The following is a 72,089-nucleotide window of genomic DNA, read 5'->3' as shown; positions in this document are numbered from 1 at the left end:
TACCCCTCTCCCCCTTCCCTTTCCCCTTTGGTAACCATAAGCTTGTTTTCTATGTCTGTGAGTCTTTCTGTTTTGTAAATAAGTTCATTTGTATTATTTTTTAGATTCCACGTATAAATGATTTGTCTTTCTCTGACTTATTTCACTTAGTATGATATTCTCTAGGTCCACCCATGTTGCTGAAAATGGCAATATTTTATTTTTTATGGTTGAGTAATATTCCATTGTATATATATATCACATCTTCTTTATCCATTCATCTGTTGATGGACACTTATGTTACTTCCATGTCTTGGCTGTTGTAAATAGTGCTGCTGTGAATATTGGGATGCATGTATCTTTTCAAATTAGAGTTTTTGTCTTTTCCAGATATACGCCCAGGAGTGGGATTGCTGGATCATATGGTAGCTCCATTTTAGTTTTTTAAAGGAAACTCCGTACTGTATTCCATATTGGTAGAAAAGATTCTTTTGTATTAGTCAGGGTTCTCCAGATAAACAGACATCTGTTTATACATATATAACAGATATATAAACATATAACATATGTTATATATAACATATATAAACATAAAACATATAATATGTTATATATAACACATGTATCTGTTTATACATATATCTCCAGGTAAACAGACATCTGTTTATATATATATCCACATATATCTGTTTATATATATATATGTATGTATACAGAGAGAAATTTATTTTAAGGAATTATGGAGACTGACAAGTCCAAAATCTGCATGGTAGGCCAGCAGATTGAAGACCCAGGGAAGAGTCACTGTCATAGTTCAAGTCCAAATGCTGTCTGCTGGCAACATTCCTCGCTCAGGAGAGGTCAGTGTTGTTCTATTAAGGCCTTCAACTGATTGGACTAGGCCCATCCACACTATGGAGGGCAATCTACTTTACTCAAAGCCCACTGATTTAAATATCAATCACATCCAAGAAACACTCACACAGAAACATCCAAAAGATGTTGACCAAATATCTTGGCACCGTGGCCCAGCCAAACTGACACATAAAGTTAACCTCACAGGAAGTGGGTAGCAGATTTCACCCCTAATTTATAGAATCAAAATTAGACAAAGAGGGTTTTATGGTGTGTATAACATTGTTCAGTGACAGTGCCAGAATAGGTTTCAGGTCTCTGTGCTTTGCTTTTGTTAATTTTGCCTGTAAAGTACTTGGGATGTAGTAGTTAAGTAAGTAACATTCTTGAGTCACTGGTGGTGAAAGAAATTTATTGCTGTTATATAGTATGTGGCAGTGTACTGAACAATGGGAGATTCAATCACTGAACACCTGGTTTGGGCCAAGATGTACCCTAGCACTGGAAATACAGAGCTAAATTAAATACGTGCTCTGCCTTCAAGAAACTGTTTTCTAATTGGAACACAAACATCGCAATGAGCACAATACTATAAAATAATTATTTTACTGGAGATGTAGATACAGTATATTTTGAGCATAGGAGAAGCACCTAAGTTGTTCTAGGGGAACAGGGAATGCTCTCCAGAAGAGGCAGATTTGAGCTGAGACTTGAAAGATGCCAGTTGGTAGAATGCCAAGTAGGGAGGAGATCTCTGGGGAAGAAGGTAACAGTATTCACGGTCATGGAAGCGTGACAGATGCAACACATGTTCAATAATTTATACCTGTTCTGGATGGATAGAGGAAGATGTGATGGTTTAGTGGGAGATGAAGCTGGTGAGGGAGGCAGGGGCCATATCTTGAAGCCTGTATGTCATACAAAGTAATGTAGAGATTATTCTACTGGTAATGAGGTTTTGAGCAGGGAACTGATATGATTAAATTTGAGTGTAAGGATATTTTGTTGGCAATGTGGAGGGTGAGTGAAAAGTGTTGAAGACTAGAGGTTAAGAGATGATAGTTGAATAGTAAAGGAGAGAGAAGATGAAAGAACCTAGTCTAGAATAACATTGGTGTAGATGAAAACAGAGGACATGATATATGCCAAAATTTGGTGGTGGGGGGGGATTGAGAACCAATAAGAGTAGATGATTTATTTATTGGCTGTAGTCATAAGAGAGAGGTGAATGACTCCAGGGTTTGTCTCATCTACAACAAGAAAATTAAGGAATGTAGGATGAGGAGGAAGGTGAGGTAGAAAAGGAAAACAAAAAAGAAGTTAGTTTAATTTTGATTGCTAAATTTGAGGTACTTGGGGAGCATCTAGATGTTTAAAATTCATAAATATGTGGAAAGTAAACAACACACTTCTAAATAACCAATAGACAGAAGAAGAAACTCACACTCAAACTGACATTTGTGTCCGTTTTTTTTTAAACTGACACAAATGTTTGTAACAGGTTTATTTCCAATAGTCACAACCTAGAAATAACCTAAAGACCCATAAAGAGACGGATAAGTAAATCAACAGTGGCATATCCAAAGATAAGAATATTACTCAGAAAAAAAAAAAGAGATGAGCTGCCCATATCTCAAAGTCATAACAGAACATGAAGGAAATCAGAAAAAAATAAACAGTTTATTATTCCAATCATATAAATACAAAAAGAGGCAAAGGTTATCTATTGTAAGGGAAAGTAAACCAATGGTTACCTAGAGAAGTGGGAAAGGTAAGAAGAAGAGACATGAAGTAAATGACAGATGTGGTCATTATCAGGACTAGGGTGATGTTTTCAGAGGTTCATACCTATGTCAAAACTTATCAAACTGTATACACTTTGAGGGAGTCTACCCTCCCTCTACTCAAACTGTACGCTCTAAGAGAAATTAGAAAACACTCTGAGATAAATGAAAATGAAAACACAACATACCAAAACTTATGGAACGCACTAAAGCAATGCTCAGAAGGAAATTTATAGCTGTAAGCACCTATATTAAAGAAAAAGAAAATCTCAAATCAATAATGGAAACCTCCATTTTAAGAATAAATTTAACAAAATGTGCAAACACACAAAGTTACAAATCATGGTTGAAAGAAATTTTTAAAGTCCTAAATAATTGAAAGACATTTTTTGTTCATAAATTGGAAATTTTAATATTGACAATACTCCACAAAATGATCTACAGATTCAATGCAATAACTATCAAAATCCCTACGTCTTTTTTTTTTTTTTTTGTAGAAATGGACAAGGTGATCCAAAATTTCACATAGAATTGCAAGGAATCTCACCTAGCCAATACAATTTTTTTCTTTTCTTGAAAAAATAAAATTGGAGAAACACACTTCCCAGTTTTAAAATAGTACAAGGCTACAGTAATCAAGACAGTAAGGTATTGGCACAGGGTTAGACATATAGATCAATGGAATAGAATTGAGAGTCCAGAGATAAACCGTTACTTTTATGGTAAATTGATTTTTGACAATGATGCCAGGGTAATTCAACAGGAGAAAAATTAGTCTTTCCAACAAATGGTGCTGGGACAACTAGATATTCACATGAAAATAATGAAGTTGAACACTTCCCCTGCCTCACGCTATGTACAGAAATTAATTCAGGGCTTACCTGGTGGCGCAGTGGTTAAGAATCCGCCTGCCGACGCAGGGGACGAGGGTTCGAGTCCTGGTCTGAGAAGATCCCACATGCTGCGGAGCAACTAAACCCGCATGCCACAACTACTGAAGCCCGTGCACCTAGAGCCTGTGCTCTGCAACAAGAAAAGCCACTGCAATGAAGAGTAGCCCCGCTCGCCGCAACTAGAGAAAGCCTGTGCACAGCAATGAAGACCCAATGCAGCCAAAAATAAATGAATAAATTTATTTAAAAAATTAATTCAAAAGGGATCATAGATCTAAATGTAAGAATTGTGTGCTATAAAAATCTTAGAAAAAAGCATAGGCTTAAGTCTTCATGTTCTTGGATTAGGCAATGGATTTTTAAGTATGACACCAAAACAAAAGCAAAAAAGAAAAAGAAGAAAGGTAAAGTGGACTTCATTCATACTAAAAAACTTTTGTGCTTCAAAGGATAGTATCAAGAAAGTGAGAAGGCAACCAATAGAATGGAAGAAAAGATTTGTAAATCATATATAATATATAAATCCATACCCCAAATCCAGAATATATGAAGAGCTCTTACAACTCAACACTATAAAGGCAAATAACCTACCTTAAAAATGGCCGAAGGATTCGAGTAGACATTTGTCCAAAGATATACATATGACAAGCACATGAAGCGATGCTCAGTATCATTAATCATTAGCGGTGTTAGCAGGTCTTTTGTAGCGCCTCGTCCAAGAAACATCACCTTTCCCTTTACCCTCCTCCAATTTTCCAGCAGTTTTGTAATCTCAAACTGTATATTTAGACTCTTGTGGAAATAGAGTGTATTTTTTCTTAACTGAACACTGAAAAAACATATGATTAAGCATAGAGAAGCCTCAGTAGTCATATGTTCATAAAATATTTGAGTTTAAAATGAATCCAAAGCCTTTGCGCAGGTAAAGAATTAGAACTTTTTGAGATGAAGGGGATCGGAAGAACTGGAACTGTGTAAGGAGAAGGGAAGGGTGTGCACACTGGGTCCCACCAGAATGGGGACCTTTCCTTTCATTTCGCCTCCCGCTAAGGCTTCCTCTGGCACTGTGAGGAGAGCTGGGGATTAGAGAATAGACAGATGTTGTCCTTGACCTCAAGGAGCTTACAGTGCTGTGGAGGAGACAAACTTGAAGACAGATAGTAGAGTAAAATGGATAAGGTTGTGACTGGGGAGTAAAGGAAGTACTGGGAAAGCTAGACACTGTCCTGAGCCAACACACGGGCTGCGATTGGTTGATTGCCATCGGCATGGGTGAGCCCAGTGCACTGAGGTGTCCTGATCACTGACGTGGCAAGAATGATTGTTTGGCCAAGGCTCAGATATGCAGGCATGGAAGAGAGGTTATACAATTCCTTTTTTCAGACGGAGCCTCTTCAGGTTGGACTTTGGGTGATAAGACAAGCATGTGTTCAATATCCCATGCCCCTGGGAATTCTCCCATATCTAACCCTGTTTGTTTTCTTCTTTTAACTGATATCCTTAGAAATTAGGCTTTTAGTTTTTACTAGATCCTTTTGCATGTTGCCCATAGGTTGCTTTGCAATGGATCTTAAACTGCCTTGTTTTTATTTCATCAAAATGTATACTCTGGGCTTCCCTGGTGGCGCAGTGGTTGAGAGTCTGCCTGCCGATGCAGGGGACACGGGTTCGTGCCCCAGTCCAGGAAGATCCCACATGCCACGGAGCGGCTGGGCCTGTGAGCCACGGCTGCTGAGCCTGCGCGTCCGGAGCTTGTGCTCCGCAACGAGAGAGGCCACAACAGTGAGAGGCCCGCGTACTGCAAAAAAAAAAAAAACCCAAAACCCCCCAAAAAACCCCAAACAAATGTATACTCTTACAGACCACTGCCTTTCAATCACTAACATGCATAGGAGTCACCTGGGGGTCTTGTTAACTGTAAATTCTAATTAAGTAGGTCTGGGATGACGCCTGAGAGTCTGCTCTTCTAACAAACTCCCAGGTGATGCTGGTTCCTACTGTCCGTGGGCCACACATTGCTTGTGAGCCAAGACCAATCTTTAATATTTTAACATTTGCAAAGCACTTTAATACCTACCATCTTAAGCAATATTTAAAATAACCCTGTGAGGTAGGGAGGGGATGGTTATTATTATTCCCATTGTATCGATAACAGATGTAAACCGAGCACATGCTGGCTGGCCAGAGGAATCTAGAAAGCACCCTACCTGGAACTCAGCCTCGGACTGTCTGATTCCTTCATAGCAGATAAGGTACCCCCTTAATCAGCTATGATCGCTGGTGACAAGAACTGTGCCTTGATCATCACCGTATCCTCTGAAGTTTCTAATGTGATGTTTGGTAGATGGCGAGCATTCGATGCTGGTTTATTCCACAGTTCATTTTAATCTCCCAGTAACGACTATGGAACGTTCCGGCTGCTTTGTTTCATATGTATTATCCTAATCCTCACACTAACTCTCTCAGAGTTATGATCTGCACTGTACAGTGGAGAAACTGAGGCTCAGAAGCAGAGTGACTTGCCCAAGACAGAAGTGGGGAAAAAAAGGAGTTTAAATCCATGTGTGCCTTCTAAAGGGGCCCATGGTGTTTCATTTTCTTTTTAGTTATGAAGTTGTGCATGTATCATACAGTGAAGAAATGCTTCTCCATCAACTCTTTATTACTGATATCCAGGGTGTCAAAAATCTTTAGAAACTTGATCATGAGAATGAGAGTTGATCTGCCCAAGACCTTTGAAGATGAGAAGAGCTGTTCTCATTTTCCTGCTGCATATCCTCACAGCTGTTGCAACCTCTATCCGCAGCTTTACACCAAATGACGGAGAATAATTGATGGAGTGGGAGGTCTCTGTCTATAAAGGAAATACGCTTGTTCTGATGTCCTTGCTATGTTATGCATTTGCTTACATTTTTAACCAAAGATTTAGTCAAGAAATAGTGCAGAGTCCTGTTAGTTCTTCTGAAGAAAGTCTGAATAGATATCTGGAAAAGAATTTTATGCCATGGACTCAGTAAGTATTTGACTTTTTTTACTTTGTGAATGAGCCAAAGTTCCTTACAGAGGAGGGTCTGAAGATGAGGTTTTTTAAAAAAATTTAATTTAATTAATTACTTTAGCTGCGTTGGATCTTCATTGCTGTGCACGGGCTTTCTCTAGTTGTGGCGAGCGGAATCTACGCTTCGTTGCAGTGCGTGGGCTTCTCATTGCGGTGGCTTCTCTTGTTGCAGAGCACGAGATCCAGGCATGCAGGCTTCAGTAGTTGTGGCACGTGGGCTCTGTAGTTGTGGCTAGTGGGCCCTAGAGCGCTGGCTCTGTAGTTGTGGTGCATGGGCTTTGTTGCTCCGCGGCATGTGGGATCTTTCTGGAGCAAGGCTCGAACCCATGTCCCCTGCATTGGCAGGCGGATTCTTAACCATTGTGCCACCAGGGAAGTCCCTGAAGATGAGTTTGTAAAAATGACATTCTCATCCTCGTTGACTCATTAGTGTGGCCTGTTGAAAACATGACTGTAAATTCTTTCACATCAAAAGGTGAGGTCTAGGTCCCCTGTCCTTGAATCTGGGTGACTTGTGACTGCTTTGGCCGGTAGAAAACAGCAGAAGTGAGGCTGTATGACTTCTGAGGCTAAGTCATAAAAGGCCATGCAGTTTCTGCCTTATTTACCTGATCAGTCCTGCTTGGAGCCCAAGTCACCAGGTAAAAAGTCCAACTACCCTGAGGCAGCCATGTTGTGAGGAACTCAAGCCATGTAAAGACGTGTATAGACATTCCGGTTGACAGTCCCAGCTGGGTCCAGCCTTCGTGTCATCCCAGCCTGGGTACCAGACACATGAGTGAAGAAGCCTCCGGATGACTCAGTTCTCCAGCCACATGTGCATCCTTTGCTATTTGCATCCCAGATGAGGCCTCAGACATTGTGGAGCAGAGATAAGCTATCCTCCCTATACTATGTCCTAAATCCTGACCCATGGAACTCACAAGCATAATAAAATGGTTTTTGTATTATACCCCAGAGTTGGGGGTGGTTTGTTATACATCAGAAGATAACTACAGCAATCCGTCGGAACTCTTCGGGTTGCAAGTGATAAAAGCACAACTCAAATTAGCTCAGGAAAAAGAGAATCTGCTGGAAGGGTACTAGAGTATGGTGGTAGCCATGAGCCTGTGCCTTGCAGATCACCTGTGGGAGGAGCGTGATTGCCCCGTGGTCCCAGCAGCTGCACGCTGAGATCCATCACTGTGTTCTCACTGAGTCCAAGCTCCGCACAAGCTTAGGGGTGCCAGATTTAGCAGATAAAAATATGGGATGCCCATTCAAGATTTGGACATATGTATACTAAAAATAACTCTTTGTATCTGAAATTCCAGTTTAACTGGGTGTCCCATATGAACTGGGCAACCCTACACAAGCTGTGTAGTGACTGGATGTGGTGGGATTCTGTGGTGGGCTGTTCTTGGGAGACACAGGAACCCTCTGATTGGTGACTTTGGCTCAAGGATTCTCCATCAGACTTGCTGAACTTCTTAGAGCTCTACTGCAGTCCAAGACTATCCCCGTGTTTTTCTCTTCACAAAGTTTAGACTTGCATCTTGGTCTGATGAGGAGGCCTCCCAGTATCCTCTGTCTCCCTCCACGTTCTCCCTCACAGGCATCTTCCCTAATCAATGCCTTGCACTTCTAATCTCATTTCAGAACTTACTTCTCATAGGACCCGAAATAACACAGGAGACTTGCATGAATGAAAGAAGTTTGAGTAACCAAATCACAGGTAGCGGTGTGATGCAGCTGAGTGCCAGGAACCTGAAAGCCTCCATTTCCCTTTCTAGTGCTTTCTTCTGCTTCTCTCTGTCCATCCATTCATTCTTTCACTTCACAGACTGGCTTCCTTCATGGAAACTCCCAAGTTCCACATCCTATAACTTTCACCGTCAGAGGGATGTTTACTCTCTTCCTTGCTTTTAGTTCGAAAAACTGAGGGAAGGGCTCTGATTGGCCTGGCTTGGGTTAGGTGCCCACCTCTGGATCTATCAACGATGGCCAGGGGTGGGGTCTGTAAGAACAGAGATTCCTGTGCAAATCACATGGTTGTAATTGGGGGAAGAACTATTCCCCCAAAGAGAGGATTGGATAGACAATATCATAGGTGGGTGTCCACTTTACCCGCGATCTACTGCGTAATGTCAGCCAAACTTACTGGGATACATAAAACTCCAGAGTTAAACTAATGGTTGATTGAATCGATTAAATGTTGGGAACTGAATTTCCACAATGTACCATGGAGAATGTGTGGTAGAGGTTTTAGGTATATTATTTCTTTATAATCTTTGTAACAGACTCAGGAGGTAGAGTTATTATTCCTTTCTTACAGATAATATTCTGAAGCTCAGAATATTAAGTAACTTACTCAAGGTCATTCACTTAGTAAACAGCCAGGAGCGAGGATTTAAAACCAGATCTTGATCTCCCCAGGTCTTTCCACTACTCTTAGCTGGTTGTTCAGTATTAATTGGAGCCAGTAAAGGGGTAATTGTATTTTCACCTTTACAAAACATTGCTTTGGTGTGGTATGAGCATAACTTCAATTTTTATTTTCTTGTGTGAAAAATTACCTTTTTTATTCCATTTTAAAAATTTAAGAATATTTGAATGAACTTACTATGTGCTCTGCCACTGTCTGTAAGAAAGACAAATAGGAATAAAACTGGTCTCTGGGCTCAAAGGCGCTTAACAGTCTAAGATGAGGGTAGACAGTGGGCATGGTGTATAGACATGTTTATAAATAAAACAATGAGAGGGACTTCATTGGTGGCATAGTGGTTGGGAATCCGCCTGCCAACGCAGGGGACACAGGTTTGAGCCCTGGTCCGGGAAGATCCCACATGCCGTGGAGCAACTAAGCCCGTGCACCACAACTACTGAGCCCACGAGCCACAACTACTGAAGCCTGCACACCTAGAGCCCGTGCTCCGCAACAAGAGAAGCCACCGCAATGAGAAGCCTGTGCACCACAATGAAGAGTAGTCCCCGCTCGTGCCTCAACTAGAGGAAGCCCACACACAGCAACGAAGACCCAATGCAGCCAAAAATAAATAAATAAATTTATTTTTTTAAAAAAGAGAGGATGTTAGGGTCAGGAGCATGCTAAGTGTGGGATGGACATCAAACTCTCCATTGTTCCTGTTGAACCACTTGGCTTTCCAGAACTTTAAACAACTCAGAAAAATGATATTTATATTTGGAAAATATTTTCTGGTTTTTACACATGGCCCAGGATACTATCCATTATGTTCCATTCTCTGCACACTACTTAAACATTTGCAAAAGAATGGATAATAATAACACACCATATAGGATTTACTCTATTACTTTGCTTGATGCTTTACATATTTGTCACATTATCGCATTTAATCCCTATAGGGGTCCGGCTGGGTAGAAGAAGCCCAAACAGGAAACAGAAGTCTTGCCAAGTAGAGGAAACAGATATTGGTGTTTGGGCTTCTGAGGTGGCTGGAATGTATGGGGCAGGGTCCTGCAGAGGAGGACACTGCAGAAAAGGAGCTTTAGAAATATGCATAGAGAATCTCTTGGGTCTTTGCCTGAATACCAGTTTGCTTTTGTGCAGGATAAGACCCCAGAAGGCCTGGCAGAGAAAAATACCTGAGGGGCAGAGAGCTGAACAGAGACTCCAGAGGTCACACAGTGCTTGTGTGACCGCTGGACATGTTGGGCTTTCAACCATTCTGAGAGAAGTGATGTCATGAAAACTCAGGGAATTTAGTTGAGACATCAAGAGGCCATGTTTTAGGAATAAGGATTGCGTCCTGTAGTTAGGGCAACTCCAGATGGATTCTAACAACATGCAAAACCAAGTCTCAGCAGGATCAAGACGATCTGCTAGTAACTTAACCACCTGCTGACACAAAACTCCACACTCTTCAAAGGAAAATACAGTAAGTCCCTTACATATGAATGAGTTCCGAGAGTGCGTTTGTAAGTCCAATTTGTCCGTAAGTTCAACAAAGTTAGCCTAGGTACCCAACTAACACAGTCGGCTATATAGTACTGTACTATAATAGGTTTATAATACTTTTCACACATAATACATGACAAACAAACAAACAAAAAATAAAGAAAACATTTTTAATCTTACAGTACATGGGAATATAAATTGATACAGCCACTATGGAAAACAATATGGAGTTTCCTTAAAAAACTAAAAATAGAATTACCATATGACCCAGCAACCACACTACTAGGCATGTACCCAGAGAAAACCATAATTCAAAAAAACACGTGCACCCCAATGTTCATAGCAGCACTGTTTACGATAGCCAGGACATGGAAGCAACCGAAATGCCCATCGACAGAGGAATGGATAAAGAAGATGTGGTACATATATACAATGGAATATTACTCAGCCATAAAAAGGAATGAAACTGGGTCATTTGTAGAGACGTGGATGGACCTAGGGAGTGTCATACAGAGTGAAGTAAGTCAGAAAGAGAAAAGCAAATACCCTATAAAAACACATACATATGTAATCTAGAAAAATGGTATAGATGAATTTATTTGCAAAGCAGAAATAGAGACATAGACTTAGAGAACAAATGTATGGATACCAAGGGGGAAAGGGGTGGGGAGGGAGGAACTGGGAGACTGGGATTGACACATATACATTATTGATACTATGTACTAAAATAGATAACTGATGGGAACACACTGTATAGCACAGGGAACTCTACCTAATGCACTGTGGTAACCTAAATGGGAGGGGAGTCCAAAAGGGAGGGGATATCTGTATGTGTATGGCTGGTTCATTTTGTTGTGCAGTGGAGGCTAACACAACATTGTAAAGCAACCATACTGCAGTACTAATTAATAAAAAAATCTCACAGTACAGTACCTTGAAAAGTACAGTAGTGCAGTACAACAGCTGGCCTACAGGGGCTGGCATCGAGTGAACAGGCAAGAAGAGTTACTGACTGGAGGATGGAGAGGAGGTGGGAGATGGTAGAGCTGAAGGACCGTCAGCAATTGGAGACGGAGGGCAAGCTGCAATTTCACTCACACCTGACATTGATGGCACAGGTTCTGGTTCCTTGCTGGATTCAATTCTATCTGCTCCCCTGGAAAAACGATCCAGTGATGTCTGGGTAGTAGCTCTTTTTTTCTCTTTATAAATGACACGGTAGCACTGGATTGCATTCTGAACAGCTGCTGCAACCTTCGTGTACCGTCCTACACTTGAGACCTGTGCTTCAAAAACTAACAGTGCCTCCTCAAATAAAGCAAATCCCTTTGCCATTTCCTGCATTGTGATGCTCTTTGGTTCTTCAGTTACTTCTTCTTCCTCTTGTCTCTCTTCGTCCTTTCTCTGGCTTCCAATTCCATCAGGTCTTCATTAGTAAGCTCCATGTTCACATCTTTGAAAGTTTGCAACCTGAAGGTTCGTATGTAGGGGACTTACTGTAATATAATCTGGACTGTGTACAATTTAGCAGCTAGGTGAATGTCCACCGTAGCCCGTGATCTACTGTGCAATGTCAGCCGAACTTTTCTAGTCCTCAGTCAAATGACAATTTTTAGGGTCCCTCCAGTTCCAATTTCTAAAATTAAAAATATAGTCACAGCTTTCTTTCCTTACGACCAGCTAGTTAACCATGCCACTGCTTAGGCTTCAGGCTTCAGAATCTGTACACAGAAAAAGGAACTTGATTCCTGTAAACACTTCCTTCCGTTATTCCCCTATTAAAGAGCAGCTTTATTATGGACGACTGTCCAAGAAACGGGACAGGTGAAATTGACACAGGTGGGATAATTGGGGAAAGACGTTTAGCTCTGGTGTTTTTTACCCTTCTTTGTAAAAAATCCATCATCTCTGCAGAGCCAAGGCACGGGTGAAGACTTGTCAGCAGGACTTGGATGCTCTGGCCATCCGAGCCCGCCCTCTGCTGGTTAGATGAAGCCATATCATGCTGGGTGGAAACAACTAGGGTGGGGAGCAGGGAATCATTTGAATTTTGCCCTTTTCATATTTTTAAATCCCTTGATACTCCTCCCCTGGGGCTCCTATAGTCTTTCTTAGGACCTCACCATATGTATATATATATGTATATGTATACGTGTATGTGTATGCATGTGCATATGTATATATAGAGAGAAACGGGGGAGGGAGGGGAAAGGAGGGAGAGGATGGGAGAGATAGGAAATAGAGAGGGAGAAAATAAGGAGGGAGGGAAGGAAAAAATAAGGGGAGGCAGAGAGGTGGAGGGGAGGGAGAGAGAGAAGGAGGGGGAAGAGAGTAAGAGGAAGAGAATTAAAGAGAAAGCAAAGGAAGTGAGTTTTACAGAGAATGGGTATATGCTTCTCTTTTTTGATAAGCTCTAGTGGATGGAAACAAGGGACTCCAGGGCTAGGCAGGTCATTCACCTTTTGGTGGCCGAGTTTTTTCCTTCAGTGTTGGAGGCGAAAGCCCAGGGCCAGAGTCAGAGAGCTTGGATTCTGTCCCTGCCCTGCTGCTTACTGGCCAAGTGACCTTAAATAAGTCAATTGACCTCTCTGAGCACCGTTCACTCATTAATTCGGCATTCAATATTGAAGGCTTACTATGTTCCAAACCCTGAGTTAGGCTCTGGGGGAATATAAAGATGAAAGAGATGTGGCCCTTGTCTTCAAAGGGCCCACAGTCCGGTGGGGGAACCAGGGCTTATTTCACAGTGGCCAGTCAGGCAGGTGCTGAGCACATCCAGGAGATTCTTGGGCCCCAGTCCTGGAGACAAAAGCAGTTCATGGTAGTGAGCACTGTGATAGTATGAGCCTGTTGAGGCAGCTAAACCTCCACTTCCCAGAGGGGTTGCAGAAATTAGTCCAGTTGTGTGACCTTGGGCAAGTCATTTAACTTCTCTGAGCCTCTCTCTTTCTCCCACTTCACAGAATAGTCAAGCCCTGTCTTTTGATGCCCTCAGGGACAATGCCGGCTCTTCCATTAGCACTCACCATGGTAGATTTCAGTGCCTGTCTGCCTCTCGCACTGGGCTCTGAGCAACGTGAAGGCAGGGCCGTGTCGGTCCTATTCGTAGCTGTATCCCCTGCTGCTAATGCAGTGTGTAGCACTTAGTAGGTGCTCAGTTAATGTTTGATGAAGGATTGAATATATGGCTGAGATGGGAAGCCGGAAATGGCTTCACTGGATGCCATGTGTTACGTCTGCTGCTCTCAGATCAGCAGGAGCCTAAGGTCCCATCACAGCTCTCGAATTTCCTTCACGGTAATACCTGCCATTTATTGAATGTCTCTCACGTTCCAGGCAATGTTCTGTCAAATCTGATACATTTGTTCATCTACTTTTCTCCTCATAATAATCATCCGCAGCAGCTGACATTATGGCTGTTTTACATTCCAGATGAATTTCAGAGCAATTTAAAAAACTTGTCCAAAGTCATACAGTTGAGAAATGACAGCAAGATTCCAACCCAGGTGTCCTGACTCCAAAGCGTTTTGCTTCCCTCTGTACAAGCTGTGTCCAGGGCTCTCAGAGCTAGCTGGATCCAGGGAGTACAGATGTGGCAGCTGCAAGGAACTCCAGGGCATGGCACACAAAGACCTGTAGCCAGAGGGCGCTCAAGGGCGCTCGCTTGGCTGCCCTGGAGTCAGTGGGGACTGAGAAGCAGTCTTGGCAGTGTCTGGGCCCATGATGATACTAATGAGCTGGTGGGTGCCAGCGCCTGGTGTGGCTGGATGCTCACTTTTCCCGGTGGCATCAGTCAAGCCTCCTTACGTGGATGACACTGCTGTGGCCTCTCCCGTTGCAGAGCACAGGCTCCGGACGCGCAGGCTCAGCGGCCATGGCTCACGGGCCCAGCCGCTCTGCGGCATGTGGGATCTTCCCGGATCGGGGCACGAACCCGTGTCCCCTGCATCGGCAGGCGGACTCTCAACCACTGCGTCACCAGGGAAGCCCCCATCCCTCACTTTTTCAACCACATCTACAACCCCCCCTCTACGTCCTTAACCACTGAGGGCTGATCAGTGCACTGCACCATCTAGATGCTATCAGTGCATCCCATGTGGAATGGAAACCAGAAGGATGAGAAGCACAGTTTTCTTTCTTCTCATTCAAGGAACCCACCCAGATCCCACGCCAGCTAGGGAATCGGCAGGGCCTCTTCTACTCTGCTCAGCCCGCAGGGTGGCCGAGATTTGTGCCCCCCATTCACGATTCCATGAGAGTCTCTGGGGTGCCTCTTTTTTCACATCCCCTCCCACAGCCTCCTGTGATCTCAGACTTCTCTGCTTAGCCTCCCACTCTCCTCTCCTCACCCCACCAGGCCTCACTTCTTTTCCTCTTTGCTCTTTAGCTCAAGTTGTCATTCATTCCACTCTGTGGAGCTGTAGGAGGGTCCCTAGGGTCAAGGAGGTGCTGAGACGAATAGTTTCCTAGCATAACTCCTCAGAGCTGTGCTGAACTGGCCTCTGCTTTTCCATACCTCACACTGCATTGTAAAAACCTCCCTGTGTTTCCATAGCTGGGTGTGAAGGGCCTCAGAAGGAAGATGGTTATGTTCTATGACCCCAGGAGAGAGCTGGGGGAAAAATAAACATCCTGCCATCCATTTATCAAACCCCTCCTCTGTATATACACTCTAGAAAGACGATAAAGGCAAGGCCCTCTCCTTATGGTACTCTCTGCGCCTAAGACACTGGGGACCTGATCTAGGAGACAGTGGTAAACCCGGGTTCCCATGGAAGTCAACCTTGATAGAGCCTAAATGTCAGGTGCAAGGTATTGTGAGAGCACAGAGGAAGAGAGAATAGTTCTGAGGGCAGCTTGGGGAGGCTTTAAGGAGAGGCTTTGTGCCAGGCCTTCAAGGATGAAGGTGATTTTATCACAGAGACGTTGTGGGGAAGGGGGTGTGAATGAAGTAAACAGAGGCGTAGAAACTTGCGAGTGCACGTGGAAACATTTCTGCTCTGGCAACAAGGGCAAATTAGATACCCTGGCTCTGTATCTGCCACACCATTGATGTACTGGCTCTCCTTCTCTAGTGCACCAATCACCATGGGTGTCTTGATCATTCCTAAAAGACCAGAACTCAATTTTAGTTTGTGGTAGCAGTAGTTCTAAAAATAGAACTACCACATGACTCAGCAATTCCACTCCTGGGTATATATCTAAAAAAAAACCAACAACACTTATTTGAAAAGATACATGCACCCCAATGTTCATAGCAGCATTATTTACAATTGCCAAGATGTGGAAGTAACCTAAGCGTTCATCAACAGATGAATGGATAAAGAAGATGTGGTAAATATATACAGTGGAATATTACTCAGCCATAGAAAAGAATGAAATTTTGCCATTTGCAGCAACGTGGATGGACCATGAGGGCATTATGCTCAGTGAAATAAGTCAGACAGAGAACGAAAAATACTATGTGATATCACTTATATGTGGAATCTAAAAAATACAACAAACTAGTGAATATAACAAAAGAGAAACAGACACAGATATAGAGAACAAATCAGTGGTTACCAGTGGGGAGAGGGGAGGAGGGAGGGGCAACATAGGGGTAGGGGATTAAGAGGTATAAACTATTAGGTATAAAATAAGCTGCAAGGATATATTGTACAACATGGGGAATATAGCCACTATTTTATAATAACTATAAATGGAGGATAACTTTAAAAATTGTGAATCACTGTATTATACACCTGTAACTTACATAATATTGTACAGCAACTATACTGCAATTAAAAACAAAAAGACCAGAACTCAATGCAGTGTCTGCCATATAGAAGGTACTTAATAAATATGAGTTGAAGGGCTTATTAATGAATGGATGGATGGATTTTAAACAAATTAATTTAGTTGTAGGGCAATATTGCTTAAATGTGCAGGGAATTCATTATGCAATTGTAACAGCCCAGTCTCTCCTAATCTCATCCCATATCTGCATGCACTAACCCTGACTCCGTTCTTCCCAGTGACCACAGCTCCCATTCCTGTACTGAGAGCACTGTGACCACTTTGTTCACATTTCCTTGGTCATATGCTTCTCTGGACAATTTGCTACTTTGAGAGGCTGGATCCCACCCCTCTGGGGCTCTGTTTTTAAATGCAAGAGAAAGGCATAGAAAAACATCAGACTGGTCCTCAACCTTTGGAATATTCCTGCTCAGTTTAGATCTAGGAAGCCATGCAAGAGGTGAGGAGAAAAGGCTTCTCTTCTCTTCCAACAGCGTGGAACGTGACTCCCAGACATCCTCGTCTGTAAAACGGAAGAAGTGATGCTTGTTGACCAAGTTCCCAGCCATGACTATGGTTATTCAACACCATGTGGATTTCTGTAGGAAATCTGTGACTTCAATTCAAAGGACTGTTGTAATCCATTGACTTTTTCCATTTGTCCCATGCACGGAAAATGAATTTGCAATGAGCAGTCTTCTCAGCCTGACACTACTTTTTTCACTGAACGTGAGACCACCTTGGCATCATTTGGTGGGTGGGAGGAGGTACCTGAGCTGCCAGCACTATTCATGGAGTCCTTCTGAGGCAGGAGATAGATGGGGCCCAGGCTGAACAGTTTCTCACCTGTGGACAGAAACTCCGTAATAGTAGAAACTCCATAATAGTAGAAACTCCATAAAAGCAGGATGATGGAGGAGGCTGGGCCCTGCCCAGATAAGAGATAAAAGACCACATATTCCTCATTCTCGAAATCAAGGAGACCTCCCCTACTACATATGCGCGGAAAGGCTCCTTGGAGGTCAAAAACAGAGGGGACGCCACCCCATAGTAAGTGATGTCAACTCCCCATAGGCCTCTTCGCTAGAATCCTTCTTGGCTAAGAGATGCGCACACACACAGGGGAGGACCCTGAGACATACCAAATACAGACTCAGAACCAGGCAAAGCAAGATGATTGGTCAAAGGAAACCGGGAAGAAATGCCCCATAACAGTGATTCAAACTACCACGAGGGCGCGACTCTCTCTCTGAGACCGCGCATATATCTATTGACACATACCGTACTCTTTTCTTCCTAATAAACACATTATGTGATTCACTACTTTCCGTCTCTATGTGGAAATTCATTTCTACACAACTAATGGACCAGGGCCTTGTCACTGTGACCCCACCTCAATCTCTGGCTGGGAACCAAAACCAGCCTTCAAGCCGCTTCAGGCCAAGGCCACCTGAGATCACTTCGTGGGACCCAAACCAGGGTCCCTAGTCCATTACCTAAGTAGAAACTGCCAACAAGTGGATGAGTGGAGACTTGCTAATTGATGGCCAGAGGGAGTCTGACTATACCCTGAGCTTTGTAAAACAGCCCACCGCCTCCCTCCTGCTGCTCTGTCTGCCTGTCTTCTGGTAAAGAAAGGCTATAATGGCATATGGATGGAGGTCCAGGCAGGGAGACATCCTGCCTCAAAGCATTTGGAGTTAGCATTTCCATCACTACACTCACAGAACTTGCTTAAACATCAGAATGACAATGACCCCTTATTTATTAAGTTATGCACTTTGCATGCATTTTCTGCAAGCCACACCATAACTCTAGGAGGTAAGCGATGTAGTCATTCCTGCAAGAGGACACTGACACTCAGAGAAGATAAGTAACTTGCCTAAGACCACAATAAAGAGTGAAGCTGGAAATCGAATCTCACATCTGTCTGGCTTCAAAGCCTCTGGCCTCCTCACTGCACCATGATGCCTCCTTAGAGCAGGAGGGTCAGGTCCAAGATAAAAAGTCTCCACTGAGCCCCTGCTACTTCCCTTGTGTGGGAGACAGACTAAATGCTCTGTCCGCTTCCACCACCACTAAAGATGGTCACGTCCTGATCCCTGGAACCCATGGATATCCTACCTTACATGGAAAAAGGGAATTTACAAATGTGATTATGTTAAGGACCTTGAGATGGGAAGATTATCCTGGCTTATCTGGGTGAGCCCAATGTAATCACAAGAGTTCTTATAAGAGGGAGGCAGGAGGGTCCAGTGTGAAAGAAGGCAATGTGATAATGGAAACAGATCAGAGAGACTGGAAGATGCTAGGCTGCTGGCTTTGAAGATGAAAAGCAGGGCCATTAGCCAAAGAATGAGGCCAGACTCTAGAAGCTGGAAAAGGTAAGGGAATGGATTCTCCCCTAGAGCCTCTAGAAATAACACAGCATTACTGACACCTGGATTTAGTCTATAATACCCATTTTTGGACTTCTGATCTCCAGAACTGTAAGAAGAGAAATTTGTGTTGTATAAGTCACTAAGTTTGTGATAATTTGTTATAGCAGCAATACGAAACTAATACACCCTGGGAGATGTTACAAATTGTCAGATGACCCCTTTAGGGTCACTGCTGGGCAGGAGCCACCATGACAGCTGGTGATTATGAAAGGCAGCCCTGGACACAACGATGACATTGACCAGCATTTGTGGCGCCACCTGCCATGCTTCTCAGGCATAGCTGCATGACACTTCCTCTGGGTTATGGCTTCAGCCCCTCCGCTGCTCAGCTTTCAGGAACGCCCAGTGTTAGGCTTGGCTCCCTCCGGTGACCTTGCTGCTCCATCAGGGAGTGAGCCTGTTGCAGCTGCCTGATTTCCAGCCTGAGCTCTGCCACTCACTCTGTTTCCACCTTCGCCAGGCCCCGTGTCAGACCGGCCACACCAGGCATTGGAGAAAAAAAAATCTAGCTAACATAATTACCGTTACAGGCTGTGTAGTATGTGTAATGGCTACAGTCACAGACTCAAGGCCAGACTCTTAATGTCTTAACCTTGGTGATCTCATCTGTAAAATGAGGATAGGAACACATACCTCATGGAGCTGTTGTGGGGGAAATTCAGGTGACTTATGCAAAATACACAGCACAGTGTGAGGCACTGAGTCAATTCCCCCTCAGTGACAGCTGTATTGTTATGATTATACATTTTAAACATGAGTCATGGACATGAGCTCCAAAGAGACCTTGGGTTTAACGTCCAGGCAGGTATTTGGAAAGCACGTGATCCCTTGGTGTCAGGCACTGCAATATGAATTACCATGAAAGCTTTATTCCATAATTCAGAACTGAACTTGGCTTTTAATCCTTCTCCCCACAGCTGGTGGCTTTATCTTTCTTCCTTTTGTGTTAATCATTAGGAAGTCAAAATTTTAAAAATATTTGGGAGGGATTGCTGAAGTATTTGAAGTCTATGAGGGGATTTTGTAGAAGAGAAAACAGGTGTAGGAAAATCTGGTAAGTGGAAAATCAAAAGAGAAAGGACTCAGTGTTGTAGGCATTTGAGCTGCTCTGGGAGGCTCTAAATTCCGAAAGTTAGGATTCTGCCATATGAGAAATGTTCCTGTGACCTTCAATATTCAAAGCTCCCCAGGTGTCCCCTTTGTGAGGCAGCGTGCATGGTGGGCTGAGTTACCCCAATCTTTTCTACTTCCTGGCTTCCCATCCTGACTCCAGGCTAACGTATCAGGAAGCCTCCCATTGGGTTCTATGAGCACCTGGTGCATTTCCTGTATCCTGCTGGGTACTATGAGAATACCAGGATGTTTGAAGCCAAAATTCTCTCCTCTAGAAGCTCCTGATCTAGGGAAGAAAAGATTATAGGAAGGGAGGAGGGTTTAAAAGCATCAAAAGAGACATCACAAGGCATGCTCTTAACAACATTTGTTGGGCGCTTACTATAGGGACTAGCATTTATTGAACATCCACTATGGCCCAGGCATGTTACCCCCATGACCTATGTTTTTAACTTATTACTTTTTAAATTGAAGTATAGTTGATTTACAATGTTGTGTTAGTTTCTGCTGTACAGCAAAGTGATTCAATTATACATATATATAAATATTCTTTTTCATATTCTTTTCCATTACGGTTTATTATAGCATATTGAATATAAGTCCCTCTGCTATACAGTAGGACCTTGTTGTTTATCTATTTTATTTATAGTAGTGTGTATCTGCTAATCCCAAACTCCTAATTTATCCCTCCCCCACTCCCTTTCCCCTTTGGTAACCATAAGTTTGTTTTCTATGTCTGTGAATCTGTTTCTGTTTCATAAATAAGTTCACTTGTGCCATAATTTAGATTCCAAATATAAGTCATATCGTATGGTATTTGTCTTTCTCTGACTTCACTTAGTATGATAATCTCTAAGTCCATCCTTGTTGCTTTATCTATTTTTTTAAAATGGTATTTGTGTAGTTTTTGTTTTTATTTATTCATTTATTTTATTTTTTGACTGAGTTGGGTCTGTTGCTGTGCGCGGGCTTTCTCTAGTTGTGGTGAGCGGGGGTTCTCTTCATCGTGGTGCGTGGGCTTCTCACTGCAGTGGCTTCTCTTATTGCGGAGCACAGGCTCTAGGGGTGCGGACCTCAGTAATTATGGCACGCAGGCTCAGTAGTTGTGGCTCGCGGGCACTAGAGTGCAGGCTCAGTAGTTGTGGTGCACGGGCTTAGCTGCTCTGTGGCATGTGGGATCTTCCCGGACCAGGGATGGAACCCGTGTCCCCTGCATTGGCAGGTGGATTCTTAACCACTGCACCACCAGGAAAGTCCCCTTGTTGCTTTAAATGGCATTATTTCATTCTTTTTTATAACTAATATTCCATCATGTACATATACCACATCTTCTATATCCGTTCATCTGTCAATGGACACTTTGGTTGCTTCCATGTCTTGGCTATTGAAAAGAGTGCTGCTATGAATTTTCCCCCATGACCTATTTATCTCACATATTTGCTCTCTGCCCATGTCCCATAACGAGTATGTGATGGAACCAGAATCTGGAACCTGGTTGTCTGATTTCAGATTCTGTGCTAACACCACATGCCAGCCACTAGGATTAAGTATGAATACATGGAACAGAGAGTGTATGCTCTTGGAATTCAGAGGGAGAGACAGACAGTTGTGATCTGAAGAGGTCAGTGAAGACTTCACGGAGCTCATGGTTTTAGTTGAGCCTGGAAGGATGGCTAGAATTTAGATAGATGGAGAGGAGGGCGATGAGGAAAGGCATGAATAACAGATATTCACCAGATTTAACAGAGTACCTGCTATATTCTAGGTGCTGGTCTAGGTGCTTGAATAGAGCCATGAGCAAAACAGACCCATATCTTTGCCATTGTGGGGTTTATATCCCAGTGGGAGGAGAAAGGTAAGAAAGTAAAAGCATAACAAGTAAATGTAATAGCATAATATATGGTGATAAGTGCAATAGAAAAAGGAAGAGGGAGGGAAGTGTGTGTTTCCTGTGGTTGCTGTAACAAAGTATCATAAAACTGGTCTCTTAAAATAACATACATGTGATCTCCTGTAGTTTTAGAGGTCAGAAGTCAGATATCAATCAAATTTCACTGGGCTATAAAGTCAAGGTGTTAGGAAATCTGGTTCCCTTTGGAGGCTCTGAGAGGAGAATCTGTTTCCTTGCTTTTTACAGCTTCTAATGGCTGCCTGTATTCCTTGCCTTGTGGCCCCTTCCTCCATCTTCAAAGTGCGTGACTCCCATCTCTGCTTCTATCATCACATTGCCTTCTTCTGCCTCCCTGCCTCCCTCTTTATACGGACTCTTTATAAGGACTCCTGTCATTACATCAGGCCCACAGAGATAGTCCAGGATAATATCCCCACCTAGAAACACTTAACTTAACCACATTTGCAAAGCCCCTTTTGCCATATGAGCTAACATTTACAGCTTTCAGGAATTAAGATGTGGACATACTGGGGGGGTCATTATTCAGCACAGGAGTAAGAGGAATTAAGCATGAAGAAGAAGTCGGATGGTCGGAATAGGTTTTTAGGATGGAATCCTTAGAAGCAGAGCCTGAGACAGGAATTTAGGCGCACATGATGTATTTCAGGAGAATCCTATAAAGTGGGGAGTGAAGCGGGACAGGAAGAAGACAGCCAAGCAAGGATGGGGTCACATGATCTCGTCTTGGCTTGACCCACAGGGAGTGGCCTATGGAGCATACACTGCACTGTAGACCACAGATCTGTCCTCTCTTGAGGCAAGAGACCTGCCCCTATTATTTTTAACTTTTTATTTTGTGATTATTTCAAATTTGCAGAAAACTTGCAAGAATAGTACAGAGAGCTCCCACATATCCTTTCATCAGATTCATCAATTTAATTTTTTTTCTATATTTTAATATTTTCTTTCTTTCTCTGTCTCTAAACACACACACACACACATGCACACACTTAATTTTTTCCAAACCATTTGAAAGCAGTTGCTGCATATGCTGCCCTCAACATTGTTCCTAAGAACAATGATATTCTCTTACATAACCTCAGTGCAATTATCAGATTCAGGAAACAACATTTATACAACACTCTCTACAGTTTATATTCCATTTATGTAAGCGAATCTATAGTTCATACTCCAACAGTGTCAATTGTCCCAATAGTATCATTTATAGCATTTTTTCCCTCCAGTCCAGGATCTAGTATTGCATTTACTTGTCTCTTTAGTGTCTTTTAATATAAGAAAATTCTTCAGGGACTTCCCTGGTGGCACAGTGGTTAAGACTCTGTGCTCCCAATGCAGGGGTTCCAGGTTTGATCCCTGGTCAGGGAACTATATCCCACATGCACACCGCAACTAAGGAGCCCACGAGCCGCAACTAAGACCCGGTGCAACCAAATAAATAAATAAAATAAATATTTTTTTAAAAATTCCTCAGCCTCTCTTTGTCTGTCTTGATATTGACATTTTTTTTTTTTTTTTTGCGGTACGCGGGCCTCTCACTGCTGTGGCCTCTCCCGTTGCAGAGCACAGGCTCCAGATGTGCAGGCTCAGCAGCCATGGCTCATGGGCCTAGCCACTCCGCGGCATGTGGGATCCTCCCGGACCGGGGCACGAACCCACATCTCCTGCATTGGCAGGCGGACTCTCAACCACTGTGCCACCAGGGAAACCCTTGATATTGACATTTTTAAAGAATACAGTCCAGTTATTTTACAGAAGTGTTTTCAGTTAGAGTTTGTCTAGTGATTTCTTAGGCTTAGGTTCAGATTATGAATCCCCTGCTGGCTTTCCTAGGTCATGTGCTCCTCCTGGGTGTCCCACCTGGAGGCACACACTCCCTGGCTGTCCCACACTGTGAGGTTCATGTTGGGGGCCTGGTCACAACGTTGTGCAGCGTCTCCACTGTATGATTACTATTTTTTTTCTCTTGCAACTAATAAGCAATCTGTGGGGAGCCATTTTGTAACCAGACAAATATTTTGTGTGTCATGAAACTTTTACTTATAGACTTAGAATCTATTGATGATCTTGCTTGAAATAGACTATGATGTTGTAAAATGGTGATTTATTTTTCCTACTTCACCCCGCCTTCTGCGTTTAACAATTGGCTTATGCTACAAGAAAGCACTCTTTTCTCCCATGTTTACTAGTTGATTTGTTCGCTTATTATCTATTTATTATCAGCATGAGCTCATAGATTCCCGTTTTTAGTCAATGAATTATAATAAGCCTTTACTGTCTTTAGTTCTTATGCTACTCAAAGTGTCCCAGATTCGGTAGTTTGAGCATCATAATAAATGAGTAAAGGCTATGATTCCTGTGCCTTTTTGGTCTGCTTCTATTACTGTTTTGAACATATCCTTACTTTCTGGCCTCACAAGATATTCCAGGCTATCTTGTACTTTCCCTACCTTTGGAGTTTCTCCTTACACATGCATGGCTTAGAGTTCAGTAACAGATTCAAGGCAATCTTGTACAGATTTGTGGTGCCTTTTTCCTGAGATCTTTGGTTTTTTTTGAAAAAAAAAACGAACAAACCGAGATACACATATGCTTTATTTTCCCTTATTACTTACACCAAAAGTAGTATACTACATACACTTGTGTGCCTTTTGCCCTTTTCACTTTAAAATATATCATGGAAATGATGCCGTATCAGCTTATAGAAAACTTCAGTGGGTCTTCTTCTACACTTCATCCAATGTTCTGGTACTTTGTCCCATAATTCCAGCCACTTCAGCTTCCATGATCTCTGTCTCTTCAATTCAGCATGACGGCCCTGCTTTACTTAGGCTTCCCATCAGCACGATGGTCTGAAAGAGGCAGGGCTCATCTCATCTGTTTCCCTTTTTTAGGGGTCACATGCCTTGTACCTATTACCCAATGTCCTAAAACAGTTGATTCATACACTGTGTTCAGGTTTCTGGTTGTTTATGGTGGGAGTTCAAGTCCATCCCCAGGTAACTCAGCACAGGGAACGTGCCCAGGAAGAAATTTTGCACATACAACAGATTTTGCTCAACCGAATGAGGGTTCCTTCTTCCAAACGAGCGCTTTTTTTGGACATATCCAGAATGCTGGGGAAAATATTTCTAAAAACTTTCACATATTCTCTAACAACTTTAATATTATCCATTGCGTTAAGACCAGTCTTAGCTCAGATTCCTAACCTCTACTTGCCTGTCCTTCCCGATCTGAATTTAACTGCCTAGCGTTTGTGGCCCTTATCCCCATTTCCTGATGCCTGTCCTATTTCACCGGTCCTGATTTCTCTTTTAGCTCTGGTCTCTGCCCTGCTTAGCTTTTGAGGTTTCCTGTTCGGATCAGGGTTTCTCTATACTGTAGCACTTTTAGACTATGTTGCACTTATTAACTCATTTCAACCTTCTAATAAGCTCATGGGGCAGACATTGCTGTCTCCCTCGCTTTACAGATGAGGGGGCCGAGGTACAGGGAGGTTGGTAAGTTGCCTATGATTACACAACCTGAAAGTGGCAGAGCTGGCCTCCAAACCCAGGTAGTTCTCCTCCAGAATTCATGCTCTCGACTGTGAACTACATGGTCGAGAGCATGAATTCTTTACATCATCTCTCAGGCCCATAGGCACAGTGCTAGGCCCTGGGCTTTGGAGTGAAATGGACCTGCTTTAAATTTTAGTTTTGTTATTTAGCAGTTATGTAACTTTGGACAAATATCTTAGGCTCACTCAGCAAGCTTTAAGTTCCACATTCATAAATCAGAGAAGATAACAGCTTCTAACATAGAGTATTGTAGACAGGTTTAAATTATATATTTTATAATGATATATAGTGATGTGTATATATATGTAATTATACCATTATACAGTGATCTATAACTATCATTAGTAAAATGCTTGGCAACAGTGTGCTCTTAATAAGATGCAGCTCTCATTACCTCAGAGTCACAGATTAAATCTGATTCTTACTTCGTGGTTCTGTAATTACTACCCTCCACCCCTAAACATACACAAAGGCCCCAGTTTAGGTATTGCTACGCTTCATGCCAACACCTATCTCATTGTCTGGCACCAACTGGGCACCCCGTAAACACTTGGTGAACGTATTAATGAAGAGACAGATGAGTGAGTTAGTGCTGGCCATGCAGTCAGATGACGAGAGATTTCTCATGGTTGACATCCGTGGCCATCCGGCTGGGTGTCAGTGGATGGGTGAACCTGGTCCTCTCAGAGGACGAGCAGGCAGGAGAGGGAGACCTCGTGCTATTGACAATGCACTCACTGTCTTTCACGGCAAAAGGACTTACCCAAGCTCTTGTTTACTCTGTTGGGTTGGATGTCCTCCAAGCAGTGATCACACAGGCATCTCAGCCAGTGTTTGGGGTTTGTTTTCTCCCCATGAGACACAATCGCTGTGGACTCAGTTTGCTAGCTTCGGTGTTAGACAGTCTTCAAAGTCGCAAGGGAAATCCCAGCTCCATTTTTCTTCCAAGGACTTTCTGGGCCCCTGCCATGGTCCTTGAAGGCCGTTTCTCAAATATTCATTTGGCCGCTTCTTGCTTTTCACTGTGCATAAAATCACTAGAAGTAGGAGTTCACATAGCTGGGTTAGAACACTATTCTGCTACCCACTGGCTGTGTGAACTTGGGTGAGTTCCTGAAGTGCTCTGCACCTCTGTTCCCTCATCTGTGAGACAGAGGTTGTAAAGATCAAGCGATATACACGTGCAGTGTTTAGCACAATACCTGGCTGTATTAGTCAGGGTTCTCCAGAGAAGTAAAGCCAATAGGATATGTACATTATATAGAAAGAGACTTGTTATGAGGGATTGGCTCATGTGATACGAAGGCTGAGAAGTCCCTCGGTCTGCTCTCTGCAAGCTGGAGGTCCAGGGAAGCCGCTGGTGTCATTCCGGTCCTAACCCAAGTCCTAAAAACGGATGTCCAGCTCAAGCAGAGATCACGTTCATCCTTCCTCTGACTGTTTGGTCTATTGGGTTGGGTTGGTAACATCTTATGGAAAAACCCAAATGCACTTTTTGGCCAACCCAATATTTAGGATTTGATTTAGGATCAAAGGATTAGATGACGCCCACCTGCACTGGTGAGGGAGATCTTCTTTACTCAGTCTACCCATTCAAATGCTAATCTCTTCTAGAAATAGACACATCTAGAAATAATGTTATACCAGCTATCTGGGCATCCCTTAGCCCAATCAAGTTGGCATATAAAATTAACCATCACATTGGCCATAAGTGATATTGAAGGTTAGAGTCCTTATGTCCCACTTTTTTAAGTGGGATGAGTTAGCAAGGATTTTTCCATTTAAATACTGAGGGCTCTGAGATTTTTATCTCCTTACAGGGGGTGCTGCTTAAGATGGCCTGTCCTGCCCTCCACTCCCAGAAAAGTCCCTGGCATTGACAGTCCTGCCTTGTTAGGGCCAAATGACCTACTTTTACTGTCCTGAATGTCTGAATTTTTAGCCACAACTCCCCAAATTCTGAAACATCCCCACTCACTCTCATCATCAAGTTATAGCATGAGAAGCATTAGGACTTGCTGAGTCTTTGCTCTCTTGCAATTGTGGATATGGAAGCCTCTGGGGGAGAATTCTTGGATACAAAGAGAAGTATTCACCATGTCCCCAGCCTCCAACAAGAGGGTGTCCACTTTCTTACAAGAACCATTATTATCGTTATTATTGTTATTATCACTTATAGTAACAAACAGGTCCAATTCCCCCCTAAATACTTCAGAGCACTTTTTATAGGAACAAGGATATTCTCTATCAACATAAGTAAACTAACTTTGCTACAATGCTATAAATTATAGTCATTCAAATTTCATCAATTGCCCTGATAATGTCCATTATGACTATCCTCCTCCCCCCACCATTGTGAGACCCCCATCCAAGATTATGCATGGCCTTTAGCTGTCACTTCTTTAGCCTCCTTTAATCTGGAAGTTACACAGAGCCGATGATCCATCCCTTTGCTCTTTCCACTACAGCCCTCCTTCCTTGCTCTCAGTCATGGAGAAAGAACTCAGAGAAATAAATCCTCCTGTGCAGCACCCTTTTGGGTATTGCAGTGGGGCTGCTACTTAGGTGCTGGGTTAATGCCAGTGCCTATGAGGTGTGTGAATGACCAGGGCACTGGGTGCTAGAGCTAAGAAAAGTAAGTTATGGATTTGCCATACCTATTTGGGAACAAAGCCATATCTTAGCAGCTCATTTCTTTTGACTTGGCAGAAGGTATAGACTGCCACCGCCAGCGGCAGCCATGCCAAAGCCAGGTTTTAAAAATCTCTCTCTCTCTCAACTTCTTCCCCTCCCTCGTCCCTCCCTTCCTTTTTAAAGAAGTGATCTGAGCTCAAAAATCATCTTATAAATATTTTAACTGAATAACAAAACCAAGTGATTCTCTGAAATGAGCTCATAGTTGGGCTGGTTCCACCAGTCAGGGCCTGTTTTCAACAACTGCCGAACCCAGGCTTCCTCATTTTTAGTAGCTGGTATCAAGCATATTAAAATGCACATACAAACATGTAGGTTTTAAAAAATTTATTTGATTATTTACTTCCATCCTCCAGTTCCTCTCCTTGTTTAAAGAATTGAGGTAACATTAGTTTATAACATTATATAAGTTTCATATGTATATTTTAACTTCTGTATACACTACTGCATGTTCACCACCAAAAGTTGATTTTCCATCTGTCACCATAGAGTTGACCCAGTTGACCCCCTTTAACCATTTTGCTATCCCCCCACCTCTCATCCTTTCTGATAATCACTATCCTGTTCTCTGTATCTTTGTGTTTGTTTTGTTTGGTTATTTATTTATTTATTTATTGCACATATGAATGAAAGCATGCAATGTTTTTCTTCTCCGTCCAACTTATTTCACTTAGCACAACACCCTCAAGGTCCATGTTGTTATAAAAGGCAAGATTTCATGTGTTTTATGGCTGAGTAGTGTTCCATCGTATATATATTCCACATCTTCTTTATCCACTCGTCTGTCGATAGGCACTGAGATTGTTTCCATATCTTGGCTATTGTAAATGATGTAGTGATGAAAGTAGGGGTGCATATAACTGTTTTAATTAGTGTTTTTGTATTCTTCAGATAAATACCCAGAAGTGGAGTAGCTGGATCATATGGTACTTCTACTTAATTTTTTGAGGATCTCCATACTGTTTTCCATAGTGGCTGCACCAATTTACAATCTCACCAACAGTGCACAAGGATTCTCTTTTCTCCAAATCCATAACATTTGTTATCTCTTGCCTTTTTGTTAATAGCTATTTTAGTGGGGATGAAGTGATAGCTCACTGTGGTTTTCACTTTCATTTCCTTAATAATTAGTGCTATTGAACAACTTTTCATGTGCCTGTTGGTCATCTACATGTCTTCTTTGGAAAAATGTCTATCCAGATCCTCTGCCCATTTTTATTTTTTTAATTTTTATTTTATTTTATTTTTTTTGCAGTACACGGGCCCCTCACTGTCGTGGCCTCTCCTGTTGTGGAGCACAGGCTCCAGACGCGCAGGCTCAGAGGCCATGGCGCACGGGCCCAGCCACTCCGCGGAATGTTGGATCTTCCCGGACCGGGGCGCGAACCCATGTCCCCTGCATCGGCAGGCGGACTCTCAACCACTGCGCAACCAGGGAAGCCCCTCTGCCCATTTTTAAATCATGTTGTTTGTTTTTTGGTGTTGTTTAGTTGTATGAGTTCTTTATATATTTTAGATATTAACCTTTCATTGAATATATGATTTGCAAATATCTTCTCTCATTCAGTAGGTTGTCTTTCCATTTTGTTGATGTTTTCCTTTGCTGTGCAGAGGCTTTTCAGCTTGATGTAGTCCCACTTGTTTATTTTTGCTTTTGTTTCTCTTGCCAGAGGACACATATCCATTGATCTTATAGTGTGGCCATTTTATCTTTTGTTTTCTAGTTGCTCTATATCTCTATTGTTTCTTTTTTTTTAATAGATAAATAAAATTATTTATTTATGGCTGCGTTTTGTCTTTGTTGTTGTGCACAGGCTTTCTCTAGTTGTGGTGAGCAGGGGCTACTCTTCATTGCAGTGTGTGGGTTTCTCATTGCAGTGGCTTCTCTTGTTGGGGAGCACAGGCTCTAGGTGCATAGGCTTCACTGGTTGTGGCACGCAGACTCAGTAGTTATGGCTCACAGGCTTTAGAGCGCAGGCTCAGTAGTTGTCGTGCACGGGCTTAGTTGCTCTGCGGCACATGGGATCTTCCTGGACCAGGGCTCGAACCCGTGTCCCCTGCATTGGCAGGCAGATTCTTAACCACTGCACCACCAGGGAAGTCCCCTCCATTGTTTCTTTTTCCTGTGTTTCTGTTTGCCATTTTTCTTTGGTATTTTTCTATGATGTTTTTCTCAGTTTCCCCTTTTTTATGATTCATGTCTGTGCTCTAGTTTTATGTTTTGTGGTTACCATGAGGTTTGTATAAAATGTCTCATAGATAAATAGTCCTTTTTCTGCTGATAACATCTTGTCTTCATTTGTCTATATGGGTTCCATCCTTTTCCTCTTCTGTTTTTATGTTTTTGTTGTCTCAAATTATCCCTTTTTATGTTGTGAGTTTGTTAGCACATTGAAGTAGCTATAGCTATTTTTACTGCTTTTCCGCTTTTAACCTTTATGCTATAATTTAGTGCTTAATAACCTATTCTTACATGGAGTTGCAATTTTCTGATTCTGTGTATCACATTACTCAAAGTTTTGTGTACCTTTGCCTTTTTGTTTCAAGTAGAAGAGCTCCTTTCAACATTTCTTATAAGGCAGGTCTAGTGGTGAACTCTCTCAACTTTCACTTGTTAGGGAGATCTTTTATTTCTCCTTCATATGTGAAGGATAACTTTGCTGGATAGAGTATTCTTGGCTGGCACTGTTTATCTTTCAATATTCTGAGCATGTCATTCCACTCCTTCCTGGCCTGTAGAGTTTCTACTGAGAAATCTGCTGATAGCCTAATGGGGGTTCCTGGGTTACCATGTTTATTTTTTTCCCCCCTGGTTACCTTTAAAATTCTTTCTTTGTCATTGACTTTTGACAGTTTTAATATAATGTGTCTTACATTGAGGTAATTAGGTGTTCTCTTAACTTCATGGGCTTGTATATCCAGTTCCTACCTTGAGTTTGGGAAATTCTCAGCTATTATTCCTTTCTTTCTTGGCCAAGCCACGCAGCTTGCATGATCTCAGTTCCCCGACCAGGGATTGAACCTGGGTCACGGTAGTGAAAGTGCCGAATCCTAACCACTATTACTTCTTTAAATAAACTTTCTGCTCCCTTCTCCCTCTCTTCTTCTGCTGGGATACCCATTTTCCTTATCTTGCCCTCCCTAATGGAGTCAGATACTTCTCTTAGAATTTCTTCTTCTTCTTCTTTTTTAGATCTTAGTTCTTTCTTCTCTTCTACCTGTATCATATCTTTGAGCTTGCTAATTCTTTCTTCCATACTGTCTGCTCTATTTGCAATGCTTTCTAATGCATTCTTCATCTAATTTATTGAATTCTTCCGCTGCAGAATTTCTGTTTGATTCTTTTTTAGAATTTCAGTCTCTTTGGTAAACTATTCCTTCTGTAAACTATTCCTTCTGTTCATTAATTTTATTCCTGAGTTCACTGAACTGCCTTTCTGAGTTTTCTTGTAGCTTGCTGAGTTTCTTCATGACAGCTCTTTTGAATTCTTTATCAGTTAAATCAAAACATTCCACGACTTTAAATTTGGTTTCTAGAGAACTGTCATTTTCTTTCTGTGACATCACATCACTGTTGATTTTCATGGTGCTTGAGGAGTTGCTCCTTTGCTGGCACATCTGAAGTAATGAACACCTGTCTTCTTTAGGTAAAGCTTTTTAACTCGATTCTAACAATTCAACAGTTAGTAATTAGAGGTCTTTCTTTTGTGTTCCAGTGGTGCTATAGCACAAGTTTTTGGTTTCTTTTACATGAGTTGCCTCTGGCTAGATTTGAAAATGGGCACTTTCCTCCCTCCACCGCCTCTGTCAGAGTGGTCAGCCTCATTGTCGCTGCTTGTTGTTTCTGGAATTGCTGCTGCCTCGCTGCTGCCGCGGTTGCTGCCATCCCAGTCTGGGTACCTCCATCATGTCCAGGGTTGCCTGGTTCCTGCCCTCCACCACCGTTGGGGGCGCGGTGGAGAGCAGCAGGGGTTGCAGGTTGCTGTGTTCACCAGCACCACTGCTGTGGGTGATGGCGGCTGGAGTTGTGTGTGCCACCTCCCCTGGTACTGCATGTAAGTTTTTTGAAAGTCTTTTTATAATTATGCTTTTGAAATTCCTTATTTACTTTAGGATTGCTTGTAATATCTTGGAAATCTTTGTGCCGTCTCTGGAAGTCTTGTGATGTGAGAAATTCTAACCTTAAATTGTTTTCAAACTGTAATGAAAATTTCAACAAATAATAAAAACAAAAATGAATCAAGTTGGTTTCAAGTTGGTTTAACAAAGTCAATACATTGCATCTTACAGATATTTAAAATTTTTTTCTTTTTGGTTTTGCATACTCCCTGCAGTATTTTAGAATCACTGCATTCTTCTTGTTTCACAGGATTCAAATGTCTTTATAGTTTCCTAAAAGGCTTGGGGGCCTCAGGCACTGTACCTATGGGCCTAAGGGTTCAACCTGAACCCTGGCCTAGAATAAAGTTAACATTTAACATTCTAACCCTCATCAGACATAACTAAAACTGCGTGTGGGAAGTCTGTCTCTCCACTTGCCTGAGAATGATGTGCAGCAGGGCACCTGCCTGTTTTGCTCAGTGTTGACCCAGAACGGGGCCAGCACCACATCCATCCATCCATCCATCCATCCACCCACCAATTCATCCATCCATCCATCCAACAAAATGTTTATTGGGTACCTACTGCTGAATAATGACTAATGATGCTAATCCCTTTTGGAAATCTGGCGGGCGTAGTGGTAATTTGCACCATAAAATGTTTATTTAGCATCCAAATATGGGACTGTCTTTTAATATAGACATTTTGCCTTATAAATCACACAGTTCACTTGTTTACATTTTTAAGGGATTGACATCTACACACTACTATGTATAAAATAGATAACTAATAAGAACCTACTGTATAGCACAGGGAACTCTGCTCAAGACTCTGTAATAACCTATATGGGAAAGGAATCTAAAAAAAGTGGAGAAATGTATAACTGCTTCACTTTGCTGTACAGCAGAAACTAACACGACATCGTAAATCAACTGTACTCCAATAAAAATTAATTTAAAAAAAAGTCTTATGAAAGAAAAATCTAAGTCTTGAATAAAGTCTGTCACAGCCCAAGTGTGGGACCTTGTTGATGTAGGGTGGAGTCTAAATTAAGTTAAGCGGTGAGACGGTTGGGCTCCATTCCTAACTCAACCATTGAGCTTAGCAGCCTGGAGCAAATGATTTAACTTCTTCAGCTGGTAGTTTTTTCACCTGTAAAATGTGTATAATAGCAACTGCTTTACCGGCCTCCTGGGGCTTCTGGGGGGGTGGGGTTCATGAGATCATGAATATGTGTTTTATGAACCGTGAAGAGCAATATATAGTTGTAAGAAAATATAATTATGAAAGTGATGACCAGGGCTGTTATGAGAAGGGAGCAAAAGAGGTGTTAAATTGTAAAGGATTCTATAAAATCCAGATATTAAATTATGAAAATTAATGAATAGACTCAAAGAAAGGGAAGGCTTTATTTTAAGGAATAAAGAGTGATAGAGACATAACCCTTTCCCCCATTTCAATAAATGTGCAGAATGACCTGTATGTGGGAGTACAAAATCAGGACATGGTTTATGACTTAACAGCCTTCCTATAATCTCCTAAAGCAAATATTTAGATTCCAGATTCGATGATGCCCTGGAGCTGTTACTCCTAGAAGAATTTGCACCACAATTCACAGAGACTGGAGATGCTCGCACTTTCTCCTGTTTTGGAAACTCAGTGATGCCGATCTGTTTGCAGAGTTGTTCTGTTCATGTAGACATTTAGGTGGAATCTCAGCCCCATTTGCTCATGCCCTCAGAGGGAAGTGATGGTTTCCCGCTACCTTGCTCGGCAGAGAGGCTCCTTTCTGGGTTTACTGGCTGAGTGGTACTTTGATCACAAACAGGGTCGAGGAGCCACATATAGTCAGATCAGCATCCTGACAGGACTGGCACCCAAGTCTCTGCCTCAGTTCATTGCTCATACTGAGCACCCACTAGTTCAATGTAGGAGTTGGGAGGGGAGATGCGGTAGAAGAAGGTGAGATTAAATCACAATGAAGTAAATAATCCAGGCACCTCTAAAATAGGGTCAGATGGCCACACATGGTCCTTTGCCATTGCTCAGGGCTTCTTGTGGGCTCAAGCACTCCAGAGAAGAGAGTAGGTTCCTTCATAGTTTCAGAGCTAATATTTCCCCCACCCCGGCCCACTGTTCTCAATTTCCCCTCTTTTCTCTTGGACAAGGGTCCTCTTTAGCTTCACCCTCCCTTCCCCAAAGCCCCCTGCTCTGAATTCTCAGTGTAGCTTTGTGAGTGAGCTTTGCTCCATTAAAATGAATCGGAGTGTGGTTTTTTCTTCAAAATCTTTAAAAACCATTTTACTTTAAAACATTCATTGGTACTCTGACTTATTGAATCCAACCAATTATTGGCTTTTTGCTTATTCACGAAGGTTGTTTGAAGTAATGATGTGTGTGCACTGAGTTTCCTGGTTCTGGACTAATTGGCCAGGACCCAGCGTTCTGCAGAGGGTCAGGTCCATGACATGGGCCGGGCCTCACCCTTCTCATGCTATTTGGATGGTGGTCAAGTGGCTAAGCCAGCGAGTCACAGCCCCGGTTGCCCAGCAGGAGTCAAGAAGTCTGGGACTGACTGAGGCCCCTAGGGCCGGCTTGTTTATGTGGGTGAGAGGAGGGGCCTCCCACCCAGCAGCATTCAGCGGGCTTCATTGGCATTTTCAAGGCACAGCATTGCCTGTAAGTCTTTGTCATATCCTTAGGCTACCTGGCACCACTCCACTGGGATGTTGGCAAAGGGAAGAGAGTGAGGGGTGGACAAGTAAAAACATGGTACCATGGTACAAAGAGGAAAAGCAAGAGTACAAACTTGAAGGCAGGATTTCACCACCATCAGCGTCAGTAGTGTCTCGATCACCACTGAGTGCTTGGGACACTTTGCACATTGTACATTTTTCATTTCAAGATTCTGTCTTTGGAGGTTTCTCTGGGCAAAAGCAAAAAATGTGGAAGGGACAAAATGAAAAACAAATACACAAAGCGGCCTATTAGTATGTGAGAAATAGTCGTAAGTTGAATACACCACTAGGGGGCGACCCAAGAATGAGCAAACAGCCCAGTTGGCCAGGGAAAGTTCACTTGGGGAGAGAGGATTTTTTTTAGTATGTTTTTCAAAGCTTGAAGAAATCTGAGATCGTTTAGTATGAATCCGCAGACCAAGGTTGTATTTCAAACTGTCATTTATTTTGGGAGGTTCTTTTTTGAGCTAGAGAGAAAGGTCTTCCTAAATGGTCAGAAACATTTATTAAATAAGAGTGGTTCAGAATCATGTTATCGGGGATATATGTCTATGTATAGCTGATTCACTTTGTTATACAGCAGAAACTAACACACCATTGTAAAGCAATTATACTCCAATAAAGATGCTAAAAAAAAAAAAGGAAGGAATCACGTTATCATCACAAACAACAGAATTAGAATCACAGTGTATCTTAAAAATTTGAATCTCTTCTCTGAGGCATTTCAGAAACTTCTGAATGTTGGACATTTTAAATAGATTTTAATGAAAGCTATACATATAATTTGACAAGCATGTAAAAATAACTTAGAATACTTCATTCGCATATAAAATGAATGGAATCATGCATGATTTGTATTACACTTTTACTGATGTTACACGTTCTTAGGTATGTAATGCAGCTTTGCAGATACATGCATTTATCCTTTTTCTAGTGCATCTTCTTTCCAGATAACTCCGTATATGCTAACCAGTTGCTCACAGGGACTAAATTGATGCTTCATCAAAGATCAAACATCTTTTGCTCTGTGCTGCATTCCCTGAAGCCCCCTCCCCCAACCAGGGAGGTATGCTAAGTTGATACATTCCCAGTAGTTCCATGACACCTTGCTATAAGTAGAACAAGAGCGTGAGCTCTGGAGGCAGACTGCTAGGATATGAATCCCAATTTTAAATGTTTTTTTTTTGTCAAGTTAACTTCTCTGTGCCTGGATTTTCCCATCTCTGAAATGGAGATAAAAATCAATGCCTCTTTCATAGGTTTGTAGTGGAAAGTAAATGAATTAATCTATGTAAAACACTTAGAAAAGTGTGTACACATAGGAGGTATTCAATAAATGCTTGTTGATTTCATGAATGAATGGCCTGATACTTGCCTCAATCCAATATAAATTCTTTATAAGAGCAAATTCATGGGGAAATTCTAAGATCCTTGGATGGGTTTTCACTGGCTATAAAAAGTCAACAAGCCGATGGCAAACAGGAGAGTTGAACAGTGAATACCCTCTACAAAAGAAACTCTAATTGATGTTCAGGTCTACCACATAAGCCTCTTTGTCTCACCTCTACAACATGGTGACAATCAGTGAGCCAGAAATATAGGGCACTTTAATAAAAGTATAGAGTTTGTTTTAAAAATGCTGGCCAGCCACTTAGAAAAGTTTGATCTGCAATCACAGGATTTCTTACTTTGTTTTTTATCTTTTCAATTGTAACCATCTAAAGAGCTTAAAATTTGCCAAAGCACCAGCTTGACTCTCTAGGCAGATTGATAACATTTCAAAAGATAAGGTTTTTAAAATGGCATCTAAAACAAACACTATGTAAAAGGGTTATGGAGCTCCAGAGTCAAGAAAAACATAATTCAATACACTATAAATTAAAAAGAAAATGTCTAGGGAAACGGAGCTCACAGTAAGAAAGTCATAAAAAAAAAATCAAATCAAAGGCTCTTTCTTACTCCGAAGAGCTATATTTTCAACAAAAATGAGCCATTTGAAAAAATATGGACTGAAAAGAAATCTGATTACAATGTTCATGTCTGGATGTATAGACTCAAGTGTAATCATAATTATGTTTTATCCTTTCCCACAGTGAGTATTATAAATAACTGGATTTCAAGTCAAATTATTTTTTATGAGCGATTCTCCATAACATTTTACCATTTTAAGTCCTCAGATGAATGCAAATGAAGAGAATGTGGGACATTAAACAACTTGAAGAACTTAATGAGGCATAAAGAAGCTGATCAAAAAAAGGGGGGAACTGAATGAATTCTTCCTGATATTATGTTAGAGTCAATCAACAAACACATTTTCCCCATGAGGATAGAAAAAAAAATGGTGATCCTCTAAATCTGGTCTAGCAAACATCCTGGAGTGATTAAATGTGTCAATGCTAAAGGACAATGTCCTTATGTCCAAGCGAGGCTTATCCATGGAAGATATTAGTCATGCCTGAGTTATACTGGTTTACCAAACATGGCATTTTCCATCAGGAAACTGGATGCAGAGCAGTATTAAAAAATCCCAGAAAAGAAAGGCACTAACCAGGCAGGACGATCTAACTAAAAGATTTATTAAAATGTGAGAGGAACATTCAATTCGTTCAATTTACAAAGTGGCAATTCCATTTCTCTGACACCAAGATATTCTTGTAGACAGGGTAGTGACTGAGCCTTACCTCTCTGGGGAGTAGAGCAAGAGTCAGGACTACAGTGACCTCAAAAGGAGAAGACACAGGAACACCTTGAGCACAGGGATGTGTCTCATCTGTCTCTGCAACTCCAGTGTCAGCACGGTGAATGGCACCAAGAAGGGCTTCTTGCTGAATGAATAATTGAATGGCTGAATAATTGAAGAGATGGGGGAAGGGCCAGCCACTGGTCTAAGTGTGGGGATACAACAGACAAAAATCCCTGTCTTCACAAAATTATATTCTAGTAGTGGGGGACAAACAAGAGAAATTAATATAGAGTATGTGAGATATTGATTAGTGCTAAGCAGAGACGTTAAAGCAGGGAAGGGAAGTCAGACCTGTCTGAGGCGGGGGCTGCGGAGAGTTGACCTTTCAGAGAAGATGGTCAGGGGAGGCCTTCCTGAGAAGACAGCTCAGTTGACGGCAAGGCTGAGCTGCGGTTCCCAAGGCTGCTACTCCGGTTCCACTCACGCGCTCTGTTTATTTCATTTTCCGAGATTCTCCTCATTCTCTCCAATGCAAACACCTCAGTCTTGCTTCACTGGATTGGAACTCGACCTTCTCAGACCTGTCCTCACCCTTTATGAAAGAGCGTGTCTTAGTCCTTTTAAAGTCTGAAGATGAGAGACAGTGATAAATCAAGACTAAGAGAGCACTTGGTATTTTTACACACTTGATACACACACACACACACACACACACCCCCCACACCGAAGAGTCACGCTGCGCTTTCTATCCTCAGAGAACATCAGGCTGGGCAGAAGGGGATGGCCGTGGGCCTCCCTGAGCCCCTGTTTTTGTTGCCCTTGGACTCCCCCAGGGAGCGTGTGGCCCTGGATCCTTGCACTTCCTGAGGGCTCCACTGAGGATTCGGTTAGTCAGTCATCACAGGCAACGAGGAAGCAGAGCCTGTGCTCACGCAGCGGGGAGCACAGAACTGCACGAGGCGAGGTTCTGCTTGGAGGACCAGGTGGCTCCTTACTGGGCCCCTGCCTACCACCTCTTGCCTTGCCCACCAGCCAGAAGGACATTTCTGGGTACAACCTCTTCTTGTCCTGCCCCTTTGCCCTCCTCCCTCCCCCACTTGGCTTTGAACTTTTTTTCTCTTGGCTTCTGGGAGGCCACACTTTCCTGGTTTTCCTCTGCCCTCATTGGCGGCCTCTTCTCAGCCTCTTGGCTGCCTCTTCCTCCTCCTTTTCCTCTATGAGCCCCATCTCTAAATGATGGTGGACCAGGATCCCATCCTCGGCCCTCTCCTCAAGCCTCATTCCGCTCCTTCTCTCCCCAGGTGATACTCTCTCACTCTGTGGCTTTACGTGCCATCTACATGCCAATTCAAGATCTTTCTACTGAGCTTCACTGTCAGAGATCCTTACTTAACAATTCAAGCGCTCACTTGACATCGCCACTTGGGTGTCCATTAGATATTTCAAACACAACATGACCAACACAAAATTCTTTTTTTTCTTTTTTACATCTTTATTGGAGTATAATTGCTTTACAGTTATGTGTGTTAGTTTCTTTTTTTTAACATCTTTATTGGGGTAAAATTGCTTTACAATGGTGTGTTAGTTTCTGCTTTATAACAAAGTGAATTAGTTATACATATACATATGTTCCCATATCTCCTCCCTCTTGCGTCTCCCTCCCTCCCACCCTCCCTATCCCACCCCTCCAGGCAGTCACAAAGCACCGAGCTGATCTCCCTGTGCTATGCGGCTGCTTCCCACTAGCTATCTACCTTACGTTTGGTAGTGTATATATGTCCATGCCTCTCTCTCGCTTTGTCACAGCTTACCCTTCTCCCTCCCCATATCCTCAAGTCCATTCTCTAGTAGGTCTGTGTCTTTATTCCTGTCTTACCCCTAGGTTCTTCATGACATTGTCTTTTTCTTAAATTCCATATATATGTGTTAGCATACGGTATTTGTCTTTCTCTTTCTGACTTACTTCACTCTGTATGACAGACTCTAGGTCTATCCACCTCATTACAAATAGCTCAATTTCGTTTCTTTTTATGGCTGAGTAATATTCCATTGTATATATGTGCCACATCTTCTTTATCCATTCATCCGATGATGGACACTTAGGTTGTTTCCATCTCCGGGCTATTGTAAATAGAGCTGCAATGAACATTTTGGTACATGACTCTTTTTGAATTATGGTTTTCTCAGGGTATATGCCCAGCAGTGGGATTGCTGGGTCATATGGTAGTTCTGTTTGTAGTTCTTTAAGGAACCTCCATACTGTTCTCCATGGTGGCTGTACCAATTCACATTCCCACCAGCAGAACACAAAATTCTTGATCCCAAACCTGATCCTCTTTCCCATCTCAGCAAATGGCACCTGGAATCTACCTGGATGCTCAGCCCCCAAACCTAAGTGTCATTCTTTTTCTTAAAAAAATTCACATATAATTGACATATAACATTATATTAGTTTCAGATGTAAAATATAATGATTGACTATTTCTATATATTGTGAAATGATCATCACAATAAGTCTAGTTAATATCCGTCACATACATAGTTACAAAAATTTCTTCCTGTGATAAAAATTTTTAAGATCTACTCTTGGAAACTTTCAAATATATAGTAGAGTATTATTACCTATAGTCACCATATTCCTCATAACATCCCTATGACTTACGTATTTTAGAGTGAAAGTTTATACTTTTTAACCCTTTTTTAACCCATTTCACCTCCTGAACGGACCAAATTTGATCCTGCCAGGGGCCCTTGCACCAGCTCCCTCAGCCTAGAATATTTTCTCCCCAGATCTTCAATGGGCAGCTAGCTCACAGTTGGGTATAGCAAGCCTGTGAGTTTCTCATGGGTAATGCCAGCCTGGAAGACTATGGCTGGACTTGGGATATTTTGCTGGTTAACCACTTGAGAGGCCTGTCTTCCAGGTAAGAGTGTGCCGGCAGCAGGAGGCAGAGGGTTACATCACCAGAGGGAAGAGCTAAGGAGGATGAAAGAGCTGGTATTATCTAAGAAGCAGCAACCACTGAGGAGCGGACCCAGATGTTTGCCCTTTTCCTCTTCTTCTGTTCTACCCCAGCCCCCTGGAGGAGTAGGAGCCCAGAGAGAGAGGATATTTAAATCAGAGAGGAGGGTTTTAAGTTTTAAATTGAGGGCTTCCCTCGTGGCGCAGTGGTTGGGAGTCCGCCTGCCGATGCAGGGGACACGGGTTCATGCCCCGGTCCGGGAAGATCCCACGTGCCGCGGAGCGGCTGGGCCCATGAGCCATGGCCGCTGAGCCTGTGCGTCCGGAGCCTGTGCTCCGCAACGGGAGAGGCCGCAACAGTGAGAGGCCCGCGTACCGCAAAAAAACCACAATAAATTGAAGTGCATTGAGATTTATTCACCAAAAGGAAGCAGGCAACTATGGAATCAGTCGGCCTAACTCCAAGGCCGTCGTCCCCCTCAACACCAGTCTGTTGCCCTAGCTCTCAGTCTTATTTACTCACGTTCTGGAAGCTGGTTTATTCCCTTCTCTGGGGATACAGAAGACTAAAAACAGATGGGTTGTTCATCTGCTAGAAATGGTTTGTGTTTACCACCTAGGGACTCCAGACCCCATCCCACTGGAAGGATTTTTAAATGCCCTTCCCCTATCAGAGGCCCTCAGAATGCTGATCTAGGCAAAGAAGGCGTGCAGCCCCACTGTGTTCCTAGGTTCATGAGGATGCTGTCGGTCCGCATTCCATACAGTGCTTTGCAGGGCTTACCAGTTTAAGTGACCAGACATGCTGGATTTCCCAGTACCTACCGGTGGTGTGCCTGCTGCCCTTGCCTCATTATTAATAGAATTCCCTTTCAGTCAGTCTCAAAAAAGTATGATAAATTGAATGGCCACTCTACCAAATATTCATAAAAATCAGTTGAGGGAGGCAATTTCAAGGCACCCTTGAGCTGATTCAAAGAAAAAGGACAGACATGAGCAGTAAATCTCAGAGAAAGCAGGAGGGAAAGCCAGGCTAGTGCAGGCACGGTCCACTAGCCTCCTTGGCCGCGAGCTCTGACCAGCCGTGAGAGAGGAAATGCTCAGGACTGCTGTCCAAATTGTTTCGGACACTGGATGACTGCCACTTACCCTTCAGCTAGCACAGGGCGGAAAGACTGGAGTCTTTATCCCAGTGTAGGCTTGTCATCCTTCACTAGTTCGAAACTAAAGACCCCCGGAGGTGTTAGAGAGACATCATTAAACATTGACCCAGGTGTCATCGCGGGCTTGCCCTCCCACTGAGCAGGTAGAATGAGTGAAGAGCATGATCTTGGGGTTCCGCTTTACTTAACAGGTTTTTTAACAAATCCATTTTCTGGTCCAAAAAGGGTAAAGAGAGAACACAGGTACAACTCTGCCACTGGCCAGTTCATATTTCTGTATCTCTTTTAGCCCTATTTCCCCTCCCCCCGCTTTTTTGGGACTGGCTCCTTTCTGAAATTCAAAACTTTGTATAGTCTATGGAAAATATGTGTCCCCAGTTCTGCCACAACCTTCTGATTCTCAACAACATATGATGTTTCAAGTTTACTGTCTCCTGTTTCACCTTCTGAACATTTCCAAATCTGGATGCGGGGTTCCGGTGAACCCAAAAGGCACTGGTACCTGACACCGCTTGGGACTCATACTTTCTGCAGCGCCACCTAGACCAGAAGGCTGTTACAGCAATCCCCAAAATGTATTCATTAGAACACTAAATCACTCGTAGGTATGATATGAGAAAACAAGTTTTCCGTAATCAAAGGTGCTTATTGAAATGCAGATTTTAAAACATGTCTCTTTATTACAGGACTTCTTAGAGCTTTTAATGTGCAAACATGCAAGTGAATCCCCAATAAAGAGAGGGAATATTGTGAGGCAACCCCCTCCGCCTTGATGAAGGTGCCATTTTTATTTTTGGTAGAAAATCTGGAAGGATAAGCGTTGAAGGCACACACTTCAGGAAACGTTGTTCTACTAGCCTTACTAGGAGTATGTCCTTACAATGTACAACTAATATATGTAAAGCACTAATTATATTAATAATATTGCAAGAGCCTTTTCTTTATTTCAACTTCCATGGTATTTCAATACGATGCTTCTTTCTATTACCACTGAAAAGGTGGACACGTTGAAGTATTATATAGTCTTCTTTTACAATTCTATGAATTATGCTGTATATAGACTGTGGGTAATATTCTTAGTAAATTACATCTATTTGTGAACTAAATATTGTACTATTTTGACTTTGTGCCATTGCCCACCCTTGTTGAGTTTCAACATTGCAAAAAATCAAAATCAAGAAATCAATGTGCTTCATAAAAGGAGCATCTATCTATCTATCTATCTATATTTTTGCAGTACGCGGGCCTCTCACTGCTGTGGCCTCTCCCGTTGCGGAGCACAGGCTCCGGACGCGCAGGCTCAGCGGCCATGGCTCACGGGCCCAGCCGCTCCGCGGCATGTGGGATCCTCCCGGACCGGGGCACGAACCCATGTCCCCTGCATCGGCAGGCGGACTCTCAACCACTGTGCCACCAGGGAAGCCCTATCTATATTTTTTAAAAAAATCAGTTCTGGTCTAGGTGTCCAGCAAACTTCCTTTAGCACCAAGCAAGAGCAAAAACAAACAAAACCCCCAAATACCAGACATAGAGATGGAGACCTCTCTTCTTCCTCAGGCTAGATTCCTGTTAAGATTCCAAAGCATATCGTAGTGTAAATCCAAAGATTCCTGGTGGCCTTGCATCTCTGCTATGCACAGTATTTCTTACGTGATTTGAGGAACGCACTATGGTTGTAGTTTCTCGAGTGCTTTATCAGGATTATTCTTCTGAAAAGCTCGAGGAACATAAGCCAAAAGTCACCCGGAGAAGGTTTAAGCATCATTGCTGTAGTTCAATGTCCTCACAAATAAATAGTCACAGTGCAGGCTGCAAATGTCAGGGGTGCACGCACACCACATATCTGCCTTGTAATTCATTTACTTTTTTGTCTCTACTGATACATTTAGAAAGAAGTGCTCGGGCTGAGAGGCATAGAATGAAAACATAAAATGAGTCTAAATCTTTTCCTTATATACTGTGATGATCATATTGATAAAACATTCATAAAGACATTTATTGAAGTGTCCATTCTGCATTCCCAATTTTCATTTTTTACTCTTGTACTTGATTATGGGTGTCTGTAGCCTGGAGAATTCTAGTAAAAGAGGCCCTTTTAACTAGTAAAAAAAAAAAAAAAAAGCCATATTGGTTTTTCTTAAAGCATTTTCCAAATATTTTTACTATAAAATAAGTAAGAGAGAAAAGTTTCCAAATTGCACAAGTCCACAGCTCCCTGAAAGCGCACTGAAAACTATGCAGAATAATTTTGATTAGGCTGGATGACTGTGCCAGGCTCCAAACAAGTGGTTATTCTGTTGTGACATCTGCCAAGCAATGTGTCCATTGTGCTCTGGAATTTAATTCATTTTAAATGACTCCATCCAAATGATAAAACATGAGATGTGCTACACTCCAGGGGTAAAATACAATGATTGTTTTTAGTGTGACCACAACTGTTAGCTGGGAAGCAATACAGCCTGTTCTAATTAGGCCCTGATTATTGTCTCCTGGAAAACAGCTAGTTCAAGAAATGTGAGTGAAATCCTGTTAAGTGGAAGGATTGGCATAAACAATCTTGCTTACTCTGGTGTGACTACAAACGCCGGCAGAGCCACATGCCAAGGCTTCCCAGAAAGTACAGCAAGAGTCTTCAGAAGAGAAACTATTTCAAAACTGAAAGGTGCTTGGGATACTTACTGTAGGATACAGTTTAATACGTGCACCAGTGTAATCAATAAATTATTTTACTGATCTAGGACTTCTGTACAAATGCCCCCAAATCCAAAATATTATAACTGCCTGTCTAAAAAGTACTGTGAAAGTTCCTAAGAGTCGTATGTGGTGGGGAACACTGCCTGGAAACATGAATGATTAGGCACTAAAAGAAACAAAACAAAGCAAGTTGAACCTCAGGAGAAAATACACACACGTAAGAATTTATGTCTCCCATATGCCACGTATTTAATATAAGCTTTGGAAACAAGTTCAGATGAAATAAAAATCAAAGTTCTCAAAAGGTGAAAGATTAACTTAATCACTAAATCTTCCCTATTGACCCAAACATCAGTATGTTTTTTATTTCTATGCAAAAGTAGGCCTTCAAACTGCTTAAATGATATATGATACACAAACCAGTTTTCAAATAATACAGCCAGTCATCTTGCAATTTAAAAAAATTAGGTAAAAGATATTATAACACATTTCACACACACACACACACACACACACACACACACACACATACACACACACCAATGACAAAATTTGGCCTCTCCTAAAATAGAAGACCATTAAGAACGGCCAGAAAGGAACACCGTGTCACCCCTCCCTACAATCCAGGTAGTTTCCTTTAATCCAATAGCAAATCTGGGCATATTTGAGAGGGGTGATTCTAACAGCCACGTTGAAATCTTGTGGAGAACCGTTCATGTCTACCCACTGGTGCCCGGAAAAGATGCCAATAATTTTTCGCTCCCACTTCTGCTGCTGTCTCTTCCACATCCTCACGTAGACCCCGGACCCGCTGGCCCCGGGCTGGGCGTCACACTGCTGGTACAGCAGGTCATAGGTCTCATCTTTGACATCACAGAAGCGGTATACCAAGTTGCCCGGTCGGTCATTGTCATAACCGGAGAAGTGGATTCTGCCCCCTGGCAGTTGCTTGGCGGGAGGGCTTACCCCGATCTTCATGAACTTTCTTTTGTGGGGTTTTTTGAGTTCCAGGAGGGCATAGTCATAATCCATGCCAATGTCATTGGCATTGCCCTTGATCCAACCCTTGGGCACATGGGTGCGCTTCACCCGGATCCACTGAAATTTCATCTTCTCGGGCACGGCTGAGCTCGAGTCGTTGGCCCTTCGACCACCATCCTTAAACTTGGGCTTCAGGAAGCCCACTCGCAGTTTCTGAGTTCCTTTCACGTAGGTTTTCCCATCGTGTATGCAGTGGGCAGCCGTGAGGACGTGCTTCTCCGCCACCAGGGTGCCGGTACAGCCTGTTGATAACTTCACCGATGTTGAGAACGGGTAGTTGAGCAGGAAGTCCTTCCCAAAAATGCTGAATCTGCTGTCGTAGCCATAAATCTGCCGCTTCCTTCGAGACTTTCCCGAAGACTCACCCTCACCACTTCTGAGGACATAGATGCCCACCTGTGTCTCGGTGCGGCTGCCGTTGGCATAGAGGGTTTCATAGGACAGGTACTGCTTGGCCTCTTCATAAGTGGGCAGTGGACTTCCCTTATGACACTGGGGGCCACACGAGGAGGACACTTCCAATTTGGCTTCGGCCCCAAAGTGTGGCTTGGCCAAGTTTAAGGTGGACTGGGGTAAGACCACAGGGAGGCGGTAGGCAGGCCAAGTGGGTTTCCAGTGGGCGCCGTAGGGGCTCACCTGCCCAACAGCACAGAGGAGGACGGAGAGGAGGAGAAGCCCTGGGGTCCCCGCCATGCTGAGCACCACCCTGCAGGAACAAAGACAGGCAGGTCAGGAGGGCAAGGGGCTGAGCTCTCCTTTGCTGGGGAGGCAGCCTGGGGGCATGCCTGTCATTGTTTTAAGACTGTGAACCCTGCTCATTAATCGGGGGTGTGGAGAGGAATCCCTAGGTAATGGTCTCACTCACAACGCAAGGGCTTGACCTTGTTTGCTCCTGTGGCTGGGTGCCCAAAATGAAATTGGGTATTCATTCCCCTTGATGTTTAAGGTGTCCCTAAGGACGGCCTGCTGCAGGGCAGGTGCATGGAGTCATGAATTCACAGATGAATTGCTTGACCAGCCCTGACATCCATACAATTTTGAGCCTTCTTTGTGCTTGATTCTATACTTTCATCCTCTCCTACCTTCCTGGTCCCCCTGCCTTTCTTTCCTTCCTTCCTCTCAATCTCATTATAGGATGTACTTTGAAAATGTTCAGAGTAACTTGCTCATCTCGAGGGTAAATTTAAATTACACAGTTTATTGAATGACTAAGGCGTCAGGGAGGGATGGGTCCACAGTGTCACACTTACTGGGACTCTGATTGCTTTTAAATGGTGAGTGATTGAGAAGAGGGAATGAGACTTTTTTTGTTTTATTTGTTTTGCTTTGCTTTGAATTTAGAACAACTTTAACTATTATAAGTTTAGTTTCAGAGTAATCAGGTCTCTGACAAACCCAATATTCCTTCATCCTTTGGATTTTGTTGTACACTACCAGGGTCTTGTCAAAGATCTAAAGCTCTAATAGTGCATCAAGTATCACACTGTGACTATTTCTATTCCTATGTCAAGTAACTATTGGTTACTTTTTCAGGTCTGTGCATCTGTGTTCCCAGCTAGTCTAAATGCCTTGAACTTGGGCCTATGCTAGCAACTCAACCAAGATTTATTGAATGGATAGTTTGTATTTATGAAGAGTGAATGAATGAATGATTAGTGTGGCTCAAAAAAATATATATTTTTTAAATTGGGGTATAGTTGCTTTACAATGTGGTGTTAGTTTCTACCGTACAGCAAAGTGAATCCATTATACATATACATATATCCCCTCTTTTTTGGATTTCTTTCCCATTTAGGTCACCACAGAGCATTGAGTAGAGTTCCCTGTGCTATACAGTAGGCTCTCATTAGTTATCTATTTTATACATAGTATCAATAGTGTATATATGTCAATCCCAATCTCCCAATTCATCCCACCCCCCTCCCCCTTGGTATCCATACGTTTGTTCTCTACATCTGTGAAAAAATATTTTGAATGATGCACGCTGAGTGCTAATGACAGAGATGCGCACGGATGATGCGGTAGCTCAGAGAAAGGGTGTGGAATCCAGTGGTGGGGAGAACACGGGAGGCATCCTGGGGGAGGTGACGCTTGAGATGGGTGTTAAAGCTGAACAGAAATTAGCTAAGACAGAGTGAAGGGGACACTTAGAAAGAGGGAAAAACCGTCTATGCAAGGGCAAGGAGACAGGCAACAGTACAAGTCACTTCAGTAACACATTAACCTCAGCAAGGGTGGAACAGAGGACATGGTGGAAGCAGCAGGCGAGAGCCACGTTATGCAGGGCTGTGTATACTACATGAAGGAGTTTGGATTTTATCCTGAAAGGTATGTTTAAAGACCCAGAACGATCATCCCACTAGAGGAACAACAACAAAGATGACTGGAAGTACTCTTATAAATATTGAAGCATCGGTTGGCTCAGACTGGCTCCGAACCTTCTGCTCAAGAGAAGCTGAATAGCAGGTAGGTTAATTCATTCACAATCAAGGACCCCAAAACAAGGACAAGGAGGGGTTAGGTCTTAAGAAGCTAGTGGGACATAGTGGGAGTGGGAGTCAGGAAGAAACTGTTTCACTCTTCTCACGCTTCCTCTTTGAGAATACAGAGCTGCTAGCAACTTCTGGGTGCCTTTTGCTTTCTTTTACATAAAACTGGAAAATCCCATTGATCTGATCTAGTCCAGCTGAGCACGCCAAGCCCCACTCCCAATACGCACACATCATGTTTTCCAGTATGTGCTTGCCCCACCTGCCTCTGGGGTCTGTTTTGCTTGACTCTTTCTGATTCCACTTCTGTCAAGTGCGTGGCTAGAAAAGAAAGAAATGCAGTCCTGGAAAAGCCAATTCCTTGGGACTTCCTGATTCCTTGAAACTGTTTCTCTCCATTTTTCCAAATAGGAAGGGTCCCTGGGCCCTTTGGCATGGAGGAAATATATCTAATTATTTCTCTAAATCCTTGAAATCACGGGGGGCATGTGTATGTGCACACAAGTGTTTGTGCTGGTTGAGGGTACTGCCAGGACTAAAGGTTCTAAATGGATGACGGAGGGGATGCTAACGCAGGTAGAGCCCTCTTCCCTAAGGGGGACTTTGGGGCTGGGTTAGGTGTGGTGAGGACAACACTTCAGGAGACTTCAGGGGATAGTTCTCTCTGATTATTCCCATCTCCTAGCCGAGGACCCAGACCTTGGACATACCTAGGGCTTGGACAGCCTTTTCTCTGTATAAGTTGCTGTGTAGGTGACGAAATGCCCCCCACACCAGAATCCCTGCCAACTGTGATATGTACTAGGAGGAATCATGTATTTCCCACAGGGCTTCATCTTGGACCCCTACCTACCACCCCCTCCTCACTTTGACTATAACATGGAGAACATTAATGCCTGTTAACACTGAGCAACAGATGCGTTAAGCCAAGTTTACTTCAGCTTCTCTTTTTTTTCCTTATAAATTTATTTATATATTTCTGGCTGCGTTGGGTCTTCGTTGCTGCCCGTGGGCTTTCTCTAGTCGCGGCGATCGGGGGGCTACTCTTTGTTATGGTGCATGGGCTTCTCATTGCGGTGGCTTCTCTTGCTGCAGCGCACGGGCTCTAGAACGTAGGCTCAATAGTTGTGGTGCACGGGCTTAGTTGCTCTGCAGCACGTGGGATCTTCCCAGACCAGGGCTCGAACCCATGTCCCCTGCATTGGCAGGCAGATTCTTAACCACTGCGCCACCAGGGAAGACCCCTAGATGGATTTTTAAAAGTGTATTTGAACTAGTTTCAGACTCGTTCCTACCATTCTCTTCCCTGACACCCCAGCCAATAGACAATGTCAACGGTTGGACGAATGGATAAAGCTAAAGACACGTGCCATTGGCACAGTCCTACAGAGTGTGAACTATTTACTGCCGTAAATAATTAAATAATTTAAATAATTAAATAATTAATAATTAAATAATAATTAAATAATTAACATACAAATTTCAGATTTAGGATTTCAAAAGGCATGTTCTAGTTGATAATATGAGCATATTTTAACTGTCATGTTCTTCCTGCCCCTTGAAAATATCTACAACTTATGATAATATATAAGATCATACTATCTCATCTCCTCCTCTCTCTCTCCCAAGAATAATATTTTGAAAACAGGAATACTTGGCAGCTTGGACCTCTGGATTCTGTGTGTTCTTTCTTAAGATAAGCTGAAGTAGGGACTTCCCTGGTGGTGCAGTGGTTAAGAATCTGCCTGCCAATGCAGGGGACGCGGGTTCGAGCCCTGGTCTGGGAAGATCCAACATGCCGCAGAGCAGCTAAGCCCGTGCACCACAAGTACTGAGCCCGCGCGCCTAGAGCCTGCGCCCCGCAACAAGAGAAGCCACTGCAGTGAGAAGCCTGCGCACTGTAAAGAAGGGTAGCCCCCGCTCCCTGCAACTAGAGAGAGCCCGTGTGCAGCAACGGAGACCCAACGCAACCAAAAATAAATAAATAAATAAATAAATAACATTGTTAATGTACTAAAATTGCCAAAAAACCCCACATCCATCTAGGAACCTTGTCTTAATGAATTAACCCCCTCTCAGGCAAAATTGATTCTAATTTCACCTTTCCCAGTGCTTGCCCTGTATAGTAAAGTCCTGTTTAAAAAATACTTTCCAAGGCCTTGAAGCATGCCTCATTTCACATGTGTCACCAGGGCATACCTTTCTGAAAAATGTCTGCCTTTCAAAAAGTAAACACTGTTTTTAGAAACCACTTAGTGGGTGTGGAGACACAGGAACAAGTCTTTTTCTGGGGTATGCGTGTTGGCTCTCACTGGCCACAGCTTCACTCCAGCCTCTCAACACACAGAATCGAATTTGTTCTTCAGCAAAATGAGGGCTGACTCTGCCAAGGGCCTCCCGGACCACTTACAGATCACAGGATGCTGTTAGAGGGCACTAAAGAGCCTACTGCAGACTGTGGCTAGAATATTAAGACTCTAGACGAATAGCATCTAATCTAATCCAGAGCCTTCACAACAGAAATTCTGGGCAGTCAACCAGTTTAGGAGAAGCCAGCCATCTATAAGTAAAACTGCTAAACCAACAGGGCAGGGTAAAGCTCTAATCCCTTAAAAATAAACTTTTCAGATACGTCAAAAACACTAATTCTCTTAGTTTGAAGCATCGCTTACAAGTTCCCTATATTATTATTTCAACTCTATTCATTATTTTGTGTGGTAAGACCTTATTCTGAGAACATTTTATATCTTCATTAAAGTTTCTAGGGTTTCCCTGGTGGTGCTGTAGTTAAGAATTTGCCTGTCAATGCAGGGGGCACGGGTTCGAGCTGTGGTCCGGGAAGATTCCACATGCCGTGGAGTAGCTAAGCCCGTGCACCACAACTACTGAAGTCCGCACGCCTGCAGTCCATGATCCACAACAAGAGAAGCCACCACAATGAGAAGCCCGCACACCTCAAAGAAGAGTAGCCCCCGCTCGCTGCAACTAGAGAAAGCCCACGTGTAGCAGCAAAGACCTAACACCGCCAAAAAGAAATAAATAAATTAAATAAATTTAAAATCAATAAAGTTTCTATCTAACTCTGAAAGCTACAAAACTGTATTTAAAAAAAAACTTTAATTCAGATTTAGAAATTAATGCAGGTCAAATTATTCCAAATTGATTTGGTTTTTAAATACCTGATCAGAAATTGGAAGAGAAAGTTGTATGTTCTCAGGTCCCCACCTGGGTTTAAACTGACAACTGTATTAAAGTTACAAGCTTCATCAGTTACTCACTCCTTTACCGATTGTGTGTTTAGGGTGATTTAGAAATTGTTATGAACAATGATCTCTTAGTCTTCTAGCTCTGGTCTTTCCAGGTCCAAGATTCTCTCATTTTATAATTTTCCAGGGACACAAAAGGCCAGGTCAGGCATTATGTTGTTTATAGACAGCGTCTGCACTGTCATTTACTGCTCAGTAGCTTTTACTCAAAGAATTGTGGAAGGCGGAGGCACAAGGGGAAAGGAAAAGGAAAATTTATCATGCTCATCTCTTGCCTGTCTGGACGGCAAGGTTTCCCTTATCTGTTTGCAAAGGAAACAAAGGCCTCCAGCAGAGGGCAGCTTTCAAGAATGGAGTGGAGGATGGCTAGGTGAGAAAGCTCTTAGCAAAGTCTTGGGGTAGAGGTGTGGGGGGGGACACACCCTACTTCAACTCAGGGCCTTTCCTAAGGCATTCACACCTTGCCCTGACCCCTTCCCCATTAATAAAACACCTTAAAATTAGGTTGGTGGCTTTGCATTAATTTCCCAATTCACCTGATACTAGGATAATTCCCCAGGAGACAATTATTGTTTCCATTTTTATAAACTCTTGGTAAGCCTTAGCTATGCCCATATAAGTTTATTTAAACATAAACACTCTAGGATGAAAACAGTCATAATCTCACTACTGGAAAAGTAACTAATGGGTCACATAATTTTTAATTCTCTCCTGCCTTTAAATGAATCATTTTATCCTTATAGAACTGTCTGGAAAACTCACACCTTAAAAAAGGAGTGAACATTTCCAAATCTTATCCTTATTATTAACCAACAAGGACCTACTGTATAGCACAGGGAACTCTGCTCAATATTATGTAACAACCTAAATGGGAAAAGAATTTGAAAAAGAATGGATACATGCATATGTATAACTGAATCACTTTGCTGTACACCTGAAACTATCACAACATTGTTAATCGACTATACTCCGATATCAAATAAAAAGTTAAAAAATGAATTAATTTTTAAAAATCTGGACAAAATAATTCAGGTCTACAACATTTTATTTCTAGGAATAAGCCTTTACTGGATAAGGAGTCCTTAGATACATAATTATCTTTTAAAATTCCCAACTAAGTATTTTCATGCATCACTTCACCTAAATGACAAAGAATGGAAAATGAAGGTAAGCAAATATTTTCTCGCCATGCTTAGTAATATGGAAACAGTATTCCTTTTCCAGCTCTGTATATCTGACTCACAAGAGGGTTACACTTTCCATGTCCCAACACTCAACATGAGCTGCTGTCCCTCTGTCCACTGTCTGAAAATATTTATACCTTATGAAGATGCTGCCACTTCATAAGCCCACTAATAACCTTACAGTGAAGGGACATTGCACATTAGCAGATGTGCAGACAACAATCACTGCTTGGAGACCGTGGCACTGAGATGGCTCTCTGCCAGTTCTACACCTTGAAAACTGCAACAACACAGGTCTCCTCAAGAGGGCAAGTGTTTGGGATAATGGTTTAACTCCTATAGCAAAGAAGTGCTGGCAGGGAAAATCTAATCCTCAGGATATAAGTTCTCTGTTGTACAACATCTGAATTCCTGTGACCACTATAAACGGTAATGACAGGAAGAAACAGCAGGGAAGTTTGTGAGGATAAAAGTTTTGGACACCATCTGGAAGGATGGCCAAGGGTTTTTCCATGGATTCTCTGCCCAGAGATACTGAACAGTGAAACCATGCTAATTCCTAAAGCAAATAGCTAAAAATGAACAAAGCTCTGGGAATACTCTGCAGCCAGGCATGCTCTCATTTTCCTGAGGCACAGAACCTGTTAAAGGGAAACAAACCTAATCACATAATGGTTTAAGAGTTACAGTCTTGTACAGGAAAGAAATGCAGGGTATTTACAAGCCCAGCTACCCTAAACATAATCTTGTGGTCAAACGAAGTTTAACTTCTTCTCTATCAGATTTTAGGCAAAATGAACTACCCTAGTGAGCCTGGGACAAACCTGGCAGCAGAACAAGAGCAGAGTATAAAACTGTCAATGGTGAGACCATGAGAAACGAATTCCCTGGAGTTGGGGGCGGGGGAGGGGAGTTAGGCATGAATAATGGCTGGTGGATTAAATCCTAAGGGATCTATGAGAAAAGATGTGCAGGAGAACCTGAGACTCTTAAACACTGCAGACAGGGGCCAGAAGTGTTCTCAGACCCACTAATGGGCACTTTGGCACTTATACTACAGACAGAAAAAAGCACCCACATTCACCATCTACCTGAATAAATTGTCACTGTTACAAAAATGAGATCCATATTAGTTACCTTGGAAAAATGCTTCCTTTCCAGTTCAGGCAATGGAAAGGATGACGAGTTATCTCTTGACTTTAAGTGGCAAAAATATAAGTGAAACAATCTATTCAAATGCAGACGGTGTACATATGATCACAAACACTTTCACAAGTACAGACAGTGGCTTTCGTGGCAGTTCCTAAGTTCCTTTTGCCCACTCCACCTCCAATCCACTCCTGTCTGACAGACTTCTTAAGAGATGCAGTTATAAGGTCTATTGTAAATGCCTCTTATGCACAGGTATGATTCTGAAACAAGTGCAATAAATAGCCTGATATTAATTTGGAATTCAGCTTTTGGCCACAGCTGACTTCAAACCATAAATTCAACTCCTTACCACAGGGCCTCGTCAAAACGATTCTGGCATTGGCCTACCTGCTCCTAAGGATGGCAGAGGGACCCCTCAAGTTCCGTTTCAGAAGCTAAGAGAAGGCAACCCTGAGCCAACACTGATCCTGAACAACCAGGAGCTTTCCATCAGCCAGGGGCTGTTTCTGAAGTCTCATGGATGTCACCCAAAAGGGAATTAAACAAACAGGCTTTTTATCAGCCGCTTTCTCATGAGATGTTCGAAAGCAAACCTAATTTGTATTCCGGAGGGGAGTGGTAGTTTTCCTTCATCTAAATAATTTTTCTCCCTCCTCTTTTAAAACATTTTTGAAACTTTTTTCAAAGTGTTTTTTTAAACGTTAACTAGTGATGAATGTCCACAGGCTCAGGAAGAAATATTTGCTTCCAGCAACTGTTGATAGTTCACGGACAGTAGTTTCTAGGGATGCGCAGGGTTATCAATCAAGGCACCAGAGAAAAGAGCCTCTTTGCTGCAGTCTCCTTGCTTGCTAAGGTTTGTTCACAATCACATGCCCAGGATTTAAAAATTAATGTTCAGATCTTGTTGGAATACGTATGTGCAAAACTCAAGGGAAAAAGTGAGGGTATGCGTGTGTGTGTGTCTGTGTGTGCACGTAAGAGGCGCCGGTGTTGTCATCTTCCAGCCGGAGGACAGCGTGCCCAGAGCGGGCTCTTTCTTTACTCCCACCCAGCATCCGAGATGGTAGTTGCAAAACTTTCCTTCCCTACCCGATCCACGGGTGACACTGCGTGATCCAAATGCCCTGCAGCTCCTGAGTCTCCGCGGAGCTCCCCCAGGCCGCCGGTCGCACCCCTCGAGCCCCGAAGGTAGCCGAGGCGAGGTCTCCGGTGCCGTCCCCCCAGCCACGCAGCCCGCGGTCCCCCCGCCTCGCGCCCACCGGCCCTTTGTTCCACGGCCCCCGCCGGGCCGGCGCCCTCACTCACCCGCGCCGGGTCGCCCGCCCGGACCCCGGCTCGCCGCGCCGCTCAGACAGGTGTGGGGGCCGGGAGCGCGCGCGCAGCTCCCATGCCGGCTTGGCGGCGCGACTGAGTGCTAGCGGGCGGGCGGGCAAGCAGTGCCGGCGGCTGCCGGGTCCGCCCCCCGCGCCGCCGGAGCCCGCCCGCCCCGCCTCCGCTCTCGGGGAAGCCGCTCGGCCGCCACCCGCCCGCCCCCCCCGACCCCCGCCCGCGGCCCGCGGCCCGCGCCCCCGCCCCTCGCCGCCCGCAACCGGTCCGAGCCGGGCGCGCAGCCGGGAGGACGCGCGGCCTTGCGGCCCCGCGCAGGTGGCCCGGCGCAGCTCGCCTGTCCCGGCCTCTCCGTGCCAGCCCGCGCCGGCTCTCGGGGAAGGGCCCGCCCTGGCCGGGGACCCGCGCAACCCTTCCTGAGCGAGCCTGGGGCCTTCGCTGCCTGCGGTCCGCCGCCTGCTCGCAAAGACCAGGGGCCCCTAAAGTCGACAGCCGAGATCTGGGGCCGCGGGCCACACCTGGTGCGCGAAGAGCCCCTCCGCAAGTTTGAAGAGTTGGAGAGAAACCTGTGCGCTTCCCACCCCACATGCGCTTTGAGAGTTTTCAAAGTTTTGAGGTGATGCCCGAGTTCCTTCCCCCTTCACCCAGTCTCTCGGGGGCCTCAAAGGGGCGGAAACCCGCGATCCGGTGGCAGGACCGCCAATGCTTTGCATCCCCTGCAGTAGCGCCCAGTGCGGTGCTTGGGGCCCGGAGCAGGGCAGGGGCTTGGCAGCTTCCAGTAACCGGCTGGGTAGGGAGCCCACAGGCCTCAGCTCTCTCTATCCGGGCACCAGCGGGTGGAGCCACCTCCTCACCCAGTGGGCAAGCGGCCCACAGAACGGGCAAAGAAGGTACAGATTACCCCTCTTTGACAGGTAAGGCAGGGGAGGAGGTTTTTCAGGGCTTAATGACTTGCCCCAATGCACTGAGGCCGCGTTTTTTTTCTGTGAAGCCCTTTAGCCTGCCTGTCTCTCACCAAAGTCTGCTCTCAAAAAGAGAGGACTTAACAGGCTGTTTCACACCAACGTGTTGATGACAGACCAAGGTGCTTGTGTTTGCCACCGATTTTAAATAGGAAAGCCCCAACACGTGTCACTCTGTGGTGATTCTCAAATACGAGGGCACTATTTTAAGGGCAAAATTTTCTTAAACCAACCTACTCCTGGCTTAAATTATTTTCTTTTAAAACGTTGCATTACTATAAACATAAAATGAGATATAAACTTGTGTCATAGCTTTTGAACAACTCTGGAATAAAACCAAAACAAATTTATAAGTTAAATATAAAAGTCTCCTCCCAGAGCTGTAAAATTTAAATTACTAATGTTTACTCAACTACTACTAGCAACTTGTGGTACTGACTGCCCAGGTGTGAGTACATTTGAGCTCTGTGTGGCTCTGCAACTCTTATGGTGTGGGAAGGGCCCTGTATTGACTCGATTTTCTCATCTCTTTCCTCCCTTCCAGGTACCACACCTCCTCTGCTCACACTGTATATTATTGTAATAGTTGGCTTTCATTTGACTCTGATACATAATTAGAGATTAAATTTGTGCTGTTCCTTTCTTATTAGCATAACGAGTAGAGTGGTAAGTGTTGGTGGCAAGGCATAGCTCACACAGGCACTGAGATCACAAGGCAGTATTTGGTATCAGATGGTTATCCCAATGATCCAGAATGTGTTCATATTCATTTTTTTAATCATAACTATTTTGGCTCTCCAGCTTCCATTTGGAGAAACACCATTGAAAGTCAAATACCTAACTTAATAGAGAAGGCGGGGTTGGAATTAGAAGGAGGGGAAGAAGGGAGAGACTTCCCAAAGCACCTATTACATGCAAAGCATTGTGTTAGGCACCAAAATAAAGAGATGGCCACAGGAAGACAGTCCAGCAACATAATTAAGAGTATGCCAGTGGCATTCAACTATGTGAGTACTATTCCAGGCTCTGCCTCTTATTAGTTGTGTAGCTTTTGGCTTGACCTTTCTGTGCCTCAGTTTTCTCCTCAGTAAAATGGCGACTACTTCATAGCAATGTTTGAAGAATTGAATGAATTAATACACATAAAACGCTTAGCACATGGCCCGACACACAGTAGGCCCTTAATAAATATTAGCTGTTGTTACATCTGTTATGTAAAAAGAATGTGCCTTCTCTCTGCTTTGGAGCACCATCCTTCAGGAGCATCTCAACCTACTTTGACATTCATTGCTCATTTGTCCTGGTGGTTTCTGAAATTAGTGTCACCAATTTAGGGAAGTAGAATCTTGGAGAACATGATGATTTTATTCCCATCATTCAGAGAGAGCAACTGAAGCACAGAAGGGCCCCCTGTGCCCTCTCCTAGCTCCACTCCCAGAGCCAGCCTCAGGCCTAATGCCCCCTACCCAGACAGGAGCTCCAACTACAGATGACCTGTGGAACTGTGGGTTTGAACAAGCTCCACCCACTTCTCTTGTTTCCTGGAGCTGTCAGTAGTAAAACGAGAGGATGCTACCTGGCTCAAAGGTTGTCACTGCGATTGCCATAAGGACAGCAACAACAACGGATCTGTAGAGAACTTTGACGCCAAAGAGAAATGCCCTGTGTAGCAGGAGTCCTCATGCTGAGCCTAGATATTTGCTATTTTTTTTGTATTTGCCCCACTCCGCTACCTGAAAAAAAAAAAAAACAACCACCTGATAAACCAGAACCCTCACTGCTTAAGAACTCAATTCAACTCTATAATCGTAATTCTCAAACACTTTTCATGAGTATGGCACCTGAGTTGTTAAAAACGCATTCAGGGCAAGGCCCACTCATTTAGCGAGTGCTCACTCTGTATAAGGTACAGGGGCTGTGAGAAAGAAAGCAAATATCTCTCATCTCAAGGAATTTATGCTTTGGATAGAAACGAAACAAAAGCAAATACAGGAGAAAGTGAGATGTAGGCTGGATCAGGCTACAGCTAGAGAGCATGGAAGGGGGAGTTATTAATTCCCACTCCGGCAGGTGCTAAAGTCTCCCATGAGGTGGTAGAATTTGAGCTGCAACTCAGAGGATGAAGACTTGAGCAAAGCTTCAACAGACATCTCATTGGGTTCCTCCACTGTGTAAATGAGGGCAATCTGGGGGTGAATGAAGAGGGCAGAACTAGGATGGGATTGTAATAATTATAGCTATGTTTGTTGAATGCATATTATGTGCCAGGTAGTGTGGAATATACTTTATTACATGTGAGACTGAGGTTCAAAGTGGTTAAATGGGTTACCCAGTGCTGTACCACTAAGAAACGTGGCTGTGAGTTCTGCCCAGTCTGTCCTACTCTTTCAGCAGGCTCCGCTGTGTTATATTGCTTCCCAGACCTGCCTTTTCTTGTGCTAACGATCAGGAGGTTGAATCAGTGGCTGCTGTTGCTTGAGCTCCAAATATCCTTTTGATTCTATCTTGCTTTTGTTCCAGTTATGCAATCACTTAGTAATGACCTGTTACATGGCCTCAGTGCAGGAGACAAGATGGGACTGAAAGATAATTAGAAACCTAGGGTGTGGCAGGGAGGGGGAAGACCCAACGCCAACTCTATAAACTGCTAAACTCAATGTTAGTGCTGATTTTCTTTTAATTGAAGTATAGTTGATTTACAACGTTGTGTTAGTTTCAGGTGTTCAGCGCAGTGTTCAGTAATACATATATATCTATACTTTTTCAGTTTCTTTTCCATTATAGGTTATTACAGGATACTGAGTATAGTTTCCTGTGCTACACAGTAGGACCTTGTTGTTTATCTATTTTATATATTAAATATAGTAGCGTGTATATGTTAATCCCAAACTCCTAATTTATCCCTCCCCTTAGTGCTTATGTTTCACGAGGCCAAGATCCGCGTGCAGCTTCAACAATTTGCCAGTTTGAAAGGTATCAATGAGGATTATTTCTAAGGAGATAAATTTACTTATTTAAAAATCCTTTCCATCTGGTTTCTTATTTCTGTGGTGATAATATGGCTCTAGGAGTTCACTCAGTAAGTGGAGGTTTCTAGCTCCGTGTAGTGAGTGAAAAGAGAAATGGAGTGAGAGACAACACAGGGTTGGGAGAGAGGCATTCTCAACCTGTCCGGGTGACTTTGGATAAATCACCTCACTTAACCTGGATTTCTCATCTGTAAAAAGAGAGCCTAGATGACCTGCTCTTACAGTCTTTGAGTCTACAACATTGTAATTCTTACGGAAGGATGATCCACATATATTTTGATCTTTGGGCACCCAGCATGTGGTCCTAGGGTAGCAAAGCATGTGGAACTCTGGAGTCTGACTGGCTTGGACTCAATTTAGAATTCATTTAGTTGCTGGGTGATCCTGGGCAAGTTATGTGACTTTCTGCGCCTCACTTTTCTCTTCTGTACAATGGAGCTTATTTCAGGCTGTTGTAAGGACTCAGTGAGATAATCAGTACAAAACACATAGTACAGGGCCAGCACAAAATAAATTCTGAATTGGTATTACCTATTGTTATTATTATTATTACTACTGTTTCTCTAAGTGCTTAATAAATGTTTTTAAATTTGTTGAATGAGTGAATGAATCAATCAAATTGTTACAGTATCAATGCTAAAAAGTTTAATCCAGGCTTTCCAAGAAAAAAACTATCTTAAGACTTTTGTTTAACCCCAAGTCTTTTGTCATAGGTTTGGTTTGTAGGCAACAAAGAGTTTTCTAGTCTAGTCATCCCTTGGTATCCATGGAGGATTGGTTCCAGGACCGATGCCAGATACCAAAGTCCAAGGATGCTCAGTTTCCTTATGGCATAGTATTTGCATATAACCTACAAACATCCTCCATATACTTTAAATCACCTCTAGGTTACTTATAATACCTAGTATAGTATAAATGCTATGTAAATAGTTGCTGGTGTGGCAAATTCAAGTTTTGCTTTTTGGAACTTTATGGATTTTTTTTTCCAAATAGTTTTTGATCCATGGTTAGGTGAATCTTTGGAGCACATGGATACAGAGGGCTGCCTGTACTGAATTTAGGAAGAGTTACAGATTCAAATGGGAGCCAGGGTTAGATTTTTGTCTCCTCTTCCAATCTCCCTATGGCATCATCAGTTCATTTATTCAACAAACGTCTACTGAACGCTAACAATGTCCGGTCTATATATTTGTCAGTGTTTTAAGGGCAAAACCAGATTTTTGTCTCATGATGGTGGGATTTAAAACCTTGCATGGTGAAAAAATAAAACCACAACAAACTCCTATAATTTAAAAAAAAAGAAAAAGCTAACAAAAAGAGCCACTAAAAATCATCTTTATAGCACTTAATAAAACAAAATAAATGTATTTGTATTGCACTTAAAACTTTAAAAAAAATTCCTGTTTTTGTTACGTATAGATTACGCATTTTTAAGTATTTGGAAATATAAGTAATCAGTACACTATGAATATAAATATGTAAAGTTATATAAAACCTTAAAATATAAAGTAGTTGTAGAGTTAAATTGTCACATTGGTACATATGGTAACCTAAAAAGAAAAAAAACAAAAAAAAAGCTGTTCAAAAAAACAAAAAAAAGGCAAAGGAAAGCTTTACTCTAATCCTACATATAGCAATCTAAAATTATTAGGAAGAAAAACAGGCTTTGGCAATTTCCTGTATACCGTGGGCAGTGTTCTAGACTGAAAAATTAGAAACATTTTGAAATAACTGTGTGTTTCTCATTTTCTCTGTTCAAATTCAGAAAGTCTCCGGAGGCCAGTGCTGGACTTCTCTGATATACTGTAACTTGCATACTGGATCTCATGATCAAGAACGAAAGAGAAAAAAGATTTTTTTTTCTTCCTTTAAGTCAAGGAGAAGCAGCAGAGCTGCTGGCCTTGAAATAGACTTTAAAAACCTTTTGATATTCTCTTTACATTTACGTTATTAAATCTCTATAACTTTAACTTTAAATCTCTATAACTTTAAAAGGCATTTTTGGAAAATCCTTTCGTTTTTAATTTATGTTCATATTTATCCATATATATTGGATTCTTTCTTTTCTGTCTTATAAGGAGTAATCTTTTATGCAGTTAAGTATGGGGTCTGGATATTCAAATTCAGTGTCTTTTCGTGAGGTTTCTCCTTTTTCCTGGCAAATTCTACTCATCCTTTAAGCTTAAACATCAGCTCTTTTCTGAAGGCTTCCAAACCCTTCATTGCTAGATAAGGAGTTCATTCTCTGTTTTCAGAGAATTGTATTGAAATTATAGCTTACATTGTAACTATATATTTTCATTTCATGTTCAACCTCAAGCAGTCCAGAGCTTTTTTTTCTTAAAAATCATTATACAGTCTTTCTTTCCTCCCTTTCTCCCTCCTTCCCCCCTCCCTCCCTCCCTTTCTCCTTCCCCCCTCCTTCCCTCCGTCTCTCCCTCCCTTCCTTCCTTCCTTCCTTCCGGCTCTGTGGGCTCTTCATTGCTGTGCGCAGGCTTCTCTACTTGTGGCCTGCGCGCTTAGTTGCGGTATCTGGGAACTTAGTTCCCCGACCAGGGATTGAACCTGGGCCCCCTGCATTGGGAGCATGGAGTCTTAACCATTGGACCACCAGGGAGGTCCCGGTCCAGATTTTCTGATGAGTGGGAACTCTGTCTTGTTCTTCTAGTCCCTATGGTTTCCCTCTGTAGTCTAACAGAGCCTGGCTCAGGATAAAGGCTCCATTAATTTTTACTTAATAAACGATTGAATGATGAATGAGTAAAAGTCTTTTGCTTTTTTAATTTATTTAATTAATTTATTTTTGGCTGTGTTGGGTCTTCGTTGCTGCACACGGGCTTTCTCTACTTTTGTTGAGCGGGGGCTACTCTTCGTTGCAGTGTGTGGGCTTCTCATTGCGGTGGCTTCTCTTGTTGCGGAGCATGGGCTCTAGAGCGCAGGCTTCAGTAGTTGTGGCTCGCGGGCTCAGTAGTTGTGGCTTGAGGGCTCTAGAGCGCACGCTCAGTAGCTGTGGTGAACGGGCTTAGTTGCTCCATGGCATGTGGGATCTTCCCGGACCAGGGCTTGAACCCATGTCCCCTGCATTGGCGGGTGGCTTCTTAACCACTGCACCACCAGGGAAGCCCCTTTTTTTCAATATGGTAGTAACATGTCATAGAACAGTGGAGTTCTGTAGGATACAGTTTGTGAAAAACCATCCATAAGCTTAGCCCCACTTCCAGGAGTAAACCACCTCTGTTCCCAACACGTGGTTTGTGCTTTTTTGCCTCATTGCCTTTGCTTGTATTTGAAACTGTTTCCTTCATATCCACTTGTCTCAATTCTACTTTTTAAAAAAATTGAAGTATAGTCGATTTACAATATTGTGTTAGTTTTAGGTGTACAGCACAGTGATTTGGTATTTTTACAGATTATACTCCATTATAGGTTATACAAGATAATGGGTGTAATTCCATGTGCTATGTAGTAAATCCTCGTTGCTTATCTATTTTATGTATAATAGATTGTACCTGTTAATCCCATACCCCTAATTTGTCCCTCCTCCCTTCCCTCTCCCCTTTGGTAACCACTAGTTTGTTTTCTAAATCTACTTCTATACATTTTTAAAAGGCCTAGCACTGTGTCACATCGTCTACAAAGTTTTTTTTTTTTTTTTTTTGCGGTACGCGGGCCTCTCACTGTTGTGGCCTCTCCCGTTGCGGAGCACAGGCTCCAGATGCGCAGGCTCCAGACGCGCAGGCTCAGCGGCCATGGCTCACGGGCCCAGCCGCTCCGCGGCATGTGGGATCTTCCCGGACCGGGGCACGAACCCGCGTCCCCTGCATCGGCAGGCGGACTCTCAACCACTGCGCCACCAGGGAAGCCCTACAAAGTATTTTTTTAATTGGCCTTTGATTTCCCATAGCACTTTCTACAACGTTCTCATGGCTCTAATAATTTTCTTTCTTTTATTATCAGTTTACCTCTCTTCTCCCTTACCACTGAATACTATGAGTTTGAATCTCTGGTCTGCATCTCTTTTGCTGGATGTATCAGTCGGGATCTTGACAGAAACCCAGTTTGCCTTTGATTGGTTCAGATGAGGAGATTTTATTGAAGTGGCTACTTGTGGAGGTGAGGACAGGGTGGAGGGAACAAGCAAGGACAGAGCACCCAGTGTCTAGCAACAGGCGGAAGCCATCACTACTCTTGGGATGGGAAGTAGAGGGAGGGAAGGCTGTAGCCTCACTGGGGGAGTGAGCGCCCAGGTCCAGGGCCTGCTGCCTGGAGCCGTGTGTCTATGGAGCAATGCAGCCGCTGCAGGAAAAAGGGGATGAGTGGGAAAGAAACACCCTGACCTCTTCTCCCACCCTCTGATCTCTGGAGGCTGCCAAAGTCAGCTCACAAGGGAGCTGGGCTGTGCAGTCTGTAAGGCTCAGCCTCCTGGGCACAGGGCAGGGCAGTGAAGGGTGGAGAATTGCTGGGAGGCAGACAGAGAATAACTGGCACACTGGGAGAGGCTCCGTTTTCCTCATCTGCAAGATAGGGTAGTGACAGTACCCTTCTCCCAGGGTTATAGTGAGGATTAAATTAGGAAATGCATCAAAATACTTCTCAACGTATGTGGTGCCTGATTCTACTCATTAGCTACTTATTATTTACAAAAACAACTCTTTGGATACTCCTAGTGTAAAAGCTAATTGGGGAAGGTATCATGCGTTGGTTATTTTGTAGCCCTTACACATCCAGCCCAAAACACTGCTGTAGCATGGCCCAAAATAGATGGCATTTTGTAGGTGATGGGGGAGGCCTTTTTTTTTTTTTTAATTTTTAAATTTTATTTTATTTATTTTTTTATACAGCACGTTCTTATTAGTTATCCATCTTATACGTATTAGTGTATATATGTCAATCCCAGTCTCCCAGTTGGGGAGGCCTTTTGGACGGGGTAACAGGGAAGATTGTTTGGCTGTTCGGACTGACGTCATCAGCCAATCTGACCTTGAAAACAGACAACAGTGAGAGAAATTTGAGACTTATTTTTAGTTTTCAGCAGACTTTTTGGGCACTTCGTAGACCTAGTCCGAGGCCTCTAGTCTTTCTTTACCTCAGCAGAGGGGAGAGTTACTGAAAAACAAGCCTGCTCACCAGGACTGGCATTCCATAGCCATCCCTGGGAATGGTAGTGATTCCTCATACTTTGAAAGCAAAGTAAGGATGGCCAGCCCAGGGTTTAATGCAGGCAGGTTTGTGTCTATAGAAGCCATTTGCTTCCTGCTCTTTCAGACCAGTAACCTGGTTTATTTCAAACACAGGATCAACTGGCTTCTGCTCCCCTTGGTACACAGATTAGGGAAACCACAAGAATAGTCATCCGTGTTCTTTTCACTTCAGAGCCTGCAGAACGCCTTGGAAAGCCAACTGACTCCACCTGAGACCAGAAAGGCCGATTCAAGAGAAAGTCCTTTCACAGGAGCTGGGGGTGGGGTGAGGTGTGAGGTGGGGACTCACCCACATGGAGGCAAGTGGGTGTCGGAGCTGGTGACTGCAGCTTGTGCTCTTGGGGGAAGGGCGAGTTCGCAGGGTGACAGAGCAATAAAGGTCACGCTGGGAGGAGATTCCCGTACTGACACCAGCAGCTGCAGGTGGGGACTCCCTTCAAGGAGTAGTGACTTTATCCGGGTTTCCAGCAGACTAAAATTAGTGAGGACACTTAGCTCCCAGATCTTGTGGGATCTGTAAGTAGTTGCTCACATTATTGTCCCTGTCCCTGAAAAATCAAGACCCAAGCCAGAACTGTTAAGAAATGGCTCTGAAGCTTCTCCACCCGCCAGCCTCACGCTGCCCTCGTGGCCCAAGCGTAGGTCCTCTGGCTTTTCCTAGAGCACACGAGCGTTTCATCTCTTTACTCAAGGCTGGCCGAGGGCCTGTTTGGACAACTGTGTGCAGCCAGAGCGAGGCCTTACTTGCCACATAAGCAGTAGGTTCACTCCATTAAACAGAGGAGTAATAGGTAACAGAGTAGTTTGGGGATTATGCCGTCAATAAAAATTAGCTCCTCCTTTAAAACTCTGACACCCTCCAATCTGCTTCTGACCCTCATCTTTAGGTGATTATTATTATTATTATTTTTTTACGGTATGTGGGCCTCTTACTGTTGTGGCCTCTCCCGTTGCAGAGCACAGGCTCCGGACGCGCAGGCTCAGCGGCCATGGCTCACGGGCTCAGCCGCTCCGTGGCATGTGGGATCTTCCCAGACCGGGGCATGAACCCGTGTCGCCTGCATCGGAAGACGGACTCTCAACCACTGCACCACTAGGGAAGCCCTTTTAGGTGATTATTGTCTTCTATAAAAATTTGAAGAGAGACTTCCCTTGCAGTCCAGTGGTTAAGACTTCGCCTTCCAATGTAGGGGGTGCAGGTTCGATCCCTGGTCAGGGAGTTAAGATCCCACAGGCCTTGTGGCCAAAAAAGCCAAAACATAAAACAGAAGCAATATTGTAACAAATTCAATAAAGACTTTAAAAAATTTTTTTGAAATAGACATTTTAAGAAAGGTACAGTGTTTCCAAATTGCTACAATTAACAGTACAGTTTCCATTAAGAAGATCTTAGAAATAAAATAGTCATATAATAAATCTCAAGAAACAGATTTGAAAGTTGACCTATATAATATATTCTTTGTAATTGTGGGCAAAACAAAATAAAGCAAAATAAAAACAAGCAAAAAATTAGCTCTTCTTAGCAATGTGACACCATACCAAGATGATATTTTTTGTTTTAACGTTGAAATGAAAAAGGCACTTGGCTTCAATCCAGGAAGACCCAGAAGGCCCAGCCCTGTGCTTATGACCTCATGGTTGTGTAAATTGCATATTGGTAAAGTGAGGTTTTCCAAACTATCTTCTCTTTCAGAACAAGAGATGGCAATGTCTCTCTTTTTTTTCCTCTTTTTTTTTTAAACAATGCAATAAAATCAAACTATTTAATGCTTAAAACCCTTTCTGCAGGAAAATTAAGAACAAATAAGTGACAAGTCTTTGATTTGTTAGACCACTCTGAAAAGTTGATTGCTGACTTCAAGGCAAATTCCAGTCCTGGTGGCAGCCCTCCAATCTCAGCCCCAATCATAATTTTATTATCAACACTTTCATCCCTGCCCCATGATCCCAGATCTTCAGGGAATTGAAGTTCACTCAGAGTTTGAGTATTCTTGATCTGAGCTTGTTAGGAATCAACCTTTGTATTTACTCTAAGACCTGCCTGACTAGAGTAGAAAGCATGAGTGAACCAATAAAATTGTTTTGTGTAAATTTAGAGTTTAAAAAGTTTTTTTGGTAAAAGCATTTATAGCATTAGTATAAAGTTCATTTTCACAATAATGGCTATTTATTATCTACCAGGTACCAGACACTTCCCACTGCTTATTGTATTGGACCAAATAGCTCTGAGCAGTAGGAACACATATCCTTCCTTTTGCTGGTAAGAACGCAAGGCTCTAAATAGTTAAGTAAAATTCCCAGTTTGAAATGTTGGAGAGGGGATTCAGACCCAGGACTCTCTACCCCAAATCCATGTATCATAAAGTTTCCCATATTGTTCCTGTTAGAATGGTTTCAGATACAAGTAATGGAAACCCCTGACTTACGCTGGTTTAAATGACAATAAGGAAGTTGATTATCACACATGTCAAGAAGTTCAAGGGTAGGGTGATTTCAGGTAAGGGGAACTCAGGGCTCCAGCTCTGCTTCTCTTGGCTCTGCAATTACCATATCCAATTACATCCAGAGGAAAAAAAAGAGGAGCTTCTCTTCCTATGTCTCTTAGGAGCAAGACAGTAATACCACTTCCCAGACCTCTCTTCATATCACTGAGGTGGGGATTCAATGGTCATTGAGTCCTTTGCTAAATCAGTCACAGGCAAGGGAAGAAGTTATCTGTTAGCCTAAGGTAAGTAGCACAGAATAATTGGAAGAGCTCTGGACTAGGGCTCAGAAACCTTGGGTTTTAGTCCTAATTCTGTCATCTACTTGGTTGTGGAAACTTGCTAGTTGCTTAGCCTCTCTTAGACCTTACCTTTTCCTTATTGGTAGAACAGGGCTGATAATTCCTGTCCTACTGACCTCACAGGGTTGTAAAACAGGAATGAAGTAATATCTGTAGAAGTATTTTGTAAACTGTGCCACATGATATAAAACCATGTTATGGCTTCTATTAATATGGTTCAGAGAGAACTTCTGGTCGTGAGATACTTTTTCAATCACACTCGTGGTTCTTGATCATCATCAAGATGATAATTTAGAATTTTTAAAGTTTTGCCAAAGATTATCTGAATTTACTTTTGTGTTAGAAAATTAACAGTGCAAAAATAGGGGGAAAGTGTGAAATTTAGTACTTAAGAGAGCCAATTCCAAGCATCCTCGTAACTCCAATAGTATCTGTTTATATATGGATAGGTTGTTTATAAGTTATTTTTTATACTCATAAAAAGCAAGTTTCCTAAGAATCTATTAAACAACCTTTCTCATTCCTTCCTTTATATCAATTCAGTAAACATATATGGGGGGAGGGGGTGGGATGCACACATAAGAGAATCCGAAACAGACTCTGTCTGAAGGAGAGTAACTACCTACAAGGGAAGAAGTCTAGAGAGCAGACTAGAGAGAACATATCCACAAGTAGCTATAACAAAATATAGAAGGATAAGAGGAAGTGATAGGTGAAGTCCCAAGGTGTGAAGAGATAAAGGGCTGTAAGAATTCAGAAGGTTCCCAGCTGTGGGGGTGGGGAAGGCATTAGGACAAGGCTTCATTTGACCTGGGAGTTGGAAGATTTGGACATGGGAAGAGCTAGTTCACCTTGGCTCTACAGCAAACTTGCTCTGAACTTGAATACTCAACCGGAATGCAATAATCCTCGAGTATAGATTATTTGAGAGATATAGCAGAAAATAGTAGTTGGAAAGGTAGAGATTTTAGCTAGATTATAGAGGGGTTGGAATACCAGTCTAAGGAATTTGAACTTTATTCAGTAGGTGTGAGATAATAGAAAAGATGTATATGTTGGTCTCTGCCCCTGGTTCCTGGCACTGAGCTTCTAAAACCCATGTAATTTCCTAAGTGATAAGAGCGCTAGGAGCATCTAGTTCTAATATTTGGTCTTTGATCCCGGTTCCTGACACAGGGCTTCTGAACTCTTATAATTTCCTGAGTGTTAGGAGTGTCTTCTGTTCTAATGAGGTGGCTTTGGTTGGGGTCCTGGATGACTTGTGCATGGGGGCTGGTCACCAGAGAGAACAAGCCAGGACTAGAAGCTTGGAGTTTTCAGCCCTGCCCCCATTCTCTGAAGGGAGAAAGGCTGGAAATGGAGTTAATAATTGTTCATTGTCTACATGAGGAAGCCTCCATAAAATTGCAAAAGTGTGGGGCTCATAGAGCTTCCAGATTGGTGAACACATCCATGTACTGGGAGGTTGACACACCTCACCTCCAGGAGAACAGACGCTCCTGTGCTCAGGACGCTCCCAGGCCTCACCCTATGTATCTCTTCATCTGGCTGTTCATGTGTGTCCTTTACCGTATCCTTTAATAAACTGGTAAACATAAGTAAGTGCTCCCCTGAGTTCTGTGAGCCACTCTAGCAAATTAATTGAACCCAAGGAGAGGATCATGGGACCCTCCAATTTGTAGCTAAATTGGACAGAAGTTGTGGGTAACCTGAGGAACTACTGCTTGCAATTGGCATCTGAAGTGGGAGGGGGGCAGTCTTGTGGGACTGACACGTGTGGGATCTGACACTATTTCCAGGTAGATAGTGTCAGAACTGAATTAAACTGTAGGACACCCAGCTGGTATTATGGAAAATTCCTTGGTGTGGGGAAAACCCCTCCACATATTTGGTGACCAGAAGTGAGGTATTCTTTGTGAGTAGTAAAGGAGACACACAAGAGGGAAAGACTGTAGGTTTTTTAATTCAGGGGGCAATGGGGGTCAGTGAAAGTTTTGGAGCAGTAGAGTGAGTGCCTTCATGATATCTGTGCTTTATGAGGGTTAAGTGGGCAGCTTCTGGGAAGCTAGACAGGAGGGGAGAAAGTGGAGGCTGAGAGACAAAACTCAGAGTTTGCATGTTCAAGGTAGAGGTCATGAGAATTTGAACTAGATTATGGGCATTGGCCTGGAGATAAGCCAACAGATATGAGATACTTTGGATGGAGAAACCATAGGTCTTGGTAATTGATATAAAGACCAGTTGGGAAAGGGGGAGTCAGGAGTCTTTTATTTGAAGATGACAAAATGTCAGTGCAAACTTGTCTAAATAAAGAAGTGAATTTGGGATTGACGTGTACACACTGTTATATTTAAAAGAGATAACCAACAAGGACCTACTGTATAGCACAAGGAACTCTGCTCAATATTATGTAACAAATTTTTATGGAAAAGAATTTGGAAAAGATTAGATACATGTATATGTATAACTGGATCACTTTGCTGTACACCAGAAACTAACACAACATTGTTAATCAACTATACTCCAGTATAAAATAAAAAGTTTAAAAAAAAAGTAAAATTTACCTGTTCACTTAACTGAAAGTCCTGAAAACAGGTGTAGCCTCAGGAGCTGTTGGATCCTAGGTCTCAAATGATATCATCAAGACTTGGGCTTCTCTACCACTTAGTTTTTCTTCTGTGCTGGTTGATAAGGCAACCCCCAGAAGCTACTAATTTATATTTTTGGAGGATTAAATCCAGTAGAAGAGAGAGCTTGTCTCCCCATCCGTTCCAACAAACATCCCAGATCTGGTTTCCATTGCACATTTCTGAAGCAGTCCCTCTGGCTGCAAGAGATGATTGCTGACCGGCTTAGACCTATATGTGGTCTTTTATTTTCTATTGTAATTTTGATAATTTGTCCACGAAGACAACCTAACTCTAAGCCACTATGAGACATTTCCCTGTGACCAAATGAGATCTCACTCTGAGGAATTCTTGCTAACTGAAAGACACTGCTTCAGAAGAGTGATGGCTGCTTCTTATTCAATTACGTCAACTGCAATAATCTTTTGAGGCAAGTTTCTTGAGGACCTGGCACCTATCTGAACTCATAAAATGAATAAAACCTAGACCATTTCTAGGGCAGTCTTCCAATTGGGCAGTGCAAATGCTACATAGGTGCCAGAAAGATTTCACCTCTGGGGAAAAGGTGAGCGTCGTCTGAGAGGGCTCGACAAAGGAGTAACTATTGATCTAAGTCTTGTAGCAAGTATAAGCTTTGCTTCAGTGCCATCTAGGCAGGGCACTGAACGCCAAGGAGATGTTGACAAGTCCTTTGGATTCCATTTGAAATGGGGTAATGGCTCTAGAAATAGCATGAGGCCATCTGCCTGATCTGAGCAGTCTTCTCTTTACACAGCATGTGTGATGTCTAAACCGTGTTTTTAAATTAGAATTTTACAAAGTGTTTAAGTACCCTAGGAAAGCTAACTCCTTTCAGAGAACCGTATGGAGATTCCTTTGGTGAAGAAAAGAATCATTCTGTGAAGTGAATCCCTCAATCTGAAAGTGCCTCTCTTTCCCCTTGATTTGATGGGTATACATCCATTTTCACGTACTGGATTTGCTTTAAAACCAGGTACATGCACGTCAACTGCATTAAGGAAAAATCTTAAATTCCACTAGAAGACTTTTACATTGGGGGTCTGTTTTTATGAAGGAGAAAGCATCAATTCGAAAAGTGTCAAAGGCTCAGATGCAGCCTGAATCAAGTTGTTACTGACAGTCACACTGCTGGTGACACATTTTCAGACATATGGCTGAGCTGCTCTTTCAGCTTTCCAGAATGATCGTCATCCCACGGATGCAGATTGCTGTAACATGTAGTCTGGAATGAGATCAAAAGTTTGAAAATTAGGAAAGACAATCTGGGTGGAACACTTGATTTCTGATTTCGCAAAGCAGACCAGAGCACTGGTCTAGCCTGAGCTGGTTGTCTGGCAGGAGATCAACAGATCCTGCCATCAACAGGCCCTCCGAGGCTGAGGGCTTGCTGCAATATGGCAGCTGGACTTGCAAAGCCCAGGGATCCTCTTGGCCCTTATTAGGCTCTTAAGAGCCATCCTGAAACAAGCATAGGTGTTAACGACAACACTGAGAGGAGACCCAGGTTGGGAGAGAATCACTTTTACCTATATTATGCAGCTTTCTAACTGGGGATTGGGAAGCCTGGAGGCAGCTAGAGGAAAAAGAAGATGATTTAGGAGACCTGTATTCCCTGCTTTTATTTGAGTGCTTCCCCACCCTCCCCCCGACCAAGAAATAAAAGGAGGGGCCAGAGAAGGGAGCTTGCATTTGGTGATCTGTACTTCGCAAATTCCTGGCATATAGTGTACACTCAATAATGACAATCTGTTGAAAAAATGAGTGGATGAATGAGTGATTGGATGAATTAATAGTAGACTATGAAAAGTTCCCTCTTTGTGACTTTTCTGGGAATGGGCTACACTTGAGCTTTCCTTAGGACCAGGATGGAGACTGTCCTTTTGGTTATTGATTGGCTGGGAGACAAGGAGTTATGCGAAAACGAACTCATCTTAAATCTTTACAGGATCCGGGCAACTCCTTTCCAAACTTATTTGGAAATGTTTCAAACTCTATTTCCCACAGAAAATAAATTCTGGGAAAAGAATTCAGAAACCAAATACAGTAAACAAACAAACAAAAAAAGCCCAACCCTCTGTTGAATGTACAACACTTGAAAAACATTTAAAGTTAGGGAAATTGTTAGTGACTTAACAACGGAAAACTAGAGAAACTGTCTGATGCCAAAATGACTTCCCTTCTCTGCACAAGACCGCCCTCCACCCCCCAACCGCCCCCATCTATGTCTATACCTGTTAAAAGGCGAGGCTTTGGACGATGTTAAATGCTGGAGGAAAACTCGAGATACAGCTTGGAATACTCAGGCTGATTTCAGACCTCCCGAATCTGCTGGTGGGTAATCAAGAGATAACCAGGATAACGCCTTCTCTTCTTTTCCCATCACCAAGTGTCTTTATTTTTATGAAGGTTCAGGTTCATAACTTCTAGTCCGAACATCAGGAATCAAAAAATGTTGAAGAAAGGAAAAATAGGAGGAAAAAGACAGAGAATGAGCCTGACCCATAGTGAAAGACCTTAATTGGAAGCATGGGGGAGAACATTACAAAGCAAGCCTTGGTTGGGAGTGTGTGTGTGTGTAAAAGAGATCGAAGTTGAAATTGAATTTCTGAAGGCCTCATCCATTCTGGTTCAGATAGAACTTGTAGGAGGGACTCTCATCCTTTTGGAAATGGGTGACTCAATGAT

General features: G+C 42.9%; 2 protein-coding genes across 4 annotated transcripts; one reads left to right on the top strand and one right to left on the bottom strand.

Annotated features, from left to right (window-relative positions):
• Positions 1-44,542: 44,542 nt before the first annotated feature.
• PRSS23 (serine protease 23) lies at positions 44,543-55,399 on the bottom strand. Of its 3 annotated transcripts, none has more exons than XM_027083619.1 (2): positions 55,298-55,399; positions 44,543-46,065 (listed from the first exon to the last, which is right to left on the bottom strand). In XM_027083619.1, the coding sequence occupies exon 2, from the start codon at positions 46,050-46,052 to the stop codon at positions 44,925-44,927; it is 1,128 nt and encodes a 375-aa protein (XP_026939420.1). In that variant the 5' UTR covers positions 46,053-46,065; positions 55,298-55,399; the 3' UTR covers positions 44,543-44,924. The 3 variants fall into 3 exon arrangements, with proteins under 3 accessions (XP_026939420.1, XP_026939419.1, XP_026939421.1); XM_027083618.1 differs by lacking the exon at positions 55,298-55,399 and adding an exon at positions 54,759-54,866; XM_027083620.1 differs by lacking the exon at positions 55,298-55,399 and adding an exon at positions 54,543-54,566.
• LOC113607859 (basic proline-rich protein-like) lies at positions 45,955-55,298 on the top strand. The gene is made up of 2 exons (XM_027083621.1): positions 45,955-46,064; positions 54,758-55,298. Exons 1-2 carry the CDS (start codon positions 46,051-46,053, stop codon positions 55,197-55,199), a joined length of 456 nt encoding a protein of 151 aa, XP_026939422.1. The 5' UTR covers positions 45,955-46,050; the 3' UTR covers positions 55,200-55,298.
• Positions 55,400-72,089: the final 16,690 nt, after the last annotated feature.

Source organism: Aethalodelphis obliquidens, unplaced genomic scaffold, assembly GCF_003676395.1.
Source record: "Aethalodelphis obliquidens isolate GAN/ISIS:26980383/991018 unplaced genomic scaffold, ASM367639v1 scaffold50, whole genome shotgun sequence".
Lineage (NCBI taxonomy): Eukaryota > Metazoa > Chordata > Mammalia > Artiodactyla > Delphinidae > Aethalodelphis > Aethalodelphis obliquidens.
Note: the sequence above shows the minus strand (reverse complement) of the source record. Positions and strands in the feature narration are given on the sequence as shown.

Bases quoted from the DNA above. Each gene is read 5' to 3' on its own strand.
- PRSS23 (XM_027083619.1), bottom strand. From the start codon at position 46,052: ATGGCGGGGACCCCAGGGCTTCTCCTCCTCTCCGTCCTCCTCTGTGCT.